This window comes from Nicotiana tabacum, chromosome 6 (assembly GCF_000715075.1).
Source record: "Nicotiana tabacum cultivar K326 chromosome 6, ASM71507v2, whole genome shotgun sequence".
NCBI classification, from domain to species: domain Eukaryota; kingdom Viridiplantae; phylum Streptophyta; class Magnoliopsida; order Solanales; family Solanaceae; genus Nicotiana; species Nicotiana tabacum.
In genome coordinates, this window is record NC_134085.1 from 160,111,784 (window position 1) to 160,183,401 (window position 71,618).

Below are 71,618 nucleotides of genomic sequence, written 5' to 3' on the forward strand. Positions count from 1 at the left end.
GTTAAGATTTGAAGTAACCTAAAAACTAAGCAAAGTGATATGAGATGGTAAAGGATTGATATAACACAATCATCTAAATATATTTCTTTTAGAGATCTTAGCATTTTCCTCCAAGTAAATATCTCGAATTCAAGCTTTGTTAATGAAAATCTCGAATTAAGATACCATATGATTATTATTTTTTAAAACATAACCGATAAATTACATTATCCAACCTTAAGTAAAAGTCTCGAATTCAAGCTTTGTTAATGAAAATTTTTCTAGTAAAAATCTTAGCATTTTCCCCTAAATATATTTTATGCGGTGTGAATTTGGATTAATTAGGCTAATGAATTTCAGATACCATATGATTATTATTTTTTTAAACAAAAAAAACAAGCTAGCTAAAGGAATAGTCTTTAACTAGATAGGTTCTAGCTATGATGCAGTCCTCAGAATGTTTCTCAACAGCACTTTTCACAAAAAAAATATTGTTGCACCAAAATTTATTAGGAGTATAATCAATAAGTTCAAAATTGTCTCCGACTGACTTCAAATGTTTTAACAAATTTCTGGAAATTAGAGGATGGTAACTTTAAGAAGTGGTATGAAATTAAAAATGGATCTTTATACAAATAGTTGGTTACATTCACTATTTATATTTTTTAGCCGGTATACATAAATTAAATATATAATATATGCATATTATACATAAATTACATATATATTATACATCTATTAGCTGTTTTTAGTTTAATCATTTGGTTAGGCCACTATTTAAGTTAATTCTTCAATAGAAAAATGGGCAAATACCAAATGGTTGGTTGACCGAAATTAATTATATTTGCAAGCCAAAAAATATACTATAAAATATATATATATTATTTATATAATACACATACATATAAAAAAATATATATATTTTATCAGCTATTAATTTTTAGAGTAGCTAAAACTATACATTACACTTAAAGATCATTAGAAAATATCATACCGATAAGAATATAAACAAGTGAGATGATGTGGGCTAGTCTTGAAAGTAACCCAATCATACATCAGTAACATCACTACCTTTTCACATTCGTTCTTCCGACCAAAGTTTAGAATTGGGCCCAGAACCTCACTAGCCCAGTACTAGAGTATTAATCAAGGCCGAAAGGCCTACATCAGATACTTCTCGATAGAAAGAAAAACAAAAGAGAGAAAATCATATATAGCCACCCGCTGAAAACTTATAATAGTCGGTAGCCATAAAATAATACCATACATATTATAGCCCTAAATTAATTATAACGGCTAGCAATTGAAATTATTAAACACAACACTTCAAACAGAAATCATCGGCCATATCATTGGCCCAACACCTGAAAAGAAACCCACCAGCGATGTTATTCCCAACGAATATCCTATGTATTTTTAATTCATTTGTCCTTTAGTTTCTATTTCCTATGGTCTCACAAGCATTTCTGGTTCGCCATGTGCTAATTTTTTTCTTCTAATAAGTCGATAAAAAAAAAACTCGAAGAAGAATTGGTGAAAAATTTTATTTGGTAACTACCAAATTAAAGCACCGTCTATTTGTTGATCAGAAATAACTCCAGCAAAAATTAAATTATTTAATTTCATGGAACGATAGAAATATGTGCTATTAGAAAATAATTATAACAGGTCGACAAAATAGATTATTGCAAATGACTAAGTATTAGAAACTACTTAGTCAGTGTATACTGACTAAGTATATTCTATTACAATAATTTTACATGATACACTAATTGAATTGTAGAAGTTTTATGATTGTTCTTTCTCAGGTAAATGCATAACGTTGAAATATATAAAAAATAGACTTTTACTATACAATTTAAATATAATGGACGTCACTATACAAAAAATATATAAAATAGTCTGACACTATACAAAATATATTAGATAAACTGTCATTATACAAAATAGACTGTCACTATACAAAAAATATACAAAATAAACTATCATTATATAATTTATATACAATAGACCATCACTATACAAAATATATACAAAATAGACTGTCATTATACAAAAAATATACTAAATAAACTGTCATTATACAAAATATGTACAAAATAGACTATCACTATATAAAAATATACTAAATAGACTGCCACTATACAATTTATATACAATAAACTGTCACTATACAAAATATATACAAAATAGACTGTCACTATACAAAAAATATACAAAATAGACTGTCACTATGCAAAAAATATACAAAAATATACAAAAATAGACTGTTATTATACAAAAAATATACGAAATAGACATTTCGTATATGACCTGCATTACATATTTCATTCAATTCTTAGCTAATACTTATCATATCCAGAAGTACAAAATACAATTTAAAAGGGAAAAAAAGGGTTGCTCTATCGCGTAAGGGAAGGTCGAACCTACGACCTTCAGCTTGGAAACAGACGCTCTATCCACTGAGCTACAACCGCTTGTGTTGTAATGTTCATTCCTTTCGGCTACTATATGCAATATGTTTGGGCCGAAGGGCCATTTTCTATAAGTGGGCCAAAATATGTGCTATTAAAATTTTGAGGGGCTATAGAGGATAGTTTTCTCAAAAAAAAAGAGGGCATTTGCATCTATACCCGCTTTTTGTGTCACGTTTTAACTTGTGCCCGCTTTGCAAAAAAATTACAAGTGTACCCACTTTTTCGCATAACTTCAGCATACGGGCTGAAGTAGCAAAGGCAATCATGCAAAACTTCAGCATTCTAGTAGTCGGGCTTGAAGTTCAGCTCTAGAGCTGAAGTTTTTGTTTTGTAACTGTCGAACTTCAGCGCTAGAGCTGAAGTTTTTGTTTGTAAGCTTCAGCTCTAGAGCTGAAGTTTTTGTATTGTAACTGGGAAACTTCAGCTCTAGAACTGAAGTTTTTGTATTGTAACTGAGAAACTTCAGCTCTAGAGCTGAAGTCTGAGGCAATCACTACTGTTTTTATTGTTTCACGGTTGATCAACTAGAAAGAAAAGAGAACTAAATAACTTCAGCTCTAGAGCTGTAGTTTTTGTTTTGTAACTGTCGAACTTCAGCTCTAGAGCTGAAGTTATTTAGTTCTTTTTTCTTTCTAGTGCTTGTCTGTTCCAGTTCTTTTCTTTCTTCTTCAGCTTCTGCTTTTTTGTCTTTCGTTTTGTAATTTTAAACTCCAGTTATTTCTTGCTTACTGAATTATTAATACTCTTGAATTCAAATTTTATTTTAAACAAGTTCCCTTCTAAACCTACCTGATAAAGATAAAGAACTATCAATATACAAGCGTATTCAGCATAAATTCTTATTATGAGTAGAATAACAACTTCAAAGGTATTATATTACAGAATACAGATGTACATTTAAAGTAAACATAAATTGTTTCAATGTGTGCTGAGCACCAAAAATAAATACGTACTACATAAAAGGTAAAAGTTAGAAGGAGGAGGAGAAAGGGAGCTGAAGTTATTTAAAAAGTGGGTACAAGTTAAAAAAATTTAAAAAATGGGTATAGGTTAAATGGGGACGACCAAATAGGGTGCCCCGTGCAATTTTTACAAAAAAAAAATAGTTACCTCATATAGCAAAGGTTCATATCTTATTTATTTTAAATAAATACCCTTTTCAAAAATTATATTCCATAGCTATCTTTTGATTTTTTATAACCAAATATCTATTTATGGTTATCTCCTACCCAAGCTATAAAATAAGCTTTGTATTATTTTTCTCTCTCCACTCAAATTTCTCCTATCCCCTCAAATTTCTCATATTCCCTATCCCATATCTATTCTCTCTCTCTCTCTCTCTCATCTTCCACCTTCATCTTACTACCAGAACTCTCCGGCAAAGCATCAGAATTAGAGTTTTCTGGCGAAGACTCTGCTTCAACCTCACTACCGTCGAAGACTCTGCTTCAGAATTAGAGTTTTTCGGCGAAGAACTACTGATGCTGCTTCAACCTCACCACCGCCGCTGAGCAACTTGAATTTTCTTGAACTCCGTCAAGCCTCCTAGGATCTCAAATTCAAGTTGCACAAACTTTGGACATCAATGGAAAACTCCGTCACATGCTACAATTTCAAGAAAAACTACTTTATAAGCCAGGAAAGTTGCAATCTTTATCTATTTAGAAGTTTTAAAACGAGTGAATTCTATTTTTTTTAATTAGAAGCTAAAAGAGCCAGAATATAATTTATATAAATTGTAAAGAATAGGTTTTTTGAAGCACACGTGAGGGTATTATGTTAACAGGAACAATGGTGTTTCGAGTCAGAATCACGACCCTCTCGACGAGACGACATTAGGGTTGTTCTTGAATGAAGACGACAAAGTTTGGGGCTGAGCAACTTGAATTTTCTGTTTATATATTTCAATGTATCTCGTTGTATTTTCATGTATTTCATTGTATTCATTGCCTTTTTTTTATTGTATTTCAATGTATCTCGCTGTATTTCATGTATTTCATTATATTCACTGTCTCGTTGTATTCCATGAATGTATGCATATTTATTTTTAATTAATATAATTTATGTATTCATATGTATATATGTATTCAAATTGCTCTATTTTTGTTGTATTTATCGGCTAAGAAAAATATTCAGCATATTTTCTCTGAAGATTGCTATGTTTTTGGGATATTTTTTGGTTGAGAATCTTTTTTATAGCTGGAAATACAAATTTTGTGTGTTATAATTGAGTTTGTTGAGTTATATTAGGAGTCTATTATGTCAACTGATTCACTTTCCGTTTAAAAACAGCTAAATAGACCATGATTTGTGCTATTTACGTTACTGTATTCACAAATGCATATCGTGAATAAAGTCAAATACAGTCGAATACAATAATCTGTCTACCTATAATCCCATGTTTCACGCCGTGAATACAGTCGAATACGCCATAAAATGCTATTATATTCATGAATACAGTAGCTTAAATGCATCGAGTACATTCTAAAAAACCTGAAAACATAGATATAGGAAGTAATATAGTAAATAGTAGCTACAACTAGCTAATAACTACTAAAACATAGTGGTTTCTGAAAGTTTCTCAAAAAAAAAAAAACTATGATTTGGTTTGGTTTGGTTAGGGGCTGGTGAAAAATATCTTATCATAATTGATTTGGTTTGATTTTAGCTAGAAAAAGACAAGTCGAAATTAACCCAACCTGACATTATATGTATACAAGTTTTTAAAATATTTTATATATAGAAATATTTATTGTTATATAATTTATGTCTTGAACTTTTTCATAGTTCTCTTTTTTAACGTATTATTTCAGGTTTGGGATTAAAATTTTTGAATGGTCCAATATGTTATATAGCCCATAAATGTTAGTAACTCAAATAACGCCCGAAGCAAAATTAAATTGATACTAATGCTAATAAAAGAAGGAAAAATTACCTAAATTGTCACTTCATAAATAAATTTAATCAGAACTAATCCAAAATAAAATATCTACTAAAAATAGCCCAAATGTCATTTTATAACACAAATCTATTTTGCTAAAGCACAAAGGTAGTTAAAACTTTTTGAGACATTGGGTTTGAGCAATATTGCAATGTTTTAATTCATTTAAGTTGAAACTCATAGAATCGAGCACCTTAATTCAATTTAGAAATCACTCTTTAGTGTTAGTTTGTTGGATTGGGACGAAAGATTAAACTGAAAACTCTATGGACAACCATTGAAGCTTGCTTAAGCTTGAATTCAGAATTTTGGATTTTTGAAATTGAAATTTATTTCGAGGGGGTATTGTTGGAATAGATTGGGTATATCTTGAGGAGTTTAAATCTCAATTTGGAATAATCTGGTGGAGTTTTGAGGTGATTTGAATTGAAAATTCGACGTAAAAGATGAACATGAAAAAGATGATATATGTATCATATGTATATCAAATATGTATCACATTGATATCCATATATACCTGTGTGTAAAATACATGCATGATACATGTCTGATACATATATTGCAGAAGAATTTTTTTAACTCGATTTTAACTACGAATATTGATATCAAACCAGTCCAAATCACCTTCAATCGTGCTTAAATTTAGTATATTGCCTTATCTATACGTTTTCAACGAATTTCAACTATAACCATTGAAGAAAATCTTTTTTGCCCATTTTTTTTTAAATATTGTATATCATTGGTGATGATTTTTGACTCCAAATTAGTCTAACTTACCTTCAAACTCCGTCTAAAATTCGTATATTACCTTATCTATATATTTTCAATGAATCGCAACAATACCGACTGGAAAAAAAACCTTATGTATTTTGAATGTTGTATATCATTGATAATTTTTGTGGCTATTTTTGGTAACATAAAATGGCTAGCTGTTAGTAAATAGTGTATTTTTTTGGTACTTTACCGAAGATCCCCATAAATGAAATTCAATTCAATATTTGGAGTATACGTTATATGTTTAATTTGAACAATAAAGATTTTACCGGAAAAAATTCAGAAAATTCGAGAAAATCGAAAAATTCGAGGAAAACCCCGACTTTTAATCGTTTGGTTTAATTGATAGATTTAAAAATTCGATACAATTGATTTGGTTTAGTAATTAAAAAATCCGAATCAACCCCACCGACGTACACCTCTACTTCTTGGACTCACTGGCCCATATGTATTTTGCCCATAGCAACAATAACAGTACAAAAACTCTCAAACTCTGTTGAATAACGTTAGGAATTTGTCCTAATTTTTTTACTTTATTCAAATTTATTCTTTTACTTGAAGGAATGGTATAATATTAACCGTAATTATTTAACTTTTCCTAAAAGGAACGTATAGGTTCTCTTCCATATTTGATAGATCCCTAGCTTTCTTGTAGAAAAAGATTGTGAACCTCTATAAATTGAGTATCTTTCATTCACAGAAACACACAGCAACAACCTCCAATGCTAGATGAACTTTAATTCCTTTTTACAAACTAAAATCGGATGCACGTTTAGGTTCATGATTATATAAATACGAATTAAAACTATAAAAGTCAAACTGAAATAATTTTTCAAGAATTACGTCAGTCTAAAGATAATTTTTATATGAGTTATCACAATTGTTCACCAAAAAGATTAGATTAGACCAAAATTTTAAAATAATATCTTATGTTAATACCAAATCAAATGCCCCTAAAGAATAGTATTTTTTTTTTTTGTAAGGGAGATAAGAAGCTTTGGATAAATTCTGCTACCAATCAAAGAGGGGATGTTAATAAGTCGTTTGTGAAAAAGTAACGAATTCTTAAAACGACTCTCAAGATTAAGTGCTACAAGTATTTTTAAAATTAATAAAAATAAAGACGGTAAACATAAACTTATGAGATTATATTTATGACATCAAACTAAAAAGATCCTACTACCAAATCCTATAAAAGCAAGACCATATTTAATATTTGGTGATTTATTACTTCTCGTTGAGAGAATGAATAATTATAAGAGGTGATGTGACCCTCCTTCTAGAACAATTAATCGTTGAACACATTGGCACTAGCAGTGCTGAAGATTTCTCAATAAGGAAATTCTTAAATATGAATACGTGCATGGATGTCGAGTAAGATGAAAAGTCAATTTTAGTGTTTTGTGAATGTGACTATAAATTGTGATATTTCATAATATAGATCAATCAAACTACATATAGTTTGTTAATGAGAATCATGTCCTTACAAGTTCTTGATTGTGGAAGAAGTTAAGCTTTCGGCGGATAAAAAAAAATCTTTGCTTGCATATATATAATACAATAACCATTCACAATCCTATTTGTAAGAGAACTTTAACCTTGAGCTATAGATGAATATTCATCCTCAAAATCTCAAATATGTAAATAGAAATAACAGCCATAAGAAATTTTTTATTTTTTGCTTCTTTTGATTGGTAGGACATGACAAGAAAATTTATGGTCTATTGAAATGCGTCTAATAAAGAATTACCCACCAATAAACTCATGATGCTCGAAATATGTTCTTAAATTTTTACATGGTAACTCTTCTAGCAACATTTTTATGAAACTTTTGGAGAAGTGCTTAAAACATGTGTTTGCAATGATTTGAGGAACAAAACTTCTTATGATTGAGCTGTTGATTAATTTGCATTCCTTCAAATTTAGCTTACAGCCTAATTATTCTTTCTAAATTTCTAATGCTTTATACGACATCTTTTGATTCAACACATTTGTTGGTCATTAATGGAATAACATCAACTGTGTTTTTATATAATTCTTTCTTCTTCTGTATATTTTCATATCATATTTAACATGCAACGCACCCTCATAAAAACTAGTTTAAGTTAAAACAAGAGGAATTAGGAAGAGAGTTATCACCAGAAGCCCCTGATGGCAGTGAAATTGGTTTTCTGGCCATCTTTACGTGTGAAGTTATTGGTGACTATAAGCGCAACGGTAGCTGCACATGTCAAGAGAGTGAGTATCCTCAGAACAACAATGGAGATGACCATAACCTTAGACTTTGCCATTCTTTCGCTTATAGATATATATAATTTTTCTTGACACTCTTTTGTGAACAATTCTAAAATGTATTTTTTCCAAAAGTAGAGAACATCTTTTTATACACTATGACGAGCACTTAATAAACGTCGCAAAATTTAAGATCATTGTAGCCGGACGAGAATGTCAGAGCAGGAAACAGACAATCCTTTAAGCAAATACACTGTATGAAACTATATTACCCTTCCTACTCAAGTTTTACTATAATTACATTTTATATACTCAATTACCATTTATGTACATTTTAAGGAAATTAATGATAATAATTAGTGTCCAAAAATTACTCTAACATATCTTTCACTCCCCCAACTTCCTCTCTCCACATCCCACTCCCCTCCCCCACGTATCTTGCATCTACCCACGATTCCACCATTGACAACCATTAAAAAGTTTTGAATATTTGAATTCGAATTTGGGTTTTCCAAAAACATTATTTGTTTGAATTGGATGTTGTTGCAAAGAATTGTGAATTCTCTCTATGTCTCTCTCTATCTATCAATCCATAATTTCAGTAATGTAAAGCAAAGGAAAAGAGAGCAACAATTCCACTATTGATAGCCCTTAAAAAGCTTTGAAGCTTTGAATTCGAATTTGGATTTCAAAAATCATTATTTGTTTGGATGGGGTGTTGTTGCAAACAATTTGGAATATGGTTTATATCTCAATTTTGAGGGGTTTTGGTGAAGATTAGACTTGGTTTTGGCTGAATTTCATATTGAAACTCGAAGAAGAAGAAGGCATGATATACATTATATTTACGAAATTGTAGAAAAATTGTATTCTGTTGTTTATATATTTTTCTTTTATTTATTTAACTATTGTATGAAAGTTGAACAACATTGTATAAAAATTATATTTAAGTTGTATGATATTGTAGTTGTATATAACTGAGTAGAAATAATATATGAAAATTGTAGATAAGTTGTATAATATATAATTAGTTGTATGAAATTTGTTTTTACTTGTATAAATCAGATACAAAATATACAAAAGGCATATTGTATAAATTTTGTATGTAAGTTGTATGTTATTGTAGTTGTATTTAACTGGATAAAAATAATATGTGAAAGTTGTAGATAAGTTGTAGATAAATTGTATAATATATAATTAGTTGTATGAAATTTATTTTTACTATGTATAAATCAGATACAAAATATACAAAAGATATATTGTATAAAATTTGTATAAAAATTATATTTGAGTGGTATGATATTGTAGATGTATATAACTGGAAAACTCAAAATCGAGTACATGTAATATAGGTGTTTGCTTCTGTTGTTTCAAGTATTAGAACTACAAGTGTGCAAGTTGTCAGAGGATTTTGTTTATTGTGCAAGTTTATCAGGGTTTTTTTTGGGTGGTCAAATTTGTTCGTTTCTATGCAGCTTTATTCAATTTTAGGGTTCTTTTGTCATTTAATTAAGGTAATAATATACCTTCTCTGCCACAAAATGACAAGACTGGAGTGTTATTTAATTTAGCTAATTTACAACGTCGGTATAAACATTACTTCGTTAATTCTTTTTGTTGTGTACCTCTTCAAGTATTTTTGTGAAGATTCAACAGCTTTTGTAGTGAAGTTAGTAGATTTACATCTGTTTTGTTTCGGCAACAAAGTTTTTTTTGGGATAAAAAGGAATATAAATTAGTGTAAACGTACACTATGGGTGAAGTTATTAATAACACTCATATCGAATAATCAGTATGGTAAGTTACGTTGAATAATCAGTAAAATTTCCCGTTAGTTGCTTTTCATCCTATACCTGCAATACGCTAAACAAGATAGATAGTTAATTAGCAAAAGAAACAAAAGGACGAGATGACGATATATATCATTGTACAATATACAAACAAAGAGAAATTCAACAGACAAAATATTAAAGAGGTAAAAAATGATTACAGTATCAGCAGGTATCAGCAGATTTAGTTGGGAAATTGTTTACTCGAGATATGGGGAGAAAGACAAAATCTGGAGAGAAGAGGGGAGAGAGGAGAGAAAAAGAAAAAGGGTGTAACTAAATCCCTTGATTGAAGACACAAATAATGGATTGAGAGCCTTTTAAGGTGGATTGTAAATATTTTGTAAAGAAAACTTGTTTATGCCGGGTAATTAACTAAACATGGACATTAAGGATAATAAAGTTTCAAATAGTGTATAAGAATAAAAAAATCCCAATAAAAAATCCTTGATAATTTGATAATACTAAAGAGGGGGAATTCCAATTTTGCTTAAATAATCTACCTGCTTCTTTTGTTTATCCTTCGATGTCATGTTCTCGCTTTGGGGTCCAATTAATTTGAATTCGCCAGGTATAAGGTCCACTAAAAGGGAAAATATTTTTTATAATGAATTATTCTTTATTTCTAATTAAAAATAAAGTGATCTTATCCATTCCATCGTAACGTATAATAGTAAAAATCTGACTGCTACTCCAACTTAGAACAATAGATAATTAGATATATCCCTCTCATACCCATAAAAAAAGTATTTTGTCATTATCACAACCTGACTAGATGGTGAAGGAAGTTAGGCATTGTCACAGAGTTTTTGTCAAGTCTAATTTGAGGAGTGTTTGACCAAAAAATACAGTTCTTGGTTCAAATAATTAAATTTATATCTTAGCTAACAATTATATTCCTAAGATTGAGTTCTTAAAAAAGCAACAGATGCTATATAGATATATTTAGACAGCAGCGGCAATATGCAATAAATATTCCAGAAGTCAAAGGTAATAATCTAGCATTTAATATCAATGAATAGCAACAAAATGATATTTAAGTAAATAGAATGTGATGAGTCACCCAAGAAAGGATGGAATCAGTGAATGTTCTTTCTGACAATGATGAGTGATGGACAATAGCAATAATTTGAGTTATTCTCGGATCTAGTGAAAAAGTATAGACAAGAATCTCAGTGAAAATCCTCCCCCCTATCACTGTGTCTTTTTCTATTTATAGGGAACATATCTCTAAAGAAAACTCTAATAGTACAAGTGCAGAGAATATTCACTCTTTAATGTCCTATCTTGAAACTAGCCATTATAACCTTGTCAAAAGTATTCGACCTCGACCCTTGTTGACTTCTCGACTTCGGCTCTCGTTAGCTCTTCGACCGCAGATTTCGTCGCTTCTGGGATCATTTCGAAGAACGCGACCTGAAACTCTTCCCCTAGTACTTGGCTTAAATATTCTAAAGATGGATTTTGACCCAAATAAGAAGCATTAATTATTATTTAAGCATGCATTTATCCGGTGCATATTCTTGAAGTCAGCAGCTCTCAGTCATTAATGAAAACTATTGTATATTTTATGGTAACTTTTTGGAAGTACGTAGCGGTCTAATTTTGTTAACAATAATTATGGAGATAATTTTCTAATTGGTGTACATGCATTTGCACCTGACAATACCAGCAACAATTTAACAAAATGAATTCTCGTAGTTCTTAAAAAATCAAAGTAGAGAGTATTACACCGCAAAATGAAATGACTACAGAAAAAGATGGGAATTGAATTTTTTTTATTTTCCATCTAGTCAGAGCTAGAAGCCTCTTCCATTGCGATTGGCAGAAGTAAAAATGGTGAGTATAGCCATGGTAGTAAAACCAACGAGGAGTATTCCACTGGCAATAATTCCTCTGTCCAGAAACTTTTGGCTCTTGTCCTGAAATTCCTCTAGTCCATCTACCCCTAAAAGTTCAAAGCTGTCAACTAATTGGTCTATGAATTTTTTCAGTTCAATACTGACACCAAATCCTACGCCAACTCCACTTGCCAAGAAGAACGCTATCACCTGCAAATTTCGTTCAAAATTACATGTAACTAAAATATAGAGAATGAATGCAATTGAAATGTGTGTGTGATCTCTGATTTTTATGAGTTTTAAAACAGATTGCATGTTCTGCTTTTGCCCTTTTGGCTTAAACCAATTCCACTATGATGCTTACACGTTTTACAAAATAAGAGAGACTATTTAGTGAAATAGATTGGTCCAACTTTTGATTGTTATTAGCCTATTTCTAAGCAATTAAAGTGACTCACTAATAGTATTTTTATAAGTGAACATAGATTTTATACCCAGCAGTCAAAATCTACAGATTTATTCTCTTAGACTATAAGTCTATAACTTCTGTAAAGTGAAAGCACAGTAGAAATATGCGTTTTTGTGTGTAAAGTTAATGTGAAAGTCTTTAAGTCGTTTTATACACTTTGGTGTTTACGTAAGAACTACACTAGTAAAGTTTGTAAATAGGAGTAATTATTTTTACATCTTACAAGTGCATTAATTACCAGAGAGCCCTTAGTACACTACAAATTATTTGCCCTTTTTTTCATTTACATGTTTCTTAAGAAAACATTAATTTGAAGCAGTTTTGGACTATTTTACCCCCATTTATGTCTTAAGATATAATCTCTCTTCACTAAATATTTACTCTATTTATGTGCTATCTTCATCTTCAAGAATAATTATTATTAAGAGAAAATGGAGAAAAATAATTAATTTTGTCATGAACTTCTAAAATGATATTTAAATAATTTGAGACAACTATTTTTAGAAATCATGACAGGTAATTTGGGAGCGATGGAGTAGTAATTAAACAGAAGCATATCACAATAAATAGCTGCTTATAAATTCACAGAAGAAAACCTTGTCTCCGTAAAAATCAAACATCGGCAGAAAGTCGCCCTTAATCAACCTCTTCTCTTTGACGGCATAATACAGTGCGAAAGGCAGCTGAATCAATGAATACAGAACTCCTCCTGCAGCGGCTGCTAAGACATACCTGTAATTATGAGATGTGAAATAATAAACATTTACAATTTTAATTTATGAATTTACCACAATAACAAAGAAGAAAATTAAATTGATTTTTTGTACTCATTGCCAGGCACTATTGTAACTTAGTCTACTTGTTTTTCTGTATGATTTTATTCAAAATATGGCAGATATTAAAAAACAAACGAACAAAGAAAGGTAATTGTTACCAAAAGGTGTAATTAACTCGTTGATATGCAAAATTTTAACTGAACATAATTCCTGGAAATAGATTTATCATACAAAACCCCCACCATCTAATTCTAATAAAATACTTGAACATTTTTCCTTTGCCACTTGAATCTGGAAAGAAAGAAATTCATCACCTAAAGCCTTTGATGTCACTGAATTTGGTTTTGTCGCCATCTAATTTGAAATTGTTTGTAACAATAAGCGCAAGGGCAGCCGCACACGACGCTAGAGTAAGTATCCTCAGTACAGCAATTGAGTTAATAATTGTACGCTTAGAAGTTGCCATTCTTCACTTTGTTTAATTTCTTCTTTCCTTGACACTCTTGAGAACTTGAATATTTTCAATAGTACATATACAGCCTTTTATACACTAATAACCAGCACTTAAACATCGCTGAATTGGTCTAAATGGCCACGCAAAAAATATTCTCTGAATAATGTCATTTTAGCTGGACGTGAATATCACAGCAGGAAACAAACAATCCTTTCCCAATTTAAACAAACGTTTGAACGAGCAAACACGTAATTTCTTCGAAGGGGAATAAAAAATCTATGATGATTTTGTAATTTACTTATAAGATTAATAGCGCTGAACAAGCAACGAATCTAAATACATACATAATGCTAACTGTTAGAAAAGAAAGAAAACAACAAAATGAGACACCTTGTTGTCGTTTATAAACAGGCATTCCTTTTTGTATTTGCTATACATACTTTCGGCTGTATTGAAGTTTAAGCATTTAGACGCCATTTGACTTGGTAATTTTAACATTTTTGGACAGAGATGTAGAGGTTCCATTATCTAATGCCAAATGATCCCTTTCTATCCTGAATGAATAGTAGACCGATTCTAAAGTAAATATTACAAAAGGCCATGGTTTGAACTGCAATACCAAAAGAGTATTAATGTCCTTGTGGAGCAGCTAAAAATGCCTTCCTGTAAGAACATTTATTGCTTAATCTTGGTCAATTAAAACATATTTCCACCTCAATATGTTTCTTGACTACATATATTAATGTGGTTCTAGTGTGAAATGTGAATAACTTTTTCCTGTATTTGATTGCATGCGACAACGAAGAAATTCTTTAAACTCACAATATACCGCAAAGAAAATTAGGCGTATCAAAGCAGCTGATATGAAAATGTGATAAAGCTCTCATATCTCAAGCTACGTAGGCCAGAACAATTAAATAACAAAATTTAGTAACATCAACCCTCACACAACCCTGGCAATACACAACAGAAACTTACAGCAACCGGTTTCGGTGTCTTTTTTTTCATATTTTTACCACTAACAACAGCGTTTTCTTTAGTCAGTAATCTAAATATTTACGAAAATACAAGTTCAAGGAGGCTTTATGCCTATCTCAAACTAGTGAAGAGACTTATCTTCCACCCTAAGCGTATGTACAATGACAAGCCCTTCTGAGCACTGCAGGGAACATTCTCTCCAGTAGCTAATATGCACAAGTAGAGAACCACCTTCAAGCCAAATACCCTATTAATATCCCAGTGTGCCACATGCCGCAAGCTTTAGAGTTCAATCTCTGACTCTGAGTAAGCTTTTTTACTGAACATCAGATGTTTTGTATGTGCGGGTGATTCGGATCTGAAGTAAATGAAAAACGAGGATGCTTAAGAACCTTACCTACTCATAGTTATGCAGGAAAAATATTACAGGACCATCACATTTCATTCTTAAACAGTGCATGTTCAAAGCCCTATATCCTATACTGCAGCAGTAACCACCAAAAATATCTCTTCAGCTATTCAAGGCAGATAACATAAACTTAAAGGGCAACTTGTATAAGAACTTAAAAAGAAAAAAACAAACAAAGGTGAAAGATCATGTGGGTTTGAACAGGGCAGTGGAACCTTTATGGTTGGGAGTCCATGAATCCCTTTGTTAAAAGTTTTTCTTTTTCTTTGAAATGTCCCAAAGCCAGAAAGGCTATGAAACAATGATATCTATTGAAGATGATAAAATTAACTTTAAGAGATTACTTACTATTCAAACTAGTTCACCCCATGTGACTTTAGCACACCTGAGAAGATGAAAGAGATGCTTTTTTTCTACCTTAAACAGACTTAATATTAGAACTAAAAAATGAAAAAATAAATAAACCTTAAAGTTTAATTTAACCAGAATACAAAGAACGGTAAAGTTCTTTAATTCCTCATTGAATTTATACAGCATTAAGTTTTGTAAACTTGCTGATTTGATAGTATATATATTACCATCTTATACTGAACTTAATTATTTAAAAATGCTTCCATCAATCAATTAAACACACCTCAATCTCAACTAGTTGGAGGCTATATAAATCCTCTGTATCAATTCTGCTCTATTCAGCCCATCTTATTCCTATACTAATTTAAGGTAAATTAGGCCCTATAAAACTAGATGTAAATCTCACATTTATCTTTAAACAAACACACAAATCTCTAACTGGAATAATCAAAATAGATCAATCTTATGACTTCTTCTCCCATTTTATAAGAGCTGGCTCCATCCCTGTAATTGGAGATTCAAGCATGATAGCACATTACCTGGGCGAACGCATAAATTGCTCGGACAATTCTAGCATAATCAGTTCCAAGCATCTGAATGACAACATCTGCTAGAAGTGTTCCCCACAGACTGCATAAGATGCCAGATACAATGTGGTCACAGACTGTGTAAGAACAATACGAGGAGACGTATATAAAACCAGAAAAACTGAGAACTTAATTCACTGCTTCACCTTCACTGATAGAGACAGCAATTGGGCAACAAAGTCAAGGAAAGAAATTAAATAAAAGAGTGAACCATATTAAAAAGGAGTTTCCTAACAGGCAAACCTAGAGATAGTTCGTAAAAGAAACATCTTTTCCAAGTGAGAACGGTCATAAGGTCCAAATAGCAAAAAATATGCAGAGTTATCTTATAAGCTAAAGCCTTCAAGAGAGAATGGTCATAAGGTCCATAATTCATCATTCAATCATTTACTATACTTTTCTTTCGCCATCCAATCATTTACTGTTGAACTAACGAGTATACTCTATTGCCTTTGAATAATGAATACAACTTCAGTTGAAGCATTTGTCACTTGCATCAACCAGTTCGACCCAAACAACTACGAAATCCAATATGACGGCAAGACAGAGAGCAGGAAAATTTGATAACCACAAAATCCAACATAACCCTATGACTTCTCTCCATATATTTCGCCCCACAACTCCGTTAAGTACTTGGTTATAGAAAGCTTCAGTTTCGATTTTGCAATCTTGCCAAAGAATATAAGCATTCATTTATCCTTAATCCTGATACCAAAAAAGCTGTTGTTAGTCTAAGCACTTGCATAAAATGGAATAAGTTACAAAATACAACTCAACTTTCGGACCAGCTGAGCAAGCTTTATGAATCCTCAATATTCATTCCACTCCATTTGGATTCGTTTCATTCCAACGTGGAATAATTTGTCTATTAAGACAAATTAGGTGTTCTCTGTGGTGTCAAGTTTAGCTCAGATAAGTGAAAACGGCCCAACCCATACATGTTTGGGCCACTTGTTTTGGACACAAATTCATTGATAGGTCAATTTGGACACAACCCGAACTAACCCATCTAAAAGTATGGAGTCAATTTTGACTATTAAGGTAACCTAATTTACCCATTAAAACTCTACAAAACATATGGTTGAGTCATAACCAATTCATTGACTCAACCCATTTTAACCCGTCCCAACTTGATTCAATCCATTTATTTGACACCCCTAAGGTTTTCTAAAAGAGTCACCTGGTCCAGCTAAATACGCAGAGCATAGTGGATTGACATGAATGGGAGCAAGATGTCTGCTATGGATCCTACAACTGAAGGAAGAGGATTGTTGTTCCAGTAGCTCTTTTTATTGAAGAAGAGATGAGTGCTCTATGATAGAGCAATGTCTACTAATGACGCTAATGCAGCAGCAACTTTAACTAAAAGGACGGCAAGGAGAAGAACTAAGTGATCTTTATTGCAGATATAAACAAGTGAAGCAAATTGTTCTTCTGAGAAAGTAAAAAAGGGAAAGACATGGCACTGTTTCCAAGACAAATACATTACATTGGACCAAGAAATGTCATCATGCTCCTTAGACCAAAGTAACGGGAGGCAGCACCTGCTAAGCCCTGTCAAAACCAATAACAATGAAATGTTAGCATGTACTTAGAACTCTATAGAAATTGTAGTTATTGAAGCAGAGCCTGAAAGAAAATTACTAACTTCATCATAAAAGGTTTCAGTTATTTATAATTGATACGGTCTTTCTAAGTCGACATTTTTCTTTTTCATTTATCTTGTGTTGTTAGGTCATTTAACATAACAATTCAGCAGTTATGGCCTTTCAGGATGATTTGTTTTCTTCAAATGCATAGAAAGTGTGGAGAATCTTAAGGAAATTAAGGAGTATGAGGCTGCATCATTCATGAATAAGATAAACTGATGACACTCTTCCTATAGAGGTCTCTGCTGGACTTTATGCCAGTAAAACTATAGGCAGTAATCTTCTGTAGTGAAGCAGAATGGGCAACCCTCAAACCAATGTATATTTATAGGATTCTTAGACCTTTTTTGCAGCCAGCATGGCCAATCTGGACTCCAGGCTAAGAGCCGCCACTTCTCCACCCTAAAACCAACAAGAGCCATGTGAAGCGAGGAAAACCATGTGAGAGAATCACAAATCAACTGTTATAACTTATCTAGTAAGACATGCAATGCAGGACAGACTTTATTAATATTTGTCTTTGGTATGCCAAAGAATCACTATTTCTGAAGAACCATCTCTTTTCGTATGTTTCCTTCCGTCCAAGAGATTTCATTACAACACCGTTAGGTTGCTACATATGAAAAGGAACTTTCTGGAAAGTCAACTTTCTTGAACCTTAAACTTTTTCACGCATTTCATAACCGGGAAATTTTGGGAAATATGGTCATGAAAATCATTGCAAAGGATCCTCCAAATTAAGTCGTGCAAAATTTGCAGGACTCGCTTAGGAAATTGATTAATTCTTGATTTTAAATTCCTTTTCTTTTCAAGCAAATGCATGCAACCAAATGATAATCCATTTATTTTACTTTTACCTGCTACAACTTTCTCAAAAAGCACATTCCTAGCAACTTTCTTAACATTCAACAAAGCCTAACTTTTAGCAGATGTATCCAAAACAGCTCTTGATGTACCAACACAATGCCAAGACTACATAACTTTTACAAGTGTTCCCACTCGAATGAAATCCTTAAACAAGAAAAGTGGATTTAAAAGACGCTAGAACCCAGACCACATAACTTCCTCTAAAACAAATGGTTAATCAACCTTCTTTTTTATAATTATAAATAGTTAGCCAATTTTAGGATCATAATTCAAGTGAAAGAAATAGAGATCCAGATGTCAGAGCACATTTCAGGAACAGCAAAGAGACTCATTTAAAGTGTCTAACATATGCTACAGTTTCCAACAAACTCAGGACCTTTAAGCACCTTTTTAAGGACTTCCCTACTTATCTGATAGTTGGCAGCCTCCAATAGCATCTTTCCAGAAAATCTCCTGGCTAACTAGAAAAACAGCAAACACGGTCTGTGGTTACAAACAGGATCAAAGCACAGGATAAGGAAAGCAAATTCCAGAAATCACAAGGTATCAATTTTACCCCGCTGTATATCCTCCCCAATGTTAGCACCCCGCCACCCTAGAACATAAAGGTCATGTTAATTAAAGCATGACCAAAAGGCTCAAAAGAACTTAAGTTTCCACAATATAAGAATAAACCTTTAATATTATTGAACGGGCTCCTTCCGCCCCAGCTTTTATTGCGGCAACAGCTTGTACCTTCCACTTATTAAGTCCAAACTCTAGACTACCATGCCCATCAGAATCATCCAAGCTCTCTTTTGAACTGTGGAAGATATATATTCTTCTTGTAAGGTCCATATAAGAGTCGATATTTCCAAACAAACAGAAGTAATCAATATCTCTATGTGTGATTCGGTGAGACCTAGCAGAAGAAGAAAGGTAGAGAAAACCTCCTATACAGAAACTGGAGAATTAAGAGATATTAGGAAAATTATTTTGTCAATCAACCTGACAACCTTGAAGCGCGCCGAAATCCGATGGAACTGATCGGAAGGAAAAGTAAATCGAGGTGGAGAAAAACAATAAGAACTATCTATATGTCCCATTTTTTATTTTCTGACAACTTAAACTGTTCAAAAGTTACAACATTCTATTAGTAACATCATCTTTTTAAGATGAAATCCACTAGTAATATCATTCTATACAACTTTCACAAGTTTCACGAACTTAAACTCATTTTACTAATCAAATAGTGTAGTATTTCTCTATCAAACTAATTCTTCAATCACTATCTTAAAATTTTCTCTCTACCATTTGTATAATACAAGTGAAATAAACATTGTAAACTTCATATACCATATAAGACGGAGGGAGTATGTGAAATAACTAGCAAAAAAATTCTTAAAGCATCCACAATAACAAAACAACAAAAATAAGTCCCTCTCCTCAACCACACCATTTGTTCTCATAGAAATTAAAAGGAAAGGGACTTACCTTGAGTACTCCTGCAGCATATAAAGAAAAATCTCTGCTTCCAGGTCCTCTGTCGACAATTTGGCCGAACACCTTATACTTAATTTTTCCCTGACACCAAGCAATACCTCTCTATATGATGGTCTCCTACCCCTAGATTGAATTTCAAACAACATCAATCACTGCCACGTTAAAACAAAAAAAAAAAAAACTAAAATAAAAGAATCACGTAGAAGATCAGGAAATGCCAAAACACTGTGTATATCAAACTAGTGCTGAATCGGGTGACGATCACCAGTCATATCAGTTTCATTTAAAAAGTCTAATTTCATCAAACTAGAGATGATAGGGTGACAATTGTCAGTTATTTTGGTTTCATTATCACAAGTCTAACTTTACAAGCAACCAATAAGCATCACTACCATTTAAACTCCACATACTCAACCACTGAATCTTTTAATAATGAGCTAGCTATCAAAAGCTTGAGTTGTGATAATTCATACTTCCCAGAGGCACCCATGTAATTTGCATGTAGAACTTAAAAGTTGATGACAGCGAATCAAGTTTGAATAATGAAGATAACACACATCTGAGTTTTTAAAACAGAACTCAATTATCTATCCACTCGTCATAGCAACAAAGAACCCTCCGCCAACCCCCTGAGAGAGATTAATGCATGATTTCCCCCAATTTTAAAACCAAATATTATGTTGATTGGGCAATAATGTACAGCTGAGTGATTTATATTTGAGTTAAGCATATTTTTACATTGATTCAAACTCCTTTCAGTAATTGGACCGAAGAAAATTTTAAAGTTCAGACTAAAACACAACTATTCTAAACAAGTACTATAATAGAGAAACCTCAATGTGGAGCGAGCATCAGCTGCAAGGTATAAAAATCTCGATTCAAGCATCGACAAAAATTCTTCCCTCTCTTCCAGGTCTTCTCCAATCATAATGTCATCAATTTCATCTCTCTTTGTTACTGACTTCAACAATGGACTGAAGTAACTGAAACATAACCACGCAAGAAGGCAAATTTGTTTCGAAATGTCAAAGCACCTTATTTTTTAATAAAACACTAAAAGTTTAGGACGATACTGTTACATTTATATTACTACCTAGGACCAAATAATATTCTTTGAAGTTCATAGAGTTCAGAATCAGTCGCGAGTTCAAGCACGGACCGAAGATCCGGATCAACTTCACTGCTGCCGCTCCCTCCTATAGTGCATTTCACAATTCATAAGAAATTCACAGTAAAATTACCAGTAATAAAGAGAAAGTTGTAATGTGCTTTAAAGATATACCTTGATGTTGACTTGAAAATAAGGCACGGGGAGGATTCACGAGGAGCCTTGAGCCGGAGCTTCGACGGAAATATAATTTGATAATCTAAGAAAAAATAACAGAGTTCGCAAAGAGTAATTCAACTAAATGGAGAATGAAGAATGTAAAGCTTACTTTGTGCCGAGAGGAAGTGATGAGTGGCCAAGTGATAGGGAGGAGAAAGGGAGTTTGATGTAAATGGCCAAAAAGAAGTGGCCGCCGGTGGAATTGGTGGTTCAACGGAACGGAGTAGAAAGCTCCGGCGGTACCCATTGTTGCGGACACACACTGCTCTGCTCCCAACCTCAGTCCAGTGACTCCAGTCCACGCAAGCATATGGCCAAAATGGGGATTGGTTTCAATTGACGGAAATACCCCTTATAGTTTTCCAAATTCAAGAGAAAATTCACAGAGAATGACAAAAAAGATCCCTTTATCTGTGCGATGCACCTACTACTACTACATGGACCGTGTTGGTTCAGTTTTTATCAAAATCAAACCAAATTTACTATATTAATTTTGATTGGTTTGATTTTGACGGATTTTTCAAGTTTTTTTTATATGAATATTATTTCAGTTTTACTTTGTTAAATTTCTATAAGTAAATAGAAATTAAAAAAATTGACAAATATATTATCTACTAACATATTCTTATGGGAGAATATTTTTAGTAACATTTGATATTTATTTTTTTAGTCGTATGACAATAATTTTTTGTTGATGTACACTTTTAAGGTTAACTGAATTTAATAATTAAACATAAAAATCAATATGATATATATACAATGATATGTTCTATTTAATTTTAAATTATTGAAATACCACTTCAAATTCAAAAAAGATATAAAAATTTGATAGATCTTGACATATGAATATGGAATAGCGAAGAGATTGATGCATTTCACCATTAGTTGATAAGAAAATGATCATACAACCCATTATTTAAAGTTAATAAAAATAGAGCACTTCATATTTAACTAAATATTACATTCCACAAGAGAACCGAAAATATTTCTAGACATTTTAAAAGAAAATTCTATGAAAAGTCTTAAAAGTATATGAAAAAAATTATATATTTATATGTCGGTTTGGTTCGGATTTTTTTATTGGAATTTTTACACCCTATAGAAAATCTTAGTACCTAATTTATTTTAAATAAATACCATTTTAAAATATTACATCCTATAAATACCTTTTATCCTTTATAGCAAAAAATCTAAATATAGTTACATCCTACAATTAAGGCACCATATATGCTAAATATTATTTTTCTCTCTCGCTTTTTGTATTTTCTCTCACATAATTACCGCGTATCTGCAAATCCCAATACAATCTCTCTGTTTGCATACAACCAGACTCTCTTCTCCCACAAACCCTAGTTTCTTAACTCTTCTCCCACCCAAATTCTCAATTTTCTGCTCCGCGGCACCAACGTTATCATCAGCCATTGTCTGAGCCGGAATATGAGCAACCACACTCGCGTACTTCACAAAAGATCCAGATTCGGGCTGAGCTGCCAGCAACAGCACGCGAGCACCGTTCGATTTGACCGAATCTCGTGTTGCGGCGGTCGTTTTTTCGCCCACCGGAAAGCCGTACACTTGCGGCAATGTTAGTTCTGCAATTGAGAGGCACTTTTCAAGTTTTTCAGAGCCATCATCGTCTGGGTTGAATTCTCATCATTCTAATTCTAATGATGTTTCTGGCAGTTCCTCGGGCCCAATTGGAGGAGTGTCCATGTCGAAGACGCAGTGGGCTGACAAACCCAGCCTATTTGTATTCAGTTGTATTCGAATGTATTCTTCAGCTGTATTCACTTGTATTCAGGTTTAATCAATTGTATTTAACTATTTTATTCAGCAGAAGTTAGTTGTATTCAAGTATTTTATACAACTGTATTCAGTTGTATTCAGTTGAAGTTAGTTATATTCAACTATTTTATTCAGCAGAAGTTAGTTGTATTTTTTTTGTATTCAAGAGTTTATTCAGCTGTATTCAGTTGTATTTTTGTTGTATTCAAGTATTTTATTAAGATGAATTAAGGTGTATTTTGTTGTATTCAACTGTATTATTCATATGTATTTCTCTTTATTCAGCTATAATCTTTATTATGTATCTTTCAAATACAGATTAATGAGGGATCGTTTTAGTTCGTTGAGTTAAATTAGGAGAATATCAAGTGATTATATTTCCTTCCGTTTTTAGCGCAAATACGTTACTGTATTTAATGTTAATGTCGCTTGAATACAGCTAAATACATGTCAAACTTAGCTGGAATTCCAGATTTTACGCCTATGTTTTTGGTTGTATTAATGAATACAACAGCTTAAATACATAAAATACATTGTATAAAACATAAAAGATATCTATAACACGTAATATAACAAAGGATATCTATAAATGGCTAATTAGACCAAAAAGATGGTGTTTTATGAAAAATTCCCTTTTTTATTTCTTTTTCTCGTTTCGTCTAATCGGATTTTTAATTGGTTTGATTTTACTTTTTGATTTGGTGCGATTTTTTGGTTCGGTTTGATCACTTACTACTACCAGTGGCATGCATCGTGTTTGAAAGTATTGGATCTGCGGCATTTTGCGACTTAATGTTCCATTTGTCCAACTTATGGAATAGTATTTGACCTATATTTATTCAAAATACATAGTAAGATCATGTCAAAGTGTAGAATTACAATCAAACTAAATTTTAGTTCCAAGGGTGAGATACCTTTATATGTAACTTAATAATAAGATTTCACAACTTTCGCTCTCAAAGTATGAAGCTCCCGTTTGGCATAAAATTTGGGAGCTTTTTTACAAATTTTATTTTCAAATATTTGTTTGTTTACAAATTTTAACTATTTTTTAGCAAGTTTTAAAAACAAAATCTTCAAATCCCAAAAATATCTTTTCAAATAAAATGCATGTCCAAACACAATTTCAACTGTCAAAAATCAATTTTTATCTCATGTTTAAAAACTCATTTTTTTCAAGTTTTAACCAATCTATATCCAAACACTAGCTAAAACAATCAACACTGCCACAATTCAAGAATTAAAAAAAGCACGTTTTGAAGTCCAGGAATTGTAGTTCAAGTATAAAACTAAAAACCGACAATGTAAGACTCCAATATCCACAGAATCAACAAATGCCATTTTCGTCTTCTTTTTCACCATTGAACTGTCAACTGTGAGCATAATTTATTAATCCATTTCATAGTGGGAGGAGGCTAGAATTTTTTTTACATTTCCTTAGTAACTTAAGTGTCATTGTAAAAAATACTAGCATAATAACTAGTAATATCGGATTTTGGTTTTAAAAAGGTCCATCTTTAGTCGTACAAGTTAGAAATTAGTAACTTCTGCACTATTTTTGGCTTCAAAAGTGTATAAAATAAATAAAAAGCGATAAAAGCAGTAGAAGGAATTGGAAAAAAGGTAGTGTGTAAAGATCACCACTTCATTTTAACACTACCAAAGGAATGACAGTGTGCAAGTCATGGTAAACAAAACAAACGAATGAAAAAGTGAGAATATTTCATTTAAGTCTAGGCGTTCATTGTTCTTTGAGCGCAAATAGCATGTGATCCCTTGCTTTCGGAATATGAAGCTTAACTTACAACAAGATCAGAGCAATTGAACAGTATTCTAATTTAGAACTTAGAACCATAGGCATCCACAGGAGTAGGTTTTGGTTCATTATATATATTAGAGTCAAACCCATATCTTCAATCTTCAACCACTCTGCGATCATAAAATGTCAGCTTTTGATCCAAGTTACGTAGATCTGGGATTTTCGTTATTCATTTGGTTTAATATAAAACAAGCACACCTTGACAAAGTTCCAAACCAAAGGAAAAAACCAACATCTGATGACGACGAACTAGTTTGTGAAATGTCAAACAAAGAAGTGATTATGCCAAGTAACTTGCTGGTTTAGAATGAATACTATATCCAAGCCATCAACTATTTCCTTGAATAGGTAATCTTGAAAACTTAGGCCAAAGAATAAATCATTCACACAAATAGGTATTTCCGCTTTGTAGAATATGACATAGAATTGGCTGTTAGAAGGAGAAAACTTGACAGTTTAAGCATCACTTCACTAGTGCTTGTAGCATTTTTACACAACAAAAATTGATATAACAGTTAGTAGCGAACAAGATAGGACCTCAGTGGGAAAATACTTCAGCATTTAAATGCTGGTTCTTCTCCCCTGGCTAACACGGCTGCAGCCGTATGTTTGATGCTTGTGGAAGGGGAATCCTTAAAAAGTTATATATATTTTTAAATGCCATATATATTTTATATGAAATAACATTCATGAAAAATATGTTCAAATCCTCAAACATGAGATTGGATCTAGGGCATATCTAATATATCCCTAACTGGGGAACCCTTAAAAAGTTACACACGAATTAAATAGGACATCATTCTTCAGTTTTACAGACTGATTTCCGAAGAAAAGTAACATCATCCCTTCTTGTCGTAGGCAGCTATGTTTTGTGGTTCACATTCAGGACTAAATAGACGAACTAGCAAAGCTGTGCTTGAGCTCATAGAAATAGTCCCACAAGTCGCCCATCTAAGACTTCTAGGAACTGTGATTCTAGGACCTGTATTACCAAATGCATTATCAGAAAAGAATCGGCATGCATAATCAAGATAAAGTTTGAGTGACAATTAATTAAAGCAGCATGCCCTTCGGAGCTCAGTACTAATCAATATAGTCAAGGGAGATAGGATTGAGAGGAGAAAAGCACAAAGAATTGTAGAATGCAGGATATTGATGCAACAATCCTTTCATCTACTAAATCCAAAAGCCATTCCAGCAGTCAATCGACTACTTTGGTGATGCACAGAGATCAAAACTGAGAACATTAAATACATGAAACTCCCAAGTCCATAATATCCTGTTGATCTTTGTCTCTTGCTATTGCTGCATTTTAGAGCTTTTCTAGCATCAAAAGATCCAAATAATCAGAGCTCGCTAAGAACTGAACATGCCCTACTTATATGAAGAGCTCACCAAGTCCACTGTCCCTTCTCCCAGTCTCTCTCTTTCGGTTTGTCATCTTATTTAACCTTAGATAGTATTTCTTACATTATATTTTCATGCCTGAGCAGCAGACAAGCTCCCAAGCCCAACTCTGCTGCCAATCTCCCTATCTTTCCGACTCATTTGCCTCTACAGCAACATATTGCGCCAGTCTACTGAATACAAAAGGATTCATTAGGCCCATCATTACCCCAATAAATAGATGAAGATTACTATATTGTTTCACCCTAAAGAGTTTATAAGTTGAAGACGCAGCGCGGGAAGAAGGATACAAGGCAGAAACTCTTGGAGGAAGACATATAGCCTAGGAGAAGCAACTCTAAGCTTGAGAAAACTTTGCAAGTTAAACTAATGAAAAAAGAAGGTAAAAGAAACTCTCAACAACCCACTTGCGGAGCAACAAGCTCACGCAGCACTTCATCTTCAAAAATCAAATCTTACCTTTAAGTTCTCTTTCTCAAACCAACACACCTACAATTGGCAATAAGCCTTTTTAATACTTGATAAAGCAACCGCACTACTCAATATTTGGAGATCTATCAAACAAAAAAATCTTCTCAGTGTTTTAAATTTAGAGATCAAAACTTCATTTAGTGCATTCCTATTATCGTTTCATTCTTATATACTTGAGAGCTCTTGAATTTAAAAAAAGCTCCAAAAAATGAAAGAATGAGGATAAGCCATCAGGAGAGTAAAAACAGTCAAAGAAGAAATATTGAACAAACCATAGTGCAATCGGCAAAGAACCCAAAATCCTAATGCTCCACCAACTGAAAAAATGCCAGCTGTTTGTCTCATAAGCCTTGAGCAGGGTTTTGCATCTGATCTCATTAACTCTCCATCCGAATACCCGAGCATACGCCTCAAAGCCATTATCCAGAAGCCCTGCTAAAATACATAGTGTGTAAAGAATCTCATAAATTGATAGTGTGAATCTTTAAATGGAACGTAAGCCAATTACCTAAGGAAATTCTTATGAAACAAATTTCTATTTAGGAATCTAGCTTGTTTTACGTATGGCTAACAAATTCAGCAAAGAAACCAAAAGTGTTTCTTGAAAAAGAACCATGACTCAACAAATGAATTTTCCAATATAGTAAAGCTTAAATTTAGTAAAAGCTTATACTAATTAATCTAGTCAGTTGAGCAGCTTAAGTGTGGCATTTTCACAAACAAATTGATGGCATTATGTGAAACATTTTGCAGCTTAAGTGAGGCATTTTCACAAACAAATTGATGGCATTATGTGAAACATACTCAAAATCACCAATTCACAATTGAATCCGAAACAGGCGTGAGACGCTGTTGCAACTACTGAAGGAGAGATAAAATCAATTATTGTTCTCGAGTACAACACTTATGTCGGGGGAAGCAGGTATTCCTTCCAAACTTTTTGTTGTCTCGAAGCCTACAGCTGTAGAAGACTATCAAATGTTAAGTAGGGGAGAGAAGGGCCAATTCAACAAAACCCTTTCTGTTCTCTTATAATTACAGAAATACCCATCTCACTGCATTAAGTCTTTTTCTTTTACTAGATGGGATTGGCCCGTGCTTGCACGGGCAGCACGGGCCCAACTGTTTGCATTATACTGTATATAATATGCTGAACATGAACTATACATCTTAACAAAAGAAAAAGAGTTAGTTGCTCTCAGAAGTCTTCTTCTGCAACTTAGACCAGAATCAAAGACCAACACCTATATAATAACTCATTCCACCACAAAGTTACATCAAGGTGGTTTACTTTCTTGATGGCGCAAAGAGCAGCACCATAGCCACCAACACCAGCTTGAATAATAACCAAATCACAATCAAAAGCCTTTGAAGAAGTTCCAACAGGCATTAAAGAAGGAAGTAAAAAAGTGCACAAAGTACTCATTTATTCCTGTGACCCATTTTACCTGTCAAAGATAACATAAACGTTATGAAAAAATTTGGTGAGCTTTTCTATTTTTCTGTCTCTAACATCATATGCAAAAGGAAAAATTTACATGCTTTTGACATTCATACCTCTGAGTTTTCTAACAAAATTCTAGACAGCACTATAACAAGTTGAACTTACTTGAGAACATTTTCATAATTAGGAGGTTGTTTACTATCCTTAGCACAGCTAAGAAACTCTAGTAAATTTAAAACAGTACATGCGAAACAGAAGAACAAAAGTGAAGTTCTTGATAAGCAGCAAGAATACATCATACCCATACTTTATCAGCAGAAACACTTAAATTGCCATGAATTGTATTTTACGTAGGAAATTCTGGAGATATGGGGTTAAGCAAGAGTCGACTTGACAAAGAGAATTTTCAGTAAGCACGAAAGTGATATTATCACATTTTTAAGAAAAAACCGATTACTTTGACTTTTGAGGCAGCACAGATATTTATGTGAGATGCAATCAAGCATCCATCTTATTTGAAGTGAAATTTATCAACTATAAATATCTGATTTGAAATGAAAAAAGATTCATACACAGAGGATATTAACCGTTAATATATGCTGAAATTGTAATTTTTCAGAAAAGAATTCGACCTTTTAGAGCAGATATGTTCCTCTGTAAATTAACAGTAAAAAAAAACTAAAAAATAAATTACAACAAAAATAGGCTTCTGGACAACTAAAAATTTTACACAAACATTGAAATTTCTTACCTAGGATGTTGCAAATTTGCTTTTGATTACAGATCAACTGAATATCGTTATAGATTGGATTGTAATAGCCAAAATACTGACTGAAAAAAGGGGATTGATCTTGCTGTCAAAGCAAAAACTTCTGAAAAATCTAAATGAAGTGTGTGATTTGTAGTGCAGAGTATGCCAACATTGTATTCGATTGGAGCAAAGGAAAGAATTGTCCAGATACTTTATTTTCTTTTTTTTTTCTTTCAGAATATAGATACTTCTCTTAGCTAGAAAGAAATTAGATGTACTAAATCAAAGCCATAGACTAATGTCAACAAATATGCTATGTTTTCATTGAACAATTTAGAATTGAAGAAATAGGAAGCTTGTCGTTATGCATAGTAGCATTCAAGTCTCACGTCAAAAACAACAAGTAATAAATCCAGTATTATGAATAAGTCATACCAATATAACTAATGACTTTTACAGAAATGTATGTAGTAACAGTACATAGAAAAGAGGGTAAACCTTATAGTTAGGACAAAGACTTCAGAGAGAAGTGAAAAGATATTTTTAGTAATGTTAAGATGAAATTGGTCATCTGAATTTGAACAGATAAGAACTCAAAATGACTTGTAAAAAAACAGTACAATGAAAGTTGTAAACTGAAAACTCATACTCACAACTGGACAGACGCATTGTGTCCTAATAAAAGTCCAATTGACGCTATTAAGGGAGAGTTAATAAGCTTTACTTCACAGTGCTTTAAGAACTTTACTGGCTGAACATGAATCTCCTGTGTTTTCTTTCATATTTCACGACTTAAGAAACCAAAGAGGGGAAAAATAAAAGTTAATTCAGTCGCTCCAACCAACGCGCACCGTCTATGCAATCCAAATTAACAACGTGCCACAAATTAAATTAAATCCAATTATATTAGTCAGTTAGCTAAGAAGTGTTAAATTTTGTTGCAAATATCCGGTAAGCCGGTACTCATTGTAGGCTTATAGAATGAGAGACGAAAAGTTACGCGCAACTAAATATACATTCAAAGTGTTCAGTTTCCTACACTTGTTAATATTTTATGCAACATGTAAAGTTTAAAAATATATATTATTGTAGTCAAATAATTATGCGCACAACGTCCATTCTCATACCCAAATTATACTCCTTTCAATTTTTTGTTCACTGCCTTTTACATCTATATTGGCTGTTCTGCATTTTCAAGAATATATGTCACGATAACATAGTTTGTTAACTACTAGAAAGGACTTAAAATGATCAACTACTTGTACCTTTGGTATATATAATTGTAGAAAATTTTGGTTAACTTATCAGGCAGTAAACATCCTATTCATTTGAAAACCTATTCCTACCAAATAACCAGATTTAAAACAGCAAACAGCAAAAACAGAAATAAAAAAAAAAAAAAAAAAAAAAGAAGAAGGTAGTTTTCACGAAAGTCATTCAAAATTTTGAGACCTCTTTTAGTAGAGTATCACGAAACTACCAAGTAGCTGATGTAACATCTGTGCAAATATGATTCATGAATCGAGTTTTTTTTTTTTTTTTTTTTTTGCTAAAATGAATCGAGTTATTAACACAGTAATTTAATCCCTTAATCACAGTCAATTCTTATCTTTTCCCTTTATAATTTCGTCAAGCTTGTTGAGCGAATGGAAAGGATCAGTTGAATATTAAAGCTAAGCTCATATTATACAGGAGTAGTTTTTTCTCCTGCTAGAGTGTTCACCATTTTCCAAATAAACCACCTTAAAGTATATGTTCCGGGGCACTAAGTTATTAAATAAAGGAAATTCAATAAATTATAGACCCCTATTCAGTGTAAACCAGCAAATAAGAGGACGCCATGCCCCTCTCTGCCTCTACCAGCAAGCTTTGAACTATCTAACCAAAATGCGAATAAAATAAGCATATGTAGAGTACCAAAAAATATTATTGCTTCTAGAGTAGCAGTTCTTTCCCAATTAGATGCGGTTGCGTAGAAAAGCAACATCACATATACTAAACAGGTTGCCCGCTCTAAACCACCAACATCCCCAATTCTTATTATCAGTAGGTTATTTATCTGCAACACCACAATACAGTATAAGAGACAAATCTCTCAGTTAAAGTTATAATCTCGGTGGATTAACTATTAACTATGAGATGAAGGTCAATAAGAGGTTATTTCCGAGAAGCTTATTTTCTTCTTATAATTTAAGAAGGAATTATTCTATTTAAATTTCAGATTCCAACAAAGGAGGCCTATATAACCAGATACTTCCATTGTCAAGAAATCTTCACAAACTCACAATGTAGGCAATAAAAGATAGGCTTCAGTTTTCAACTTAGATGCAAACCTTTATCAAGGGAATAAGAGGAAGTTGAATAATGTCGGATAACAGCCAGGATTTGCAACCAGACGTGCACTTGTATTTCTCTCCTCGAAATCTGTCAAGCCATAGACTGCTTCTTGCTGCATCAATCGAAAGAATACTCATTCAAACTGCTGAGCTTATATTGGCCACAAGGAGATACTCAATTGGAGGAAAACTAATGAAAGAATTCTCTCATTCCGCGTATGATACACCAAATTTTCTGGTTAGGATTCTGGTTGTAAATCTTCATGTAACACCATATATTTGTATCAAACATGAAGTTCCTTTTTTTTCATTTTTCTGACAACAAATCCAGCATGCTGCAACAAACCCCAACTATAGGCAGATCAAAATGAACACATAAACAACTGAATGAATGCTTTGGAAGTTAATTATCTTAAAGTCCTGCACAAGTTTCAGACTGACGAAGAAATTCCTAAATTACTCAGATAGTTTAACCGGATAAGGCAAATTAGAGTACAAAGTAAGACTCTTATTTAGAATTACTAACGACAAATTTTAAATAAAAGAAAACAAAAACTGTCGACGACATATATCTTTAAACCTGACGACTCAATTACACAGTTGCAATGCCAATATCATACAAATCTAAACTATGCGGGAAGTGTAATGTTTGGAGTTACCATTCTTAACCACAGAACAACTAAAATCAACCAAACTATCATCAGAGAAAAGCGAATCGGAATTAGAAACACAAATTTAGGGCTTTTCTAATTGGAGTTACCAACTCACATCTCTAATTAGAAATAAGCTTTGAGTAGGTTCTCTAAGTAGAAGATTAGTTGAATTTCAGGCTTAGCAGTGGGAAAAAGCCAAATAAATTAGGTTTAAAATCCAATTTTACAGCTCAAAATTAAAAGATATGCCACATTCTTCTGGACACAACTTGCATGTGCAGAAAAGACAACAGAAGGCAGAGAATTTTAGAAATAACCGGGACAATAAAATATGAAACAATGACAAAGAACAGTACGTAGTGGAATCTAACCAATTCAGGTGTGGAAACCAAGCCAACCACAGAATTTGTTAATCTGTGAATTTCCTTATTTTAGCAAGAAAGACAGTGCAGAACGAAAGTCAGTGAAGTAGGTTTCCGAAGTTGATGATGTCCAAAGTAGCAGCAAAATCGGTGCAGTTCAGATTAAAAAATCTGAAGATGAAACAGAGACAGAAAAAGGATGAACAAAGGGAGACGGAAGCAGATTATTCGCTGGGAGATAGAAAGAAATCTGAAAATGAAGCAGAGAAAGAAAAAGGATGAACAGACGGATGGATTAATCGCATACGAGCATACGCATTTTTAAGTGCTGAAAACTGGTTTTTTTAAGATAATTATTTAGGTGTTTAGATAGAAGTGCTCAAATAATAATTTGGTAGAAAAGTGCAAGATAATTTATTCTTTGATTAAAATAATTAAAATATCCTTAAAATTTAATAAAATACTATAAATTAAAAAGAATGAATACGAATGTGGAATGAAAAGAAAGTTAGAAAATTTATTTTGGAAAAAATATTTCATGAATTAGAAAATATAATTAAGGATAAACTAATAAAAGGTTTTGGTCAAATTAAAAGTGTTTATAAGCTAAAACGCCATAAGTTGGTCATCAATTTATGATTTATGGCTGATTTTAGCTTATAAGCACTTGGCTTATAAGCACTTTGGGTGTTTACCAAACGCGTAAATAAGCCAAAAAATACTTATAAGCCAATTTGACCAGCTTATAAGCTTAGCCAAACACCATCTATATCCCACCACCCATCAGAGTTACTGTATACGTGTTAGCTATTAGAAAAATTATAAAAAAACTAAAGTAGCCCTGGGGAAGCAGGCATGACGACCCTGACCTGCTTCCAAACGGCTTCTATATATTTTCTTTTTAGAGATTTTACCTATATATACTACATTAGAAACTTATTTATCCTTACTGTTTAGGTTTTAACTTAATTACAAGTTGATATACAATTTACCAATTATATACAAATTAGTATTAATGAATATCCCATTATATTAGGAATTGAATAGGGAATTCCCTCTTCGCTCTCTCTCTTTGATCTCTCTGTCTCTCTATCAGTATTCTTATATTAATATCTTCACGTGGATTAACTGAAGAAATGATAATAATGTTAAGTGAAAAAAAAGAGAAAACATTAGTACCTAGAAAAGTTCTTGTTTCAGATCCTATGAAAATGAGGAAATAAATAAGAAAGAAATTAACTTTGATGAAGAGAATCATTTTAGTTATCATTCTTTTAGATTTTTTGAATCAATAAACAAAATAAATTAATTAGAAGTGATGATAGGCTATAATTACGTATTTTAGTCGATTATTACACTCTAATTTACTGCACTTTAGTTGAGTTTGCCCTTTAATCACTAATGTTTTGCACTAACGATGTGTTTTATGCCTTGTAGGAGTGATTCCGAGCTATATAGATGTTATGAAATGAATTCAAGTGATTTGAAGCTTTGAAGTCTGAGTAAAAGCCCAAGTAATTAAGTCGGGATCGTGTCAGGGGTCAACTTGATAGTTAAGAATAAACGAAGACTCGAGAGGGCATATTGCGCACTGTCTAGTAAAATACACATAACTTTTTTCTCAGAACTCCTTTTTGGCTCAACAATATATGGTTGGAAACCTAACTCAAAAGTCTACAACTTTCATGTTTTAAGTTTTTCCAAATTCTAAACAGAACAGGACGAAACGCGTGAGATTTGAGCCAACACGAACGAAACCGGGAAAAAGGACCAGTTGGGTGCCACAGGTAGTGCCTGGCGCCACCTGTGGCGCCAAAAACAATATGCACAAATAATGGGGCGCCTGGCGCCGGGCTGGGCGTTGGTGACGTGAAATGTGTCCTATTTTGCCCGGGACAAGTTTATTTCGGCCCAAGACCTACCCAACTGATATAAAAGCAAGACTAAACCTATTTTTGAGGGAGGAGACGCCACTTTGGAGTAGAGATACACACGGGATCGTGAGGAAGCGAATAATTCTCAGTTTTGTTCATCTTTTTCTAGTATTTCCAATTGATTCAACACTTATGCAATTGTTTGATTACATCATGAATGGCTAAACACCCATTGTTCTGGGGTTGTGATTTAGCCATGAATATTGTTGTTTGATATTGACTTGACCTTGATTATAATTCACTCAATATATGGTTGTTTCTTCAATTCTGTGTTTAATTGCTTAATTGTCTGGCCAGCAGTTAGGTTCTATTTACTATCTATGTTATGCTTGGGAAAGCCGTGTTTAGATTAGAGAAGAATTGAAGAGAGCATGATCTTAACCCTTAGGGGAGCGGATTTGTAGTTAGGATAGGAATATACCTGGTCACCGTGCTTAATTTAATATCGTGATCTTAATGCGTTCTTAATAAATTGATTTCATAGGAATATAAGCGTTAATCTATTGAGAATAGGTGAGTAGTACTTCGGGAGAAGGCTATGAGAGCATTTATCGATAAATTAGCAACCATGAGTGAATTATATGAAAGGGGGAGTTAATTAGAACACAATACAAATGGTGAATCGATCACAACTCTGGAATATTTGTCTCTACTGAATACACAACAATCAATTCGTTATTTGATAACTTAGTTATTATTTAGAATTGTAGTATAATATAATCATATTATCGGACTTTGATTTTAGCTGGATTGAATAACAATTTGAGTGATTAAGTGAGTAGTTTACACAAGTCTTTGTGGGTTCGACACTCAACTTATCATTATATTACTTATCGACCACGTATACTTGCGTATGCGTTTGGAAGCAACAAGTTTTTGGCGTCATTGTCGGGGACTTGAATATTAAGTACTTGCTAGTTTTTGCTTTAATTGTTTATTTAGTCTAGTCTAACGTTACTTGATTGTTGCTCAGATCTCAGGAACTTTGATTGAATGCGTAGGGTCAGAAGCCAGGACCGACTTCAAGGCTTTGATCCTGAACCTGAGAGAACATTTCACAGGAGGTTGAGGGAAGCAAGGGACACGAATAATATTTAGGCACTTGTTCAATTTCCTGTGGACATGGCAGAGGAGTAACCCATGGCTGTTCAGGAGGTGGCGATGCCCAGCATTGCTAATGTCACCTCCAGTATAGTGAAGCCCAGGATCACTGCGCACTTTGAGCTGAAACAGAGCATGATCCAGTTACTTCATGCAAACGGGCAATTTATGGGTCTTCCACACGAGGATCCATAGTAGCATATTCTGAACTTCTTGGAGATTAGTGATACTTATATCACTAACGGGGTCACTCCAGATTGTGTGAGGCTCACACTTTTTCCATTCTCTCTGTTGGGCGAGGCTAAGCGATGGCTAAAGGCAGAACCAACTAATTCCATTACATCATGGAATGATTTGGCAAGAAAATTTCTGGCAAGGTTCTTTCCTTCAGGCAAAACTGCAAAGATCAGAAGTGAGATAGTGGCCTTCAAACAGAAAGCGGGAGAATCTTTATACTCAGCTTGGGAAAGGTTCAAGGGGCTACTCAGAGATTGTCCTCATCATAATCAGACGAATGAAGTGTTAGCTCACACGTTCATAGAAGTGCTACATTCTGAAACAAAGATCGTGGTAGATGCTGCAGCAGGGGGTCAAGTGTTGGAGAAAATCTTTGACGAGATATATGCATTATTGAACAAATTCTCCAAGAGCAATCCGGATTGGCAAGGGGAGATGGGCAGACACACAGTGCAAAAGTCTGCAGGGGTTCTTGAGTTAGATGTCGTCTTAGCATTATCAACGCAGATTGCTACACTGACCAATCAAGTCAACCAGATGAACTTGAGTATCAACAAGCAACAGGTACAACAAGTTCAAATATTTTGTGAAGTATGTGGAGAGGGTCACATGAGCAATATATGCCCAGTAAATCCAGAGTCGGTATATTTTGTGGGTAATGCAAATAGGGGCCAAACAAACCAATATGGGAACACTTACAATCCCAACTGGAGGAACCACCCAAACTTCTCTTGGGGTGGAAACCAGGGCACTCAGAATCAATACAGGCCTCAAGCACCTCAACAGCAATATAGACCACCTCAGGTTGAACAACAAACGAGTCCTACAAGTCACCTTGAAGACATGTTGAAAAAGTGATGGCTGAACAGCAAGCCCTCTCTAAGAAAGTGATGGCTGAACAACAAGCCCTCACCACAACAGTGAGAAATTTGGAGCATCAAATGGGACAGCTTGCCAGTGCTCAAAACACTAGACCAGCTGGAGCTCTTCCAAGTGATACTGAGCCCAATCCTAAAGCTCAAGTCAATGCGGTTACCTTGAGAAATGGAAGAGCCCTAGAAGAAATTCCAAAGAAAAAGAAGAATACAGATCATCCTGAAGGAGAATTAGCTCTCCAGCCAGTTGAGGGGAATGAGAAAGATGATAAAGGACCCAAGCCAGTAATTGAGACTAGGCCACCGCCTTCGTTTCCACAAAGACTACAGAAGCAAAAAGATGATGCCAAGTACAAGAAATTCCTAGATATTTTGAGCCAAGTGAGCGTGAATCTGCCTTTGGTGGAAATTTTGCAGTAAGTGCCTAAGTATGCAAGGTATCTCAAAGATATTGTGGCAAACAAACGAAGACATGCAGAGTTTGAAACAGTTTCACTTACTGAAGAGTGTAGTGCCAGAGTTCAGAGTAAACTTCCTCCTATGTTGAAGGATCCTGGGAGTTTCACAATTCCTTTGTCTCTTGGAAAACAAGAAGTTGGTAGAGCCTTGTGTGATGTAGGGGCCAGTATAAATTTGATGTCATCCTCTTTGTTCAAGCAATTCGGATTGGGGGCGCTTAGACCTACTACAATCACTTTACAGCTAGCAGATAGGTCATTAGTCATGCCCGAAGAAATTATTGAGGATGTGTTAGTTCAAGTGGAAAAGTTTATTCTTCCTGCTGATTTTATTGTTCTCAATTACGAGGCAGATGAGGAAGTGCCCATTATTTTGGGGCGACCATTCTTAGCTACTGGTGGAGCAATTATTGATGTGAGAGCAGGGAAGTTAAAAATGAGAGTTGACGATGAGGAGGTCACTTTTAATGTGTACAAGGCACTTAAGCTTCCTAAGCATTATGAGGACTTGTGCATGATTACTGTGGTAGAATCGAAGGGGATAAAGTAGAGTCCTTATGTGAATTATAGTGATCCAAATGGGACAACTGAGTTAAAGGAGGTGGTATTTCCAGCTGTGCGTGTTAAGATGATTGAGAAAAGAGCCAGAGATGAAAGAGGAGACCTTCTGAGAGCGCGCAAAAAGGCTAGAATTCATGCGAGAAAGAAGAAGAGAAAGCGCCCAACCTGAGCAGAGTAGCAGAGTCGTGCCACGACTATAATAATGCACTTGTTGGGAGGCAACCCAACCTGTGTATCTTTTATCTATTGATTATTTCTTTTTACTGTGTTTTGTGTTTTTTTTTTTGCAGAGTAGGGGAAGTCTGAGTACCCAAAATTGAAGCCGAGGAGCATGTTTGAGCTTAAGTATGGGGTCGTCCCGACCCTTAATATTGAGGATCATGTCCGAGCTAGGCCTGAGAGGGCCTCAGGGAGTATTTCTCACTCTTATTTTAATATTTCTCTATGATCATGCATCGAGGACTATACATAATATAAGTGTGGGGTGGGGAAACTACTTTCTGAAGTGTAATTGTATAAAACTATTTTTTTATTTAGTTTTTCTTTTAGAATTCGTAGTAGACATAGTTTAGGTTAAAAAAAGGAAATAAAAAAAAAAAAAAAAAATAAAAACGAAAATTGAAAAAAATTAGAAAAAGTTCAGATTTTCCCCGACGATGGATCTTTTGGACAATTTTCTTGAGGGATAAAAGTCCGATTTAAAAATACCAAAAAGATTTTTTTTTAATTTTATTTTTATAGCTAGATAGTATTCCTTGGTTTTTCTTTAGGCACCGGTTCTTTTCCAAGGATGTAGCTCGAACCGGACACTTTTAATTTTTTTTTAGGAGTAGTTTAGGAAGAAACTGAGTCGTTTTGAGATACTCACTGGCATGGTTGATGTTGGCACATTAGGCTATGACATACATTCTGTTTTTCTGTGTATTTGGTTTGAATTGTAAAGCCTAAGTAAAGTAAATAGCCTGTTTTGTGACGCCTTTTCTCAGTTGTCTGACTTGTATGCCGCATAGTGCAATGTTGCTTAAATTTCTCATTTATTTGTGCTTGCTTGACTTGAGAGTTGAACATAACCGTCTTGATTGAGTCATGTGCAACGTGTGTGTGAGGATTCGTGATTTTTTGTGTTATCCTGTGTAGTCTAGAACTTGCCTCGTGTGTTAATTGAAGCGAAATTATGAGTTGTTCTAATCTAGGAGATGATGTAGGCATTTTTCTTGCTTGATCATAGATGTGCTTGTCACATAAAACTAAAAATTTTCGTTGCTAGCCCCTTTGAGCCTATAGACCTTTCTTTTGGCACCCACATACAAGTCATACCCCTATTTTGTTCTTAATTTGATATTGATTGAACCTTTACCTCCTAAGGCACTTAGTCGCTAAAAGAAGTAAGGTGAGATATTGAGGAGTAGTTTTCGAGTGGAAACATGGAAGGGCTCGTTGGTGCACTAAAGTTGAAATCAAAAGTCACTATCCGATGAACTTTAATGTATGGAGTGTGTGAAGAAAAAAAAAAGAGAGAAAGGAAAAGAAAAATTGCAAGAAAAGAGAGAAAAAAGATATGATAGTTCAAATAATATAGAAAAATACACACCTCCAGTCCTAATTGATTTGTGCTAGTGACAAAATAGAGAAGTGCTTAAGTGAAAAGAGGGCTATGTTGTATATGACAAGTGATTTGGTTGAGAAGAATATGTGCTTGAAGTGTAAATGTAGTGTATTAAAGTGTTTAGGAGGGTGAGTCACTATTTCTAAATATATTCTACCCGTCCCTTAGCCTACATTACAACCTAAAAGTCCTAATTGATCCTAGATTTGGCTAGCTTAAATTAGTGGAGATATACACTACGGGCAAGCTTATGGAATAACCACGGGATGCATATGAATTCTTTGTGAGAGTGAGCGAATTTTGTTCAATTGTGTGATGTCCTTAAATTATGTTCAATAGCATATTTGAATGTGTGGACCAATTTATATTCACTCTCAATTTGTTGGTGAGGGCACATGATCTCATGAATGATTGATAATGTTGTAAACTTTCTTGTTGGGTAAGTGCATAAATTGAGGGTACTTAATGGTTGCAAGTCGGCTTGTGAGGTTGGGTGGTGACAATTAGGTTATTGGAAATTATTGAATTGAAATATTATACTTAGGCTTGCTTAAACGGGAAGAATGTAAATTTTTGTGTGTTCATGCTTGTGTGCCGGTATTGATCATAGTCAAGGGTATAGTGTGTGGTTAAAAGTTAAAGTGCTCCTTTATAATTGATACTTGTACGTAGTTGGGGTTTTTTATTAGATAGTCCTATTGTTCGAGGACGAGCAACGTTTAAGTATGGGGTGTTGATGATAGGCTATAATTATGTATTTTAGTCGACTATTACACTCTAATTTACTACACTTTAGTTGAGTTTGCGCTTTAATCGCTAATGTTTTGCACTAACGATGTGTTTTATGCCTTGTAGGAGTGATTCCGAGCTATATAGATGTTATGGAATGAATTCAAGTGATTTGAAGCTTTGAAATCTGAGTAAAAACCCAAGGAATTAAGTCGGGATCGTGTCAGGGGTCAACTTTGATAGTTAAGAATAAACGAAGACTCGAGAGGGCATATTGTGCACTATCTAGTAAAATATACATAACTTTTTATTCAGAACTACATTTTGGCTCTACAATATATGGTTGGAAACCTAACTCAAAGAGCTATAACTTTTGTGTTTTACTTTTTTCCAAATTCTAAACGGAAAAGGGCGAAACGCACGCGTTTTGATCCAACACGAACGAAACCGGGAAAAAGGGCCAGCTGGGCGCCACAGGCAGTGCCTAGCACCACCTGTGGCGCCAAAAACAGTATGCACAAATAATGGGGCGTCTGGCGCCGGGCTGGGCGTTGGTGACGTGAAATGTGTCCTATTTTTCCCGGGACAAGTTTATTTCGGCCCAAGACCTACCCAACTGATATAAAAGCAAGACTAAACCTATTTTGAAGGAAGAGACGCCACTTTGGAGTAGAGATACACACGGGATCATGAGGAAGCGAAGAATTCTCAGTTTTCTTCATCTTTTTCTAGTATTTCCAATTGATTCAACACTTATGCAATTGTTTGATTACATCATGAATGGCTAAACACCCATTATTCTGGGGTTGTGATTTAACCATGAATATTGTTGTTTGATATTGACTTGACCTTGATTATAATTTACTCATATATGGTTGTTTCTTCAATTCTGTGTTGAATTGCTTAATTGTCTGGCCAGCAGTTAGGTTCTATTTACTATCTATGCTATGCTTGGGAAAGCCATGTTTAGATTAGAGAAGAATTGAAGAGAGCATGATCTTAACCCTTAGGGGGAACGGATTTGTGATTAGGATAGGAATATACCTAGTCACCGTGCTTAATTTAATATCGTGATCTTAATGCATTCTTAATAGATTGATTTCATAGGAATATAGGCGTTAATCTATTGAGAATAGGTGAGTAGTACTTCGGCAGAAGGCTATGAGAGTATTTATCGATTAATTAGAAACCATGAGTGAATTATATGTGAGGGAGAGTTAATTAGAACACAATCCGAATGGTGAATCGATCACAACTCTAGAATATTTGTCTCTACTGAATACACAACAATCAATTCGTTATTTGATAACTTAGTTATTATTTAGAATTGTAGTATAATATAATCATATTATCGGACTTTGATTTTAGCTGGATTGAATAACAATTTGAGTGATTTAGTGAGTAGTTTACACAAGTCTCTGTGGGTTCGACACTCAACTTATCATTATATTACTTGTCGACCACGTATACTTGCGTGTGCGTTTGAAAGCAACAAGAAGCAAGTAGATTGAATTGGAAACTGTGTTAATCCATTAAAAACTCCATTGACGGCCATTAAAATGCTTCGAAGTTTGAATTCGAAAATCAAATTTTATGAAATTGTTTTTTGTTTGGATTGGGTGTTCTTGCAAATGATTGGGAATATCCGTTAGAGTTTATATCTCAATTTTGAGATAATTTGGTGAAGATTCGAGGTGTTTTGGTTGAAATTTCAGATTGAAACTCGAAAAAGAAGACATAAACAAATTGTATATATTTTATATGTCGAGTGTAGAAACAGTATACAAAATATCTACAATTTACATAGTTGTATATAAATTGTAGTTTTTGACCGGATTCTGTACAAAAAATGTGTATTTAAGTTGTAGATAAATTGTATTTGATCGGATTTGTATATATTTTGTAAAAAGAAAATGTTTGTCACTTCCTGTAAATATGAAAACTTAGACAAATCCGGGTAAAGAAGTTTAGAATCTTGTATATGTACGAAAAAGTCCCTTTCTTTTAAGTGTATTTGATTTTAATTCATTAAGCTGATTTATCCAAAGAAAGATTCACTAAAAAAACAGAGAGCGTCATTGCATTAAGTTACAGCGAACATACTGATAGTTTTATATCTTATAAGAATCATTCATTATACTATTTATTACTCTAAATGCTTATCTGACAAATCTCTTGTTAATTAGTGTATATATTAGTGTAGAGTGGAATCTTATTAGCATTCCATTTTCGCACGACAAAATTATATCGAACTAGATTTAAATTTAATTCAAATTTAATTACAAAGAGGTGAATCAAGTCTGATGACTGATATTCATCCTAAAATTCACAAAGGGATCGGCAATTTGTACTTGAAAATTAAATAGCCAGTCTATAGCAATCCAGAGTTGCTATAAATTGGTAATTAGCAAAAATAAAAAAAATCTCACGAAATCATGGCGTTTGACAAGAGAGAGGAAAAAAAGAGAGAGAACAGCGAACCGATGACATGATCCTAGTAAAATTGAGACGGCCTTTGAGCTCTAATTCCCTCAAGACTTGTATATTCTATATGAGAAATTTTTACAAACCACTATTGTTTGGTGGTTATTAGCTAGTTGTAGCTATCATTTATCATATTACTTCCTATAGCTATGTTTTCAGGGTTTTTAGAGTGTATTCGATGTATTTAAGCTACTGTCTTAATAAATACAGTAGCAAAACTCGGCATAAAACAACGGATTACTGCTAGACAATTATTGTATTCGACTGTATTCACGATACGTATTTGTGAATACAATAACGTAAATAGCGCAATTCATGGTCTATTTAGTTGTTTTTAAACGGAAAGTGAATCAATTAACATAATAAAATCCTAATATAACTCAACTAATTCAATTACATCATCCATAATCTGTATTTGACGCGAAATATACTGAATTTTCAACCAATAAAATTCGAAATTCATCTATAGTGCAAAAAACATATTAATACATATTGCAAATGCATTTGAATACATATATACATCTGAATACATAAATTATATTAATTAAAAAAATCATATGAATACATTCATGAAATACACGAGACAGTGAATACAATGAAATACATGGAATTCAGCTAGATACATTGAAATACAATTGAAAAAAGACAATGAAATACATTGAAATACACTTTAAAAAAAAGGTAACAACATCTTCAAGTCGCTCAGCCCCAATCTCCGTCGTCTTTGTTCAAGAACAACCCTAATGTCGTCTCGTTGAGAGGGCCGCGATTCTGACTCTAGTGAGAGCAATAAACGAGATAAATAAAGAATTACCAAGTAGCACCAAGCACTGAAACACCAATGGCAATGTCGATTTCGATGGCTGAGAAAGTGTACGGAGAGATCTGTACCAAAGCTCGCGACCATGGGCTAGATGGACCCGACATTGTTGAAGGGATTGGTTTCCGCACAAAACGATCCTGATTTAGCTATTATACAATTTGCAACAAACAGCCATAGACCTCATTCTATTACAACTTCTAGGTATCCGGAATTGAGGAAACAATGATTTTTGCTTGGTGTGAGAAGAAAGAGTGGAGATTCGTCGCTGATGGTTGTGGTGGCGGAGAAGTTTTCTTGGAGGAAGAACGATCGATGGAGGAATTGATGAGAGAGAATCCATGAGTTTGTATTTATGGAGAAAACTGGCGTTGAGAGAGAGAGGGTGGATAAAAATCTGAAAGAATGAGAGAGAAAAATAATACAAAGCGTATTTTATGGCTTAAGGGTAGGATGTGACCATAAATAAATATTTGGCTATAAAAATTAAAAGGTAGCTATGGAATATAATTTTTTAAAATAATATTTATTTAAAATAAATAAAGTATTAATATTTGTAAAAAGTACGACATGATTGAAAATTTGGGCTAGTGAATGTTTGCTTTAATTCTTCAAAGTTGTATCGAGACGGAAGTTTCAACCCAAAAGGCAATTTTGGCATTATAAAATGTAATAGTGGCCTGAATTAAAGAAACAACAAAATAATATATATGCAACTAATCTTTTATTAATTAGAACCACTTTTCTTCCTCCGGAAAGATTGCCCAGTATTACAGAAATCTGAAAGGTTGAACCACTTGACAATTTATACACAATAGTATACCCAATATTATCCTACACTGTGAGGTTTGAGGAGGATAATGTGTACATAGATCTTACCCCTACCTTGTGTGACAATTTATATATAACGATTTTATTTTCCAGTTTATGCAGGGAAATTTGTTTACAGCTCTTCCTGGAACACGCTCAACTCTAGGTTTATAATTAGCAATAAGATATCTAAACTCATTTAATATTGTAGTAATGGCTGGGAAATGTTTAGAGTTGACCGTGTAAGGGGGAAGCACTATCTTTGGGACATTGGCTCATGTTGGTTCAAAGGAAAAAAAGTGTCGCAAGATGATAGTAGTATTCAAATCCAAAAGTAGTGCATCTACTTTTTCATACGTCTTTCTCTCTGAATCATACTCGTATAGATAGCCATATACATGCGGCGGCACAACCGGACGTCTAACCAGGAAAAGCAACTTTTTGCCGTCAAACCATATTGGAAAACCATGATCAAGTTGGCCAAAGTGTATGAAACTTTCCAATTGTGGCTTACATAATCATAACCAAAAATTACTACTGTAAATCTTAAGACACAAACTAGGGTAAGTGCACCTTGCGCCAACCCGAACCATGCATCAGATAAGTATTTGATGATCTCATCAGGACCGTTAAAAATTCTAGCCTGTCCAGTACTACTACTCTTTGTATCAAAAGCAAGGATATTAGCGTCGCTTCTAACCCAGTGCAAGCAATCGTGCACGTAAACAGGCTGTGGACCGACTAAATAGTTATCATAAACGTCCATTCGCAACAAATCTAGGATTTTTATAATATGAGTGCACCATTAAAAAAGGAGGAATTTTTTTTTTTAAATGGGATTTGATCCCTAGTCCTAATCATTCAATCAAGTGTATCATTTAGCCTCTTTGAAGCATAGGTGCCAGCAGAGAATACTAGACTAATTCCAATAAAATTGTACATCAAATACCTAGTTTGATGGAAAGACCATGGGTTCACCTGCCCCGTCAATTTGCCTACAAATTCGCCCCTGATTCGCAATTGGAATTCATGCCACACTACTCTACTTTCTTCTGATGAAAATACACAAAATTTATACCCTTTGTATCTATTCAGCATCCCAATAGTCACCACCTTATAATGTCGATTTGATGTAGGATAATCAACAACTAATCCTGCGCCTAGGGTTGGCAGTGGGACGGGGCGGGTTTGGTAAAATCCACAAAAATTTTAACCCGCCCTGTCCCGCATAGTTATTTTTTTAGTTTTCAACCCGTCCCGACCCGCTTAATATTTTTTTTTTTTAAAAAAGACAGAGTATTTTTATTTTGTGATGCCAGATTAGATATAGGAGGATACACAATACTGAAATACCATATTAGATGTAGTATAGGTGTCAGTACACATATTTTTATAGTTAAGTTATGTTTTACTTTCTTTATCCACACACCGACGAATACAAAAAAGACATAGAAGTGAAAGAAGACTGTTCTGGACAGTGAATTGGGAAATTGCGTAGAGAGCTTAGCTGAAGCTATGAACTGATCTTCTTGCCAAAAATAATTAAAATTTCAAAATCGAAAAGAAAAAACTCCACATGGAGGAAAAATTAAAAAATTACACACATGGATTCTATTATATTATATATTCAGTTTTCACGCATGTCGCAAATATTGATAATATTATAATCTAGGGGCATGACATTAAAAAGAAAAAATCTTCGCGCGCTCCACCTCATATGAAAATTGTATCACATAAAATTTGACAAATTTACGTAATATCATTTTGTTGAGACTTATGTAAATTGGTTAATTATAATTCAAAATAGCATTCATGCTAGTAAAAAAGAATGTAAAATTATAGTTGAAGTTATTGCTTTGTTTCATAAAGGATGAAATTCAAAGCTGCTTAAACCCGCATTAAAGCCCCGCCCCACTTTAAAATTTTTAAAAACTGTTTTAACCCGCCCGCCCCGCACCCGCATATGAGTAAACTCGCCCCGCCCCGCATCAAACAAAATCCGCCCCGCACCGCTCCATTGTCATCCCTAGCTACGCCACCATCAATTATTCTGAAGTAGTTTCTAGGCTCTGGGTAAGGTATCAGTTGGTGCACCCCTGTTATAGGATTGAAAATACAGAAAATCTTAAATTGCCGAAATTCAAGGAGGAGACCCATGCAAGGGGCCAAAACGGAAACGTTAAGTGATGAAGTCGTTGATCTTCCGAATCGGCTAGTGTTTACGGAGACTTTATGGAACTAGTTTGATAATTCGTACCGTGATGATGATAATGATAATGATAATGAAGATGAGTAGATGACTTGTTTAGAAATATTTTGATCTTGAAACCATCGGGAAGCATAACTTTGAGAAACGTTTGGTTCACAAAGTTTGCTATTAAAACTCTTTCTGAGAACTCTACATTGAATTGCAAGCTTCACAGGCAAGCGGGAGATAATATCCATTACTATATCTTCATTCAGTTCCATATTCAAGGACCCAGAACTTTAAATGCTAGGGATTAATGGATGCTCAATAGTTACGAAGAGAAAGAGATTACATTGAAGGGCTTTTAATTTTTTCCTTGTGACGTACGTTATTGGGGTATTTGCATCTATACCCGTTTTTTGGATCACGCTTTAACTTGTGCCCGCTTTGCAAAAAAAATTGCAAGCGTACCCACTTTTTCGCATAACTTCAGCATGCGGGGTTGATGTAGCAAGTGTGCTGAAGTTTTTGTTCTGTAACTGGCGAACGCTCTAGACAGGAGCGGATCTATGTACATGGTTCGGGGTGGTACGCCACCCGCAAGTTTCGGCGAAAACTTTATGTATATATGTAAATATGTATAACAAATAGGATATATATTTAAAGTGCCACCCCATAAAACAAAAGTGACAAAGGTGCCAATGACAAAGGTTTGCCCTTTTGTTGCAAGAGTTCGAATCCTTGTGGGAGCAAATACTTTTTTGGCTTACATTCAGTTGCAATTTAAGGAGATTAAATACACTACACAACACACTCTTCTATATTTTATATTAAATGTTTGACTTTTCTGTTTATTTAATTAAGTATAAATTAAACAAATAAGATAAAATAATAATAAAAGTATTCTCTTATAATTAATATAGAAAGTTAAAATCCTTTTTGAGGATCTTTCCCAAATCCCAATTTTCAAAAGGTAAAACAAATCCCCAACTCCCCAAATCCCTTACGCCACATTCCCCTTTCCTTTTCTCCAATTCTCGCTGCTTCACCTTCATGCCACTGTTTCTGCTTCTTGCTTCTCTATTAGACTTTAGCATTTATTTTGCTTTATCTCTCAGATGCTTCACACCTTCATTGCTCTACGCCCACCATTGTAAAGTTTCCTCACCTCCTCATGTTTATTTCTTAAACCTATGTGGCTATTTTTCCCCCATGAAATATATGTTCTTGCTCATGTTTTTGTTTTGTATTTAGTTGGATTTTAGTGTTCTTGCTAAACTTTATTGTCACTATTTTGATTTTTTTGTTATGTATTTCTTTGGGTGTGTTTGAAAATCAAATGCCTCTTATATGGTTTTTGTAGAATTTAGTATCGTGGAAAGAACATCCCAAATAATTTTGATCAAGGAAAATTCACAATTAACTCTATTTTAACGACGATAAAAATATTAGGGAAGGTTGAGTTATTTAAAATAACAAAACTTATTGACGGTATGACCTACTAGAAATTGGTCTATATTTCTCACTGGAATGAACTTCTATTTTATAGGAACTGAAGTGAGATGGATAAATTTGTCACGAGGTTGAACCATTCTCAACCAAGTCCTAGTTGTCAATCCTTGATCCAAGCGAATGCCAATCTTTCCTATCTTATAAATGAACTCGATTTGGGGTCACTTAAAGGCGATCTAGGAGAAAGAATACCTATTTCTGACTATAACCCTAGAATACGAGATGAAGTAAGGAAACATTACATTCAACAAGATCCTTGTCAACCTTCCAAGCATCAATTTCCCAAAACTCTAATAGGAGTAAGAATGCGTCAATTTGTTCCAAGTTGGTTCAATGGTCAATTTTCTAAATGGTTGGAGTATAGTGTGAAGAAAGATGCGGCATTTTGCTTATGTTGTTATTTGTTCAAAAATGAATTTATTCATGGAAGTGCAGGTGAATTTTATACAAAAAATGGTTTTAGGGCTTGGAATAAGGGTCTTGAAAGATTGCGTTTACACGTTGGTGATGTTAATAGTGTCTATGATAAATGTTTCAAGAAGATTCTAGATTTATCAAATCATCATCAATCAATTCAAGTTGTTTTTTATAAGCACTCCGAGAAGTTAAAAAGTGAGTATCGAATGCGTTTAGAAGCATCAATTGATGTGGCAAGACTTCTATTATTGTATGGATTGCCTTTTAGGGGACATGACGAAAGTGAATCTTCAACAAATCAAGGCCTTTTTCTAGGATTCTTACGATGGCATGGGGACAAGCATCCGGATGTGGGAAAAGTAATATTAGAAAATGCTCCATAAAATGATACTTTGACTTGCCCTATAATCCAAAAGGATATTATCAATGCTTGTGCAAAAGAAACATTAAAGGCTATAATTGGAGACTTGAATGGAGACTACTTTGGTATATTAGTTGATGAGTCCAAAGATATCTCACACAAAGAACAAATGGCTCTTGTTTTGCATTATATTGATAAGAATGGTGAAGTGGTAGAGCGATTTGTTGGTCTTGTTCATGTTAGTGATACATCGGCATGCTCATTGAAGGAAGCAATCTACTCTTTGCTTTCGGACCACTCACTAAGTCCATCCCAAATACGTGGACAAGGTTATGATGGAGCTAGTAACATGAGGGGAGAGATAAGTGGTCTTAAGACTTTGATTATGAAAGACAGCTCATCGGCATATTACATTCATTGCTTTGCTCATCAATTGCAATTAACACTTGTAGCTATGTCTAAAAAGCATTTGGATGTCGAAGACTTCTTCTTTCATGTTACTAATGTGTTGAATGTCATTGGAGTATCTTTTAAGCGCAGAGATTTGCTTCGCCATCTTCAAGCTGAAAAACTGGAGCAATTACTTGAGTCTGGTGAAATTCATACCGGGCAAGGACTAAATCAAGAACGCGAGCTTCAAAGACCAGGTGATACTCGTTGGGGATCACATTTCAAAACATTAGATAACTTTATTGTTATTTTCTCATCTATTATTCGTGTGCTTGAAGTGATTGAACATGAAGGTTCTACCTCAAATGAGAGAAATCAAGCAAAATATCTTTTGAGTGAGATAATAACATTTAAATTTGTTTTTATGCTTCACTTGATGTTGAAAGTTTTGGCAATGTCAAATGAGTTGAACAAGATCCTATAAAAGAGAGATCAAGATATTGTTAATGCCATGGAGTTTCTTAAGATTACAAAGAAAAGATTGCAAGATATGAGGGAAACTGGATGGGAATCTTTGCTAGATGATGTTTCCTCATTTTGTCATATGCATGATATTATAATTCCCAAGATGGATGAATCCTATTTTCCTGGAAATTCGAAGCGCAAGTCTTCTGGTATTTGTTATTCACACCACTTGCGTGTTGATATCTTTTATGCTGTAATTGGTGTGCAACTTCAAGAGCTTAATGACCGTTTTGGTGTAGTGAGTAGCGAATTGCTTCTTGGGATGGCTAGCTTGAATCCAATCAATTCTTTTGCTAATTTTGATAAAGGTAGAATAATGGCTTTAGCAAAATGTTACCCAAATGAGTTTGATGAAGTACAGATTCGAGACTTGAGTTATCAACTAGATACTTTCATAATTCATATGCGAGCTGGCCATCCCAAGTTCTCCAACTTGCAAGGAATTAGCGATTTGGCAAAAGCATTGGTTGAGACAAATCTTGTGGAGACTTATTTGTATGTTTATCTACTTGTGAAGTTAACTTTAATTTTACCTGTTGCTACCGCAACTGTGGAGAGAGCATTCTCATCCATGAAGCAGATAAAGAATGAAGAGCGGAACAACATGGGTGATCAATATTTAAATGATTGTTTAGTTTGTTACATAGAGCGTGATGTATTTACAAATATAAGTAATGATGTCATTATTGATCGTTTTCAAAATATGAAAGCTCGTAGAGGACAATTGTAAATAGATTGTGTATGATATTAAAAATATTGTTGGAAGTTTTATGCTTTGCGTCAATTAGTTATAGTTATTATATTTTCTTTCGTTTGATCTATTTGTCTATATAAATAAAAAGGATGTATAACCCGAACCGACGCTCGAGTTGATCAAATCGATTAGGTCGGCACCGGTAACCCTTAAATCCTGGATCCGCCTCTGGCTCTAGAGCTGAAGTTTTGGTTTTGTAATTGGCGAAGTTTTTGTTTTTGTAACTGAGGAACTTCAGCTCTAGAGCTGAAGTTTTTGTTTTGTAACTGGCAAACGCTCTGGAGCTGAAGTTTTTGTTTTGTGTAACTGTCGAACTTCAACTCTAGAGCTGAAGTTTTTGTTTGTAACTGGCGAACTTCAGCTCCAAAGCTGAAGTTTTTGTTTTGTAACTGTCGAACTTCAAGTTTTCGTTTGTAACTGACGAACTTCAGTTCTAGAGCTGAAGTTTTTGTTTTGTAACTGTCGAACGCTCTGGAGCTGAAGTTTTTGTTTTGTGTAACTGGCGAACTTCAGCTCCAGAGCTGAAGTTTTTGTTTGTAACTGGCGAACTTCAGCTCCAGAGCTAAAGTTTTTATTTTGTAACTGTCGAACTTCAGCTCTAGAGCTGAAGTTTTTATTTGTAACTGGCGAACTTCAACTCTAGAGTTGAAGTTTTTATTTTGTAACTGTCGAACTTCAGCTCTAGAGCTGAAGTTTTTGTTTGTAACTGTCGAACTTCAGCTCTAAAACTGAAGTTTTTATTTTGCAACTGTCGAACTTCAGCTCTAGAGCTGAAATTTTTATTTGTAACTGTCGAACTTCAGCTCTAAAGCTGAAGTTTTTGTTTGTAATTGACGAACTTCAGCCTTCTTAGAGTATTTTAAGAATGATAATTTGCCTCAAGATAATCCCATCGCTATGCCTCATAGGAGTCCCATTTCCACTGCCAACGAAACTTCAGCATCATTATCCCATTTTCCTGAGCTCCACAGTACAAGCTCATCACCTCTCTTTCCTATCTCCACCGGAAGATTCTTTATTGCAGTTGTTGAGGAACAAAGCCATGGAAGAATTCTCCAACCTAATTAACTGAACATCAAATTACAAATAGATATCTCAAAATAAAGAATTAATCTACTGGCGAACTGCACAATGCATCTCTTGCGTGGAGGAGGAAGAGAAGGGGGGCTGAATTTGTTTAAAAAGTGGGTATAAGTTAAAACTTTTTACAAAAATGAGTATAGGTTAAATGGGGGCGACCAAATAGGGCGCCCGTGCAATTTTTACTACGTTATTGTGAAAGACAATCCTAGATAGAAAGGGACAAGGAAAAGAAAAAGAAAAAGAAAGCAAACAAAATAGAAAGGTTTTTTTTTTTAAAAAAAAAAGAAGAATCAGCTATTAGCCTATCAGTAAGTAACACGTGATACCAAAAAGAAAAACAAAATTAGCAAAAGGAATTAAAGATGCAATACGGCGGTTTGGAACCAATGAGAGAAAATCGTAGCTCATATATAACAGTAGGAGAATGGAGGGCCAGAAGAGGGGATACAGAGGTCTAACTCTAAGCCCAATCTATAAGTCTAATAACACGACTATAATATTCATCATTGTTACAGGAGTAAAGAATATCTGCTTAAGAATAAGGGCAAGAAACCCAACAATATACAAGAAGAATTAATGACACAACTAATGATGGAAAGAGTGTGGATAATAATGGCAAGAACTTCACAAGCCTGCTGAGACCAGTCCATGTAATGTAACAATACCAATCAAAACATTATCCTGATCAATAACTGGCAAGAATTGGACTGGAGATGGCGGAGACTCCATCTTCTGCATCGCATCAACTGCCATAGCATCAGGATCAATTGTCCTTGGTTTCCTGAAACACCAAATAAATTTATAGAAATGCCTTAATCTCACAAGAATATAACTGTTCGTAACTTTTTGTTCCCTCACACGTATAAATCTCTTATTCTCTCGTAGATAAGGAAACTTCAAAATGTAACTAAAATTAGACATAGAATTCAATAAACCGACAAACTTTCTTGATAACCTCTGGAAGAACTGTCCATAGAATATTCTTCAATTTCTCTATCAAATACTATGTTTATCACTTGAGCACGTAAACATTACCATCATGCTTTCCCAATATGGTCCCATATCAAAGTTATTTATGCTTAGCATACTCTGATGGTGAGAAAAGGAACGAAACTGAATCAATAACATACGAATATGATTTCTCGATGAAAACTATGATTGCTGAAAAAAATTCTTATAATGAGAGGACACATATAGTGACCTCCATAATAATCCAAATTCCTTCTCGAGAGACTGTATCATCAAAGGTTAAAATGATCAAGGAAGAACTAATAATATCATTACTGCTACAACTATTAGAACCAACCGCCGGGGGGGGGGGGGGGAGGACACTGTGATACTTCGATTAAGAAGAAGGTAAATATGCCAAAATTCAAACTCCTATTGGAAGAAAACTTGAATAACATCCCAGGAGTGATGACTTATGTAATGTTTACAACAGTACTTTACAAAGCCAAAATGTGATTTATCATTTACTTCCTTTCAACTGCAGCACAAAGATTGGCCCATCAATCGGCATCATTTTTAACCATCCTGCCCTCATCTAATGCTATAGCAGATTTTATGCAAAAAGACATATGTTCTCATTAGAACAATATGCCACTGAGATTTTGGAAAGGGAAAGATAATACCAAGATCCTAAGTTTGACGACCAAAGAAAATTAAGTACTGCACTATAGATTAAAAAAAAAAAGTTAGATCTATTTCTAGATAACGAGAAAATCTTTAATCTATGTCCAACCACATTCTACCACAGCAAAATGTGCTTGTCGAGGAATTTTTCTTTAATTATTCAATATATCTTTCTTCCTTTCTGCCTTTTTTCCTGCTTGTTCTTTTTCCCATGGATTAGGTCTTTCAGTGGAACTGATATAATGATGGTAAAAATATGCTACAGAGGTAAAAGTAAGAAATTACCTGTTACACATTTCTCCTACTGTAAGCTTAAAGATTCCTTCCCCGCTGGCTTTCAATGTCCGACGTAAATCACCATCAGTGAATGTGCCTAGCAGATGAAACTCCTCATCAATAACAAGGAGGCAACCGCATCCTTTGCTTGTCAGCTCTACTAGTTGATCCATAATAAGATCTCCTTCCTTGCAAATTGGAAGTTCTTCTTTCTTCTTCATCACATCTCTCACCTACAAAGTTATCCATCAGTCACCAATTTTTTAACTATTCAGATATTTCTCTACAAACACCTGAGAGATGGCAAGCTCAGGAGTATCTTGACGAGTAAACTTTTAATTTACTCGTCAAGATACCATTTTGGCTCAAATCAACCAGATGCACACATGAAAATTTTATGCAATTCTTAACAGACGGCTGGAAGCTAACACAGCTAGCCAATCAATAGTATCATTGCATATCCAAAATTTTGCGTGAAGGTGAGAAAATCAATTATGCAGCTTTAAAAGGATTGCTGGGAAATAAACTTTCTTTGAGAGGGTAAAAATCCAAAGAAGACACCAGAATGCAAGTAGCCCTCAAAATTCACCCTTTACATCAATTGCAACCGACTACAACTGCCTACCGTAATGCAATAAAACACAAGCATTAACACCTAAATAACCTTTTAACACCCAAGATTTGGACTTCCAAAACCAAATTAAGCAGATCCTACGCGTTAAAGGCACAATAAAACCAAGATGATCCTTATTTCCCCCTCATTTTTCCATGGCCAAAACAGAAAGAATACATAAATAGAGTGGTGAGAGGGTGGTGAGACAAGCTCCAACATTTTCCATGCTCAAACTCAAGTCTTAAATAGCGCAATTTAGGGAATATTTCCAAGATCTTACATAAAATCCACAATAAATACACCACAAAGTAATCACATTTCACAAAGGTACATCAAAATTAATGAATTATGACAAGATATTATTACTATTCCTTACCTTAAAGATCAAGCTTTTCCCGATCCTACCAGCAGGATGATTCGCAGCATACTCTTCTTTGCTCAAATTCCTTGCCCCCATTAAAGCAATCGCCACTGTATCACCAAATACCATTTGTATAGCTGTAGAGGTCACAGGTGCCAAATCAAAAGGGCATAATTCTCTCTCCAAAGGCAAATGCACATTCAGATCACACAACCCCATCAAACAATTAGGCTTTACAGAAGTAACCGAGATTAAAAAGACCCTTTTAGCCTTTGCACAAGGCACAAGCTTTAACAATTCTTCTGTATTCCCACTCTTGCTAAACATAACCAAAATATCTTGAGGATCTAAAATGCCAATGTCTCCATGGAGCGCATCCACAGGGGATAAAAACCCAGATTTGATACCAAGAGAAACAAGAGTCTGTGAGATTTTTTGGGCGACAAATCCAGATTTTCCCACACCGGTAAAAAAGATTGTACCTTTGGCATTAACGAGTGTTTGGGTGAAAGTTAAAGTTTGGGTAAGATCAAGATTTTGAAAGAAGTGATTGAGATAATTTTGTTGGGCTTTGAAGAGATCGAGAAGTTTGGTTGGGTCTATTGATGAATCTTGCTTTGAGGAATGATGAGAGAAGTCCAAATATGGAGGTGGAAGAGACCCCATTTTTGGGTTTTTTTTTTTGTCTTGTTTTTTTCCTGTTATCTCCTTCTCCTTCTCTGTTGAAAGCTAGTACTACTTCTGTGAGTAAATGAGTGTGAGAGAGGAGAAGCCAGGAGCAACTGCGAACGGTTGAGAGTAGTTTAAGTAATTAACGCGGGGATTGAGAGGAAACTGGTATTTAGCAGAATTCATTTATTTATTTATAGTGTGTAAATAGAATGAAACTATCAAAGTGTGTTTCTCTTTAATAATGGTTTCTAGTTCTTTTCTCTCTCAACCAAGGTGAAAGAAAAGAAAAGGAAAACAATAAAAAATGAGTGGTTTTTGAATTCAAATTCTAAAAATAATAAATTGGTACGAAATAATTTTTACTTTAATGAGTTTGTACTATGCAAATTCAAATTAATCAGTAATTTTCCTTATGTTAAAAAATTTTGTCACTTTGATTTTGGAAAAGGAAAAGTAGTTATGGACTAACCTTTTCCAAAAACCATTTGACACGGCTTCTTTAAGAAGGAAAAGGCACAACCTATTTTTGTAAAATGGAAATATTATGACTACTTGCATATCTCTTATATATTGTTATTATTTTATTATATATTTTTTGTGGTACTAATATATCATCTCCTATTGCTTTTTTGAGCCGAGGGTCTTCTGGAAATAGCCTCTCTACCCTTCAGGGTAGGGGTAAGGTCTGCGTACATATTACCCTCCCCGGACCCCACTTGTGGGATTATACTGGGTCGTTGTTGTTGTTTGTTGTTGACTACTTGCATAGTAGAATTGTGCTAGCTAGCATATTATATTTATAATTTATTTATAGTAATAACAGCGAGGATGACTCAATGGTAATAGTTCGTGGAAAGGGAAAGAAAGAAGAAGAGAGCAATAATGCATCCATAAAAACTCAATCCACGTGAGATATCTTGGCTATCTTTTGAGAACACCGACAGTACCACACACTGCCTCAGATCTAGTAAGAGCTATAAATAATCTTTGTTAAGAAACGGTAAGTATAATTTTATGTAATTGATCTTGATGAATACTCGAACTCACAACCTCTTGATTGGAAGTGGGGGTTGCTTACCATCAGAGCAACCCTACATATCTTGCTACGTATCTTGGGGTTGAATAACAACAGTAAAAGAGCTAAAAAAAATCATACGCTGTAAATCAAATTTACCTACATATCTTGCTAAAAACCAATCGTGGCGTAATATCATGGTTTTCTAATCCAATCACCGACACAAAAAGAGCCCCAGTAATAACAGTTGCGCACAGCTTGGTCTAATTTATGTTCCAACTGGAATTGGCTTCACTTTCTTCAGGTCGATTTTTCATGACATGTTCACGCAATCACTATTTGACACTTGGATTGTGCATGGAATAATCCTGCTTATGTTCCCGCAGTGATTGATTATAGACAAAAGTTGATAGATATAGGTAGATATGTAAAATTTATTGAATTTAGTCCCTACAAAATTTGGATTAAATTCTAAATTACTTTGGGTCGAATAATTAATTTGGACTTCATAAATTAAATAAATCCATTTTAAATTTCAAGCCCAAGGTTAAATTTTCTTAAGGCCCAAGCTCATGCCATGTGTCAAGTGACATGGCATGTTCAGTCAAATTCAAAGCCAACAAGATGATATCGCCTGTTAAAATCATGTGGCAATCCCCGTCAAAAAGCAATGACCAACCAAAGATCGCCAAGTGTATAATATGACATGTCTTGGTCAATCACATAGCTTGTGTGATAAGTTTGATGACTCACATGTGAGCCAATTAGAATCAAGCAAGAGAGTTCATATGTAGCTGGACTGTCCATCCTCGACTACTATAAATAGAGAGGTTACATAAGTCTCTGGAGGACATTTAGAATTGGAGAAGAGCATTCCGCAATTGGTGAAGGTAATCACAAACAGAGAGATCAATCATCAAGTGCATAGTTCTTCAACAAATGAGTGATCAAACAGAGTTCTTCCTGGAGATCAAACCATAACAACAAGGTGTTGCTCGACGTTCTTGGCGATTAAATACATCACAAGGAGGTCTGCATCGTCCTACATTCGAGAAAGACGCTTCTCAAGCTCTCGAATCATGGAGAATTTTAGAGAGGAGAATCAAAGGATACATAGAGTTGTACTCACAAATATTTATCAATAAAATCTATTTTTTTCTTCAGATTATTGTTGTTGCAGTTTTTTTTGTACTACGAAAATTTGCTGCGAAAATTTTTTGGCACGCCTAGTGGAACCAGTTCTACCCTTCATTTCTTCCTCTTATAAGTTGAAAACTACAAACTTCAGATCTACTGCTGCAATGGCCTTTCGGAAGTGTGATGATGTTCCATGTAAAGATGTCACTGCTGCCGCATCCGTTGAGCTCAGTCATGTTGGCCCGATCACTCGAAGCAAGTTCAAGGCTAGTAGCTTAGAAGGATCTGAATACTTCGCCTCCTTGGAGATGGCAAAGAAGAGCAGATCTCATATGACGTCTGCAATTGCAATCTTTGGAGGCAACACCCCATTCTCACTATTTGACGAACTTTCTCAAACAGCCTCCAACCTTGGTGGATTTGAGGATTTTGTGGACTCTCTAATTCAACGAAAGTCAACGCCTTAATGACTGATGCAACTAACATGGACAAAAAGTTTGCCATGATGGAACAAACTATAGAAATCTTGAAGAAATCTATTGAAGACAAAGACCTTCAAATCGCTCAACTCTGTCGCGTCCCCCCTTTTTCTCGCGAAATCGGGTTTATGACATTTGGTATGGGACAACTCGTTCCTTTTAGGAACTGGGTTTGCATTTGAAGAGTCGCCACCTAATGATTTAAGGTGCATTAGGACACCTATAGGGTTTAATTCTAAGGTATTTGAACAACCAGGGATAGGGTAAGAGCTTGAAATTATCCTAAGGGGAAGGTGTTAGGTACCCCTCAGGATCCAATAGTGTGGTTCCCGGCCAGACAGTTGATTGCGATTTGTACAATTTAGCAAATAGACAAGTATGGACTCAAATATTAGGGGATTTAAATTTAAACACATAAGAGAAAGAACAATTAAAAAAAAGAGTTTTTGAAAAGAAGTTTGCAAATAAAGGGAAAGAGGGTCCTAGGTTTATATTTAATATGGATCACATAAATGCGATACCCGGTATGACACCCCTCAAAAGAGGGGATCACGTGGTATTAGCGCACCAGTCATCATATCCATATCTACCCTTCCCGCCCCGTTGAGATATTAAAGCGCAGATTAGTCTCGGTCACTATTGCATGCTATTACCTGTCCAATTCCTATCAGTCTTGGAGGAGTTTAGGACTGCTATTCCTAAAGGAGAGGAATATTAGGCTGATTTTGGTTTCAAAAGATAAAAATCTAAGGCGACATACAAAACATATAATACTGCATGTTGGGGGAAGCATGTAAACAGATAAAGGCTCATGCATACCTCCTCAAACAAAATACATAAATAGCATGACTTGCACATACTTTTAAGGTCTGATTAAAATTCTAAAGACAAGGGGAGTTAATTATTGAAGCAGATTAGTTTATTACATAGCTCAGATAAGAAGTCTGAATCAGGCCTGCCTGTTGGTTGTAGCAATTAACAAAGGCGGATTCAATTCTTATTGTTATCATCACCTAAGGCTTGCCTAAGCGTTTGGGTGAAATGATATCTATTACTGATTCAGAAAGTGCAAAATAGTAACAGTTTTAAAACGAACGATTCAGATCCTATAGACATGCTTTCTAAACCTCGTTAGATAAAAAAGGAAGGTTGTTTAAAACTGGTTCAGAATAGACTGAATTTAACTTGATTGCAGATCCTATAGGAAGGATGTTTAATATTGCTCATTTTATTTCTATAGACATGATTTCTAAAAGGGGTACTGATTCTTAACCTTATGAACACGATATTTGATTTTAACCATTTAGATCCTAGGAACATGGTATCTAAATGTGACCATAATATGCAGAATTTAAGCAAGTCCTATAGGCATACTCTCTAGATGCAGAACATGCAGAAATTTAATGAAAGCAGGTCTTATAGACATGGTATCTAACGTGCAGAATTACAAATGCATAATTCAAACAAACGGATCCTATAAGTGATTTCTAAAATACAGAACTCAAAACATGTAGAATTTAAACAGCAGATCCTATACACATGATTTCTACCCTTAAATATGCATAATTACCCAACCTTTTTCACTAGCCAACCCCAATATTTATTACAAATTATTACAGACTAGATAATAAATTACATCAGAAAAGTACAAAAGAAAAGTTACAACCATAGGAAGTCTGATTCTTGACTTCCTCTCTGAGTTATGGAATAAATCACCTCAAATGCCATTGATTCAAAGCCTTTCTCAGACCTGGGTGTGTTAGAGTTCCCTAAGGGTCTCAAAGGACCCCGGGTAGTGCTTACACCCAGGTTCATAGAACCAGATTGGGATGAGTGCAGTGTGGAAGTGTCAGCCCTTATGTGTCCAAGTTCAGAGGGAACTCATGGGTCCCAAAGCAAGGCTCACACAAGAGAGGCAGAACCTAAGTCTAAGAAGATAGTGAAAGTGCAGGAACAGAGTCTTAAAACTGAGGGGATAAAGGAGAGGGGTAAAGGGTGATAGGGAGACAGTAATTAGTAACACACAGAGTTAATAACTTCATACAAAGGGGGTCAGGGGTTGGAAATCCATTGCAGTAAGCCCATGTACTTAAGCATGGATCAGCTTTGTACATGTACATCAATAGAAGGTGCTGACATTCCTATAAACCAATCAGAACATACAACATCTAGAGGATACATGGAGGTTATGATCCCAGAGGGATCAGGTTTGGGTCATGCATAACAATGTCCAATGATGTCATGCCCCAAACCAACCACAGATACTAAACACCTTGGGGATAGGGATTTAGGATTCACAAGTCATAATAAGTAATGGACAGAAGCATTAACTCAGAACAGGAAGGGGCAGATTACAACATGTTTAATAATGGAATTTGGGTAAATACAAACAGGAGACAAACAAGGATGGAAGAGACAGTAAAGAAACATGTCGTTGGTGCAAAAGCTTAATTAGAACATACCAGTAAGATGCAAATGCAGAGAAAAATAAGCAAGCTTCCCACAGCCTAGGCTTGGCTTTTAGCTGACTAGGTAAGGCAGCAATACAAGTAGCAACAGAGAAAAGAGAGAGATTTTAGTGGAGTGTGTGTTTGAACTCAAGTGTTTATGCCTTGTGTTTGTGTGTTTGAAAGAAAAGAAGGTGGGTATTTATAGTTTTAGAAGTATGTAAGAAATAAGGCAATAAATGCACATATGGAAGTAATCAGCAATCAGAATCAATCAACCAAGTAATTCCCCTTTAATTGAGGAATCACTTTTTAACGGGGCTAACAAGTTTAAAAGAAGGAAAAAAAATTAGTTTATAGGCCGACTAATTATTACCATAAAAGGAAGTAGTAAAACATTGAGTACACAATAGAGTCTAAGTACAGAGATACACTTGTTTTGGGGAAAAGATTCAGCAAGGCAATAAGTAAGGAAAGGGATCAATCACTTTAACAGGCGAGTAAAATTAGAGTTCACAAAAAGAGGAGTTTTGAAATTAGTCCCAAAATTGAGAATCAATTAAAGAAGGGGACTCTGCGTATAAATAGAGTGCACAAATGATGGACATGCGAGGCCAAACTATTGGCAAAAGAAACATCATGCAATAGTAACACAAAGTTAGTAGACAGCAAACATTCGAAACATGATAGTCACGTAGGTCAAGTTTCATTGAATCAGTAGTATAGAGAAAAAAGAAAAAAAAGATAGAGTATCAGAAGTATGCAAAGGGTCAAGTGCGAAAATCCTTCTGAAAAGCATAGTCGAGTTTCAAATATAGTAAGAACCTAGAATCAAAGGAATCACATAAAGAAAAGAGATGCTGAAACAAATGAACTCCAAATCAAGTCAGGTATTCCAACGAGCAATTTCAAACCCAAAGACATAGGTTTTTCCTTAATAACATTCAAGCTTAGAAGATGATAAACAAATAAATCGCACAAGCAGTTTCAGAAACTCGAATAGACCCCAAAAGAAATTAGGGTTTCAACATCGATCGAGTTTAAAGATGATGAACAAATAAATCAGATAATATTTAGCAAATAGTCTCAGAAACTCGAACGAACCCAAAGAAATTAGGGTTTTTATCACCCATCGAGCCTAGAGATGATAAACAAGTAAATCAAACAAACATTTAACAAATAGTCTCAGAAACCCCAAAAGAAATTAGGGTTTTTATCATGCTAAACTCAGAAAAGATTTTGAAAAGAAGAACTTGAAGGAAAACCCTAAACGGAAAAAGATGAAAAGTTTTTTTTTTTGAAAGCAAAATTAAAGAAGCTTCAAGAAGGCGTTTAAAAACTCATAGCAAGCATAGATCTAAAGTGAACCTGAAAAAAGTCGAGAAGCTTTTAGAGATTAGGGTTTCAGAAGAACCCCAAGTGACGAGAAAGGCCTTGAAAGCCATCGATCTAAACATGGGAGTCAAGGGTCTGACTCGAATGGCCATGGCTGGCAGGTGAAAGGTCAGAGACGACCGGAGAACAGTCATCAAGCAAAGACTGGACCAAACCCCTTCAGAATCTAGTCATGAGACCACAGAAACGAACACGTAGAAGCCATGAGAGACTGATACAAGTCTTAGATGATCTTGGAGAGCCATGGATTAGGGTAGATTAAGGTGGCGGCGGCTAGGGTTTGATGTTGTTGTAGAGAGGATTTGAGAGAGGAGGGGGATTCAGAGGCGGCGTATTGTAAGAAATGGATTAGGGTGAAGGGGCGTTTGGGTTAAAAAAGGAAGGGGGTAATGGGAGCCGTTAATCTACACGATCAACGGCTAGGATTAGGTGGGAGTTCAGGTGGGTCATTTAAATGGGTAAAGGGCCGGATTTGAAGGGAATTGGGTCGGTGTAAAATTGGGTTCCAATTGGGGTTCAAATTAGGCTATAATTGAAAGGTAATTGGGCTAGTTTTTAAATAGCCAACTTTTCTCATTTATTTTATAAAAAATAGCAAATTAAATTCTAAAAATAAATTAAAAGTACTAAAATAATTTATAACATATAATTATCAAATTAAAAATGCTGGACTTAATTTTTATAGATATAAACACAATTAAATCTAAAAGAGGCTAATATTGCAATTATATGCAATTTAGCCTTAAAAATACTAAATAAATTTGTAAAAATGTACAAATATTATTTTAGCTATATTTTGGCATAAATATAAGAATCCATTAAATGAATTACCAAAATGACAATTTTGGAAATATTATTGGATTTTTATGAATAAAATAAGGGAATAAATTGGTTTAAAAATCTTTAAAAATTAAAAATAATAATAAAAAAACAAAAATTAGACATACTTATATATGCATACATATTCTATTTTGAAAGTATTTTGCATATTAAAAAATATACAGGGAAAAATTGGGTATCAACAGCTGCCCCTCTTTACCCGGGAAGGATGAAAGAGTTGTCAGATAAAGATATGGCCAATTTTGACCAAGTGGAACGGTTCGAAGAGGTTTAGGCTGCGCCCTGGCTTCTGAGATGCCTACATATCCCTAGTCTTACAAGAATCAGGCAATATGTAGTTTGGGATCCGTCGGTGGAGTATGCCGCTCGAGACTTTTCAAGAACGGACGCAATGTGTGGTAGGTTTTCGGGAATGTTTTAGGTTTGGTAGGGCTGTGGAAACTGGAGCGGGATCACTCCTGCTGAGATGGCTGTTGCTCGCCAGTTTACCTGCAAATAATCAATACAAGCATATATTGTGCATAAATTTAAACATGATGCAAATTCTCGTCGGACCATGACGGTTGTCTTTGGACGGTTAGAATGACGTCCTTAGACCATGATGTCCTAGGCCATGAAGCGTATAATAAAGGATTCGAAGGTCATGAAATGATGCTCTCGGGCTATGAGGATGATGCCTCCAAACCATGATGCCTTTGAATAATGATATGCAAAAGATTAAAAGGGATCCTCAGGCCATGACATGGTGTTCTCGGGCTATGAAAATGGTGCCCCGAACGATGATGCCTTTGGATAATTTGGAAATCTTTCAGCCTATGAATTGTAGTGTGTGGCAATCTTTCAGCCCATGAGATGCAATAAGTGGCAATCTTTTAGCCATGCGGCGATCTTTCAACCATGCAATGCGGTATGTGGCGATCTTTCAGCCATGTAGATGCAGATAGAGGTAGAGCTTGACCTCGGAAGGCAGAATAGTAGCCTTATGTAATGCGAAAATGCAGATGGAGATATCGTTTAGTCTCGGAAGGCAGAATAGTAGCCTTATGCAATGCAGAAATACAGATGGAGACAACGTTTTAGTCTCGAAAGGCAGAATAGTAGCCTTATGCAATGCGAAAATGCAGATGGAGATAGTGTTTAGTCTCGGAAGGCAGAATAGTAGCCTTATGCAATGCAAAAATGCAGATGGATACAACGTTTAGTCTCAGAAGGCAGAATAGTAGCCTTATGCAAGAAATAAAATGGCAAATGATAATAAGCTTTCTTAGCTGATAGCAGATTGCGATATTGTGACTGTTGGGGACATTGTTCCTGTTGGGGACATTGTGCCTGCTGGGGACACTATTGTGTGTGGATAGCAAATGTGAATAAATGCATCAGTTCTGAGAGTTGTATCCCTGAACAACGTTTATCTCGTGAGTGTATAGTATGTTTGATGGTTTTGCAATCCAAGTGCCTGCATCCAAAGAAAAATCGTGAGTTTTGCAAAAAAGGCGGGGAGGTTAGTTCGTATCCCCGCTAGATCTGCTTGGCCTGCTCGGCTTTGATATGGTGATACTGTATGTATCGTTGGGGTAGCATTGCTAAACAAAGAATTTCAATAATAAACAGGCATGGTTTTGTAAAAGTATGACATAAGTGTATAATTAAAATAATTTTTAGATGAACCGACGACTGCGACATAGTTCAGGACATTGCAACCTCTCCTGCTACGGAATTTTGAGGGTCCTCCTCAAAATTCTGCCCCAGTTTGATGAGTTGACGCTTCTGACGGATGCCTGTGGCGATTTGCTAAAATTACTTTGGAATTTTGAGGGTCCTCTTCAAAACTCTGCCCCAGTTTCCAATTTCAGGGAAATGAAAATTTTATTAAATTGTGAACGAACCCATAGGGCTGCCTACATATCCCCTCTTAAACGGGAATCAGGTCCGGCATAGTTCAATTACATTGATGAGGAAAGCATGAAAATTACATATAGTAACGCTTGATTGCATCTGAATTGATCGGTTTTGGCCAAACTTCTCCATCCATTTCTGCGAGTATGAGGGCTCCTCCTGTCAGAATCCGGTGAACCATGTATGGACCCTGCTAGTTGGGAGAGAACTTCCCTTTGGATTCATCTTGATGTGGGAAATTTTCTTTAACACCAGCTGCCCCGGTGTGAACTATCTCGACTTGACTCTTTTGTTGAAGGCTCTGGACATTCTATTCTGGTAGAGTTGACCATGGCAGACTGCATGCATTCTCTTTCCATCTATAAGGGCTAGTTGCTCGTAGCGACTTTTTACCCATTTTGCGTCGTCGAGCCTGGCTTCCTGTATGATCCTTAGGTAAGGAATTTCTACCTCAGTGGGATGACTGCTTATGTACCATAAACCAACATATAAGGGGTCGCCCCGGTTGATGTGCGAACTGTGGTGCATATCCCAATAAAGCAAATGATAACTTCTCGTGCCACTGTTTGTGCTTCTCTATCATTTTCCTCAATATCTTCTTGATATTCTTGTTGGCGGCTTCTATAGCTCCATTTATCTGCGGCCTATAGGCTATGGAATTCTTGTGTTTGATCATGAAGTTTTCATACATAGCTTTCATCAAGTCGCTGTTGAGGTTGGAGCAATTATCAGTAATAATTGACTCTGGAATTCTGAATTGACAAACAATGCGGTCGCGGACAAAATCTGCCACGACTTTCTTGGTTACTGCTCTGTAAGATGCTGCTTCGACCCATTTGGTGAAATAGTCGATTGCTACCAGGATAAATCTGTGTCCATTGGAAGCGACGGGCTCGATTGGTCCAATAACATCCATCCCTCAAGTGGCGAACGACCATGGTGAGCTTGTTGCATTAAGCTCATTTGAGGTACCTTTATCATGTCTGCATGTATCTGACAACGATGGCATTTCCGGACATACTGGATGCAGTCCGTTTCCATAGTCATCCAAAAGTAACCAGCTCGGAGTATCTTCTTTGTTAAGACAAAACCATTCATATGTGGACCGTAGGTCCCTGCATGAATCTCCTCTAGTAGCTTGGATGCTTCCTTTGCGTCGACACACCTTAGTAATCCCAAATCAGGAGTCCTCCTATACAGGATTCCTCCGCTGTGAAAGAAGTTGTTGGACAATCTCTGGAGTGTGCGTTTCTGAGTAGGGTTTGCAAGCTCTAGGTACTCTCCCTTTCGCCAAATATTCCTTGATATCATGAAACCAAGGCTTTCCGTCTACTTCCTCTTCAACATGGGCACAATAAGCTGGCTGATCATAGATCTTTACTGGAATGGAATCAATGAAGTTTTTGTCTGGATGTTGTATCATAGATGCTAGGGTGGCCAATGCATCGACAAACTCATTCTGGATTCTGGGAACATGTTGGAACTCCGTCTTTGTGAACATTTTCCTCAATTCCGGTACATGATGCAAATACGGGAGTATCTTAGAGTTCTCGGTTGCCCATTCTTCTCGTACCTGAAGTATAAGTAGGTCTGAATCTCCAATTACTAGTAGCTCTTGAACATTCATGTGAATGACCATTTTGGGCCCTAAGATGCAAGCTTCATACTCGGCCATGTTGTTGGTGCACGGGAACCTGAGTTTGGCGGACACCGGATAATGCTGACTAGTTTCTGATACTAGGACTGCTCCTATGCCAACTCTTTTGAAGTTTGCAGCTCCATCGAAAAACATTCTCCAACCATCATAGGATTCTGCAATGTATTCTCCTATGAATGATACCTCTTCATCAGGAAAATACATTTTTAGGGGTTCGTATTCTCCCTCTATGAGATTCTCAGCAAGGTGGTTTTCCAGAGCTTGTCCCTTGATCTCTTTCTGAGTTACGTAGACAATGTCGAACTCACTCAACAGGATTTGCCACTTGGTTAGCTTGCTAGTGGGCATGGGCTTCTGAAAGATGTATTTCAAAGGATCCATCCTTGATATAAGATATGTAGTATAGGCACAGAAGTAGTGCCTTAGCTTCTGAGCTAACCAGGTCAAAGCACAACAGGTGTGCTCTAATAGAGAGTACCGGGCCTCGTACGGGGTGAACTTCTTACTAAGATAATAAATGACCTGCTCTTTCCTCCCCGTTTCATCATGCTGCCCCAAAACACATCGAAAGCTCCATCCAATACCGCAAGGTAGAGTAATAAGGGTCTACCTGGCTCAGGCGGGACCAAGACTGGCGGTGTTGACAAGTACTCCTTGATTCTATGGAAGGCTTTTTGGCAATCATCGGTCCATTTGGTGGCGGCGTCCTTCTTCAACATCTTAAAGATCGGCTCACAGATAATTGTAGATTGTGCTATGAATCGGTTGATGTATTTAAGTCTTCCCAAGAAACTCATCACATCCTTCTTGTTCTTTGGCGGTGGTAGTTCTTGGATGACTTTAACTTTTGATGGATCCAATTCTATTCCTCGGTGACTCACAATAAACCCAAGAAATTTTCCAGTAGGAACCCCAAATGCGCACTTTGCGGGATTCAGTTTCAGATTGTACCTTCACAATCTATTGAAGAACTTCCTCAAATCTTCTATATGATCAGTGGCCTTCTTGGACTTGATGATGACATTATCCACATACACCTCAATCTCCTTGTGTATCATATCATGGAAAATAGTAGCCATGGCCCTCATGTAGGTGGCCCCTGCATTCTTTAACCCAAACGACATCATCTTGTAACAGTACATTCCCCACGGCGTAATGAAATCCGTTTTCTCAGCATCTTCTTCATCCATCCATATCTGATGATAACTAGCGAAACAATCTACAAATGACTGCAGCTCATGCTTGGCGCAATTGTCAATCAGATGTGCATATTTGGCAAAGGGAAGTCGTCTTTCGGACTGGCCCGATTGAGGTCCCAGTAGTTGTCATAGACTCTGACCTTCCCGTCATTCTTTGGCACTGGCACGATGTTGTCTAACCATGTCGGGGATTCTACTACCCTGAGAACCTTGGCTTTGACCTGCTTGGTGACTTCTTCCTTGATTTTCAAACTCATATCAAGCTTGAACTTTCTAAGCTTTTGCTTTACCAGCGGACATGTTGGATCGGTTGGTAATTTGTGAGCCACAATAGATGTACTCAGACCAGTCATGTCATCGTACGACTAGGCAAATATGTCCTCATATTCCCTTAGAAATTCTGTGTATTCCTTCTTTTCTGACGGCGATAAGTGAATGCTGATTCGTGTTTCTTTGACGTTTTCTGCATTTCCCAGGTTAACAACTTTTGTCTCGTCCAGGTTGGACTTAGGTCTATTCTCAAAATTCTCAACTTTTTTAGCAATCTCTTTTGGTATGTCATCTTCCTCTGAATCAATGTTCGTTTGTTGCGTTGTCTCATTGCATGTCACAGTCATTGGTTCATCCAGATAAGTAATAGTAATGCTGTATAAGTAAAGTAATGAGAGAAAAATAATAATTGTGAGCACGTGATTTTTGCCCTATATGAATCACTCCAACAAATTCAAAACAAAACAATTTCTTTCAGTGTTTGCAATTTTGTTGGATTTCGTGGCATTTTCTGTTAATTATTTGCATTTGCCTGTGCACGTTTATTTTATTTAATTAATGAAAAATACAAAAAATATGTTGCGATTTAATCTTATATTTTTAGATTAATTAGTAAATTAGTTTGTTTTATAAAAATGAAAATCATAAAAAATAATTCATTTTGCATTTTTACTTTTTAATTTTGAATTGTGTAATTTTCTTTAAATTTAGGATTTAATAAATTATTGTAAATACCATGATGAGTGATTAATCTAATTAGGTAGGTTAATTTAGTTTAAAAATTATTATAAATTAATGTAGGATTTATTTTAATTTTGAAAAAATAAAAGAATTTTGAAATTGGATAAAGGAAAAAGAAAGAAATGAAAGAAATCCAAACCTGGGCTCAAACCCAATTTAATCATCCCAGCCCAAATGGAAACAACCCAATACCCGGCCCAAACCACCCTAACCCGGTCCGACTTCCCCCCAAGCGAAACAACGCCGTTTCAATAAGTAGTGATCTGAGCCGTTGATCTCCCCTTGATCAAACGGCTCAGAACTGAAGCCCTGGGAGTATTTAAGTGTCCGAAACATGTTCCCCCCCAGAACCCCTTTTGCTCAACACCCCACCAGAAACACCCCGAAACCCTAGCTGAGCCGCCCCCAAATCCCCGGCCTCCGGTGGCGGCGCCACCTCCAAACGCCTCCAAAATCACACCACTGAACCACCCTGACCCCCTTGTTCTGAATCCTCACTCCGTTTCCCTCGAATGTTGCCCCAGCTCCTCGAATCGTAGATCAGAAATGAGCCCCAGAAATCCCAAGTCAAGTTTTGGCAAAATTTCGTGCCGAATCTAAGTTTATTCCTGTGTTCTTCGTAAGAGCACACGATTAACCTCAGATTTGGCCGGAAAATCTGAGGATCTGAAGACCTAGGCTTCCCTTTTATTTTTCGAATTTTCTCAGGTATTTCTCTTTCTTTCTTTTGGTTTAATCTGTCCCTCGTTTGTTTTCAAATTTTCTGTTTCTTCTCCTCTTCTCGAATCATTCTTCATTTGTTCCGGAATCTATCCATTCATGCATGAGTAATCAGAGTCTTGTTAGGTTAGTTGTCAAATTGTTAGTTTGGTTAAAGTTTAGTTAGTAAACCATTTAGGCTAAAGTTTAATTGTTCTGAGTTATTTGGTAGTCAGATAATTGCTAGTTGGCCCGAATAGATCTTTGATATTGAGGGTTGGATTTTTGGGTCTATTCTGGTTCATTTGGGGTTGAATAGTTGGGCCAAATTGACCCGTGGCCTATTCAGTCTGTCTAAGTATCAATAGGTGTTCTGCTAGGTCGGTTTCTTAGAGTAAATAACCATGGCTCGAGGGGTAGTTTGGGGAAATTGGGGAAGGGAATCTATGAGTAATAGAATTGGAAAGCTTCTAGGAAGCTGGGGAGGGGGACTGCCTAACAAATTGAAATTTGAACCAGGGGCAGTTAAACAAAAAGGAAAATTGGATAAGGACTCCTAAGCTAAAAGGAAAATTTGAAAATGACTAAAATAAAAAAGTTGAACCCTGAAGGTTGCCTTGTTTCATGCCTATAAAGGCATCATTTCTTGCCTTTCAAGGCAGACCCAAGAGACTTGAAAGTGAAAAATACTGAAAAGCAAAAACGACTGAGAGGAGTTATTCTGAAAATACATTGCAATTTCTGCATCTTTTGGGGTAGGAATTAGATCTGAATCTGCTCCTTAACCTTGAGTCTCAACTGGAATTTAAAAAGTTTCAAAGAACTCTGGTTTTATCTGTGTAAAATGGTTTAAAGAGTTGAAATTGCTGGATTTTTTGGAAACTGTTTGATTTGGTTTCACTGCTGACCTCTGCCGCTATACCTGCTACCCTGGTGTTGCTTTAAGCTGATTCTCGGCTCTTTGTTTATCTTTGCTGTAACCAGGTACTCATTCGACCTCAAATGACATATTGAAATGGAAATGAGAATGTTGATGATACCATGTTTTACGACAGTCTATTTTGTGTTCAGAAGTTAGACATGTGAGCCTTGTTAATTAACTTGTGGTTATTTACCTCTTCCAGATTTTGGTTTAGGCGTTTGAACAAATTCATTGCATGTTATTGTATTTTGATAAGCTGATTCGAATGGCTGTAATACTCTACTGAAGCCACTATTTGGTTTCAATGTTGATTAGTAGTAGTTCTGACTTTAAGATGCATAAAATTGGTTGTTCTTTGAGCACAAAGTGTGCTATGTTGCAATATAGGAAAATCTCTTATTTGATTTAGGTGAAATCAACCTGTGTTTGATTTCTTTTCAAGGTTTAGAGTTAGGCATTTCCAAGTCCATTGTTAATAAATGAAGTCCTTCTGAAACTTTAAATTGTTTTCTCCTTGCTGGAAACTCAAATTGGTGACTTTCAATGATAAAACGACCTGCATATGAGCTGTTGATAATCAGGGACTGTAACTTCATTGCAGCATGTATTTTAGCATCAAGAATGTGTTTTGCATTGGATCAAGGTCGTTGGTGTTTGTTCAAACTCTAAATCTCCATAACAATGTAGTTTACTTCAAGTATTAGTTTTAAATCTTGAAATTGGGCTGCCATCGTTGGCCCAGTTGTGATCAAGTTCCCATTATGCAATTAGATTATCAATCTGGGTTTCATGATTGAGCCCAGTTGTCTCTCATGCTGGGCAGGAAGTAAAGGGCAGCCCATCGTTGGGCTTACAGCTAGCCTAGGCCTTTCAACAATCAAACATTGGTTTTGTCTATTACTAGCTCATTAGTTATTAAAGTTTAACTCAAACATTGGCTTAAAATAAGTAGAATTCCCTTATGTCTTTTAATCAATTAGTTACGCTCATTACTTAGTTGAGGTGTGTCATATTAGCCAAACATACATTTTATGGCCCTCGAAAGAGTAGTTCAAACACCTTTTGAAATTAGAATCGAAGCGTACCATTTAGCGAATTTTCCATGGCCCTCGTAAAGTTAAAACGCGTAGTTGCTTTAGGCACATTAGTTTAATAATATTATCTTCCTAAACTAGGGTGTGCATTTCATGTGACCCAAATCAAATCCCAAAATGTTGAATAAAATATGTTTAGGATTGCGGGTGCATTTCATGTGGTGCGATCTAAAGACATGTTTTAGACGACGTTCAATCTTCTTTAATAATTAAATAAAAGCGGTTAGAAAGTTAAAATCGGCACATGGGTTCATAATTGATTAAAATCAGATAGTTAAGCTGGATATAACAGTTAAACGACCGTGCTAGAACCACGAAACTCGGGAATTCCTAATACAAGTCCCGGGTTAACAGAATTCCTTACTCGGACTTCTAGTTCGCGGACTTTAATACAGAGTCAATCCTTTCCTCGATTCGGGATTTGAACCGGTGACTTGGGACACCATAAATTATCCCAAGTGGCGACTCTGAATCTTTACATAAAATAATCCCGATTCGATTGTCCTTTAATTGGAAAAACTCCCTTATACACCCTTTACGAGGGTGTAGGTTAAAAAGGAGGTGTGACAGCTCTGGCGACTCTGTTGGGGACCGAACCCAGAATCTCTGGTTCAGGGTTCAAGAATTCGAGTTGATATGAATTGTTATAGTTGGCTTTATCCATTATCTGAATTTGTTACATGATTTGGGCCTAATGTGCTAATTGATTGCTTTTACCGCTTTGATATTCCATGAACTGTATATAAACTGTTGCGAAATCCCTCTTCTCTCTGAGTCTTCTAAATCATGAATAAGTGTGCACTTCGTGTGACTTCTTTTCTATTAGAGTCATATCCCAAATTTAGAATGAAGTTCGGACAAGTTGCAAAGCCGGTGAAGCTTCTGTATTCCCGGTACGCTGCCCCCCCTCGGCTCGAGCTGTCCGATCGGGTAAGCCAGGTCTAGAACAAATAAACCCAGGTTTAAACCTAGTATAAC

General features: G+C 35.1%; 6 protein-coding genes, 1 long non-coding RNA gene and 1 other non-coding gene across 11 annotated transcripts; 3 read left to right on the top strand and 5 right to left on the bottom strand.

Moving 5' to 3' along the window:
• Window positions 1–11,910: 11,910 nt before the first annotated feature.
• On the bottom strand, window positions 11,911–13,852 carry LOC107813914 (CASP-like protein 4D1). The gene is made up of 3 exons (XM_075255722.1): window positions 13,633–13,852; window positions 13,139–13,274; window positions 11,911–12,283 (listed from the first exon to the last, which is right to left on the bottom strand). Exons 1-3 carry the CDS (start codon window positions 13,782–13,784, stop codon window positions 12,032–12,034), a joined length of 540 nt encoding a protein of 179 aa, XP_075111823.1. The 5' UTR covers window positions 13,785–13,852; the 3' UTR covers window positions 11,911–12,031.
• Window positions 13,853–14,634: 782 nt separating this feature from the next.
• On the bottom strand, window positions 14,635–21,804 carry LOC107813918 (uncharacterized). Its single transcript, XM_016639236.2, has 12 exons — window positions 21,532–21,804; window positions 21,378–21,462; window positions 21,189–21,291; window positions 20,929–21,078; window positions 20,087–20,218; window positions 19,289–19,415; window positions 19,170–19,208; window positions 19,000–19,074; window positions 18,089–18,148; window positions 17,587–17,651; window positions 16,050–16,140; window positions 14,635–15,108 (listed from the first exon to the last, which is right to left on the bottom strand). Exons 1-12 carry the CDS (start codon window positions 21,730–21,732, stop codon window positions 15,067–15,069), a joined length of 1,170 nt encoding a protein of 389 aa, XP_016494722.1. The 5' UTR covers window positions 21,733–21,804; the 3' UTR covers window positions 14,635–15,066.
• Window positions 21,805–25,674: 3,870 nt separating this feature from the next.
• On the bottom strand, window positions 25,675–32,797 carry LOC107813919 (uncharacterized). Of its 4 annotated transcripts, XR_012710883.1 has the most exons (6): window positions 32,460–32,797; window positions 31,433–31,548; window positions 28,196–28,352; window positions 27,709–27,865; window positions 27,177–27,336; window positions 25,675–26,008 (listed from the first exon to the last, which is right to left on the bottom strand). It is a non-coding gene; the product is annotated as an uncharacterized LOC107813919 (long non-coding RNA). The 4 variants fall into 4 exon arrangements; XR_012710884.1 differs by lacking the exon at window positions 28,196–28,352 and having other exon boundaries at window positions 27,177–27,339; window positions 32,460–32,795; XR_012710882.1 differs by lacking the exon at window positions 28,196–28,352 and having other exon boundaries at window positions 32,460–32,794.
• Window positions 32,798–35,887: 3,090 nt separating this feature from the next.
• On the bottom strand, window positions 35,888–35,992 carry LOC142182477 (small nucleolar RNA R71). Its single transcript, XR_012711296.1, has one exon. It is a non-coding gene; the product is annotated as a small nucleolar RNA R71 (small nucleolar RNA).
• Window positions 35,993–36,579: 587 nt separating this feature from the next.
• LOC142182138 (uncharacterized) lies at window positions 36,580–37,605 on the top strand. The gene is made up of 2 exons (XM_075256116.1): window positions 36,580–37,013; window positions 37,068–37,605. Exons 1-2 carry the CDS (start codon window positions 36,580–36,582, stop codon window positions 37,603–37,605), a joined length of 972 nt encoding a protein of 323 aa, XP_075112217.1.
• Window positions 37,606–47,815: 10,210 nt separating this feature from the next.
• Window positions 47,816–49,417, top strand: LOC107813913 (uncharacterized). The gene is made up of 2 exons (XM_016639233.2): window positions 47,816–48,541; window positions 48,599–49,417. The coding sequence occupies exons 1-2, from the start codon at window positions 47,816–47,818 to the stop codon at window positions 49,415–49,417; spliced, it is 1,545 nt and encodes a 514-aa protein (XP_016494719.2).
• A 27-nt stretch (window positions 49,418–49,444) lies between these two features.
• On the top strand, window positions 49,445–50,188 carry LOC142182139 (uncharacterized). Its single transcript, XM_075256117.1, has one exon. The coding sequence runs from the start codon at window positions 49,445–49,447 to the stop codon at window positions 50,186–50,188; it is 744 nt and encodes a 247-aa protein (XP_075112218.1).
• Window positions 50,189–51,682: 1,494 nt separating this feature from the next.
• Window positions 51,683–55,060, bottom strand: LOC107813921 (putative arabinose 5-phosphate isomerase). The gene is made up of 3 exons (XM_016639245.2): window positions 54,193–55,060; window positions 53,213–53,436; window positions 51,683–52,076 (listed from the first exon to the last, which is right to left on the bottom strand). Exons 1-3 carry the CDS (start codon window positions 54,841–54,843, stop codon window positions 51,920–51,922), a joined length of 1,032 nt encoding a protein of 343 aa, XP_016494731.1. The 5' UTR covers window positions 54,844–55,060; the 3' UTR covers window positions 51,683–51,919.
• Window positions 55,061–71,618: the final 16,558 nt, after the last annotated feature.

Excerpts from the sequence above, each read along its gene's own strand:
- LOC107813914 (XM_075255722.1), bottom strand. The coding sequence starts at position 13,784 with ATGGCAACTTCTAAGCGTACAATTATTAACTCAATTGCTGTACTGAGG. Across the intron at positions 13,275-13,632 it reads AGTGACATCAAAGGCTTTAG|GTATGTCTTAGCAGCCGCTG; the intron begins GTGATGAATTTC and ends TCATAATTACAG. Across the intron at positions 12,284-13,138 it reads TTGATTTTTACGGAGACAAG|GTGATAGCGTTCTTCTTGGC; the intron begins GTTTTCTTCTGT and ends CGAAATTTGCAG.
- LOC107813918 (XM_016639236.2), bottom strand. The coding sequence starts at position 21,732 with ATGCTTGCGTGGACTGGAGTCACTGGACTGAGGTTGGGAGCAGAGCAG. Across the intron at positions 21,292-21,377 it reads ATTTTCAAGTCAACATCAAG|GAGGGAGCGGCAGCAGTGAA; the intron begins GTATATCTTTAA and ends AATGCACTATAG. Across the intron at positions 19,416-20,086 it reads ATGCTGCAGGAGTACTCAAG|TTCAAAAGAGAGCTTGGATG; the intron begins GTAAGTCCCTTT and ends TATCTTCCACAG.
- LOC142182138 (XM_075256116.1), top strand. The coding sequence starts at position 36,580 with ATGGCTGAACAGCAAGCCCTCTCTAAGAAAGTGATGGCTGAACAACAA. Across the intron at positions 37,014-37,067 it reads CCTTTGGTGGAAATTTTGCA|ACATGCAGAGTTTGAAACAG; the intron begins GTAAGTGCCTAA and ends AAACAAACGAAG.
- LOC107813913 (XM_016639233.2), top strand. The coding sequence starts at position 47,816 with ATGGATAAATTTGTCACGAGGTTGAACCATTCTCAACCAAGTCCTAGT. Across the intron at positions 48,542-48,598 it reads AGCATCCGGATGTGGGAAAA|GATATTATCAATGCTTGTGC; the intron begins GTAATATTAGAA and ends ATAATCCAAAAG.
- LOC142182139 (XM_075256117.1), top strand. The coding sequence starts at position 49,445 with ATGGAGTTTCTTAAGATTACAAAGAAAAGATTGCAAGATATGAGGGAA.
- LOC107813921 (XM_016639245.2), bottom strand. The coding sequence starts at position 54,843 with ATGGGGTCTCTTCCACCTCCATATTTGGACTTCTCTCATCATTCCTCA. Across the intron at positions 53,437-54,192 it reads GGAAAAGCTTGATCTTTAAG|GTGAGAGATGTGATGAAGAA; the intron begins GTAAGGAATAGT and ends ATAACTTTGTAG. Across the intron at positions 52,077-53,212 it reads GTAGGAGAAATGTGTAACAG|GAAACCAAGGACAATTGATC; the intron begins GTAATTTCTTAC and ends TTGGTGTTTCAG.